This window comes from Parus major, chromosome 14 (genome assembly GCF_001522545.3).
Source record: "Parus major isolate Abel chromosome 14, Parus_major1.1, whole genome shotgun sequence".
In the NCBI taxonomy this organism is placed as follows: Eukaryota; Metazoa; Chordata; class Aves; order Passeriformes; family Paridae; genus Parus; species Parus major.
Window position 1 is genome coordinate 570759 of NC_031783.1, and position 65586 is coordinate 636344.

The 65586-nt window shown below is 54.2% G+C and overlaps 1 protein-coding gene across 1 annotated transcript; it reads right to left on the reverse strand.

The window, feature by feature from the left end:
* Positions 1 to 34659: 34659 nt before the first annotated feature.
* On the reverse strand, positions 34660 to 56590 carry NTN3 (netrin 3). The gene is made up of 6 exons (XM_033517979.1): positions 55478 to 56590; positions 49071 to 49259; positions 43291 to 43440; positions 42313 to 42366; positions 35463 to 35537; positions 34660 to 35209 (listed from the first exon to the last, which is right to left on the reverse strand). Exons 1-6 carry the CDS (start codon positions 56577 to 56579, stop codon positions 34881 to 34883), a joined length of 1899 nt encoding a protein of 632 aa, XP_033373870.1. The 5' UTR covers positions 56580 to 56590; the 3' UTR covers positions 34660 to 34880.
* Positions 56591 to 65586: the final 8996 nt, after the last annotated feature.

The window sequence follows — 65586 nt, forward strand, 5'->3', positions numbered from 1 at the left end:
CCCGGGGAAGGGCCGTACATCCCCCGGGGAAGGGCCGTGCATCCCCCGGGGCCGGGCTGTGCATTCCCCGGGGAAGGGCTGTGCATCCCCCGGGGAAGGGCCGTTCATCCCCCGGGGCCGGGCTGTCCTTCCAGGCAGTGCGGAGAGGTGGCAGCAAAGGCCCTGGGACGGGGGTCCCGGGGACCTGCCGCCGCAGGCTCGGGTGCCGGGTCCCGGCCCGGGAGGGATGCACGTCCCCCCCCGTCCCGACGTCTGCTCCCACCACTGTCTCTAGGTCGTAATATCAGAGAGCGGTTTTGCCCACTTCTTTAAAGAATATCTAGTCCATCCTCCTAGAAATCTTTCTCTGTCCGACCTGACCCCAAGCACTTCCAGGAATGGGGCATCTCCAGGGACACCCAACATGGGCTCAGGGATCAAAATCTACTTCCAGGTCTGGATGAGCTTTAGCATTTCTGCCCCCTGCTCCAGTCTGGAGCTGTCCCTCTGTGCCTGCTGGTGGCTGAGGGTGTTTGACTCCCACGAAATCTGCATGTGAGACTTCAGGACTCATCAAAGTTGAAGTTGAACCCTTATCCCAGGCTGGCTGGGTGCCCACAGCCCAGCCAGCCCTAATCTGAGGCTGTACATTGCCCATGTTTAATGAGGTATCGCATACGGATGTGTCCGACTGTGTGTATGCACATGTCGTGGGCTCTGGGTGTCTTGCTCAATGTTTGCATCTGTCTGTTAGCAGGTTTGGGCATCTGGAGCTGTTCCCCTTGCCTGATTAAATATCTCCCCAGGAGCAAGCTTGTGTAGCTGAGGATGTTATCATGTGTTGGTGTCTGCTTGGGGAGGTGTTCACAGCTCTCCATGTGTGTAGAATTTGCAAGGTATCTGTGGGTCATGTTGGGCTGCCGAAGATGCTTCTTCCACCATCAGCATTTGCTGAGTGATGGCAGATGGGTGAGTGGCCAAGGAATGGATGGATCAGTGCAGAACAGGGTGGGCTTCCCCGTCAGCGGTGGGCAACCAGTGCTGCTCATGGCTGTTCTCTCTCCCCAAGGGCACGTGGAGCCTAACCTGGACACTATCCTGCATCCCGTGGCCATGGAAGGAGGACAGGGCATCCTGAGGCTTGGATGCAGAATCAGAGATGACCCTGCCAGTGTCTCATTTGCAGTGAGGTGTCCTGTGAGGGGCTGCTAGCAGCTGCTGTGGCCCTGGGACAGGCTGTGCCCTAAGTCTGGCTGAGCCTTCTCTAACTCAAGTGGCTCTAAGGTTCAGGGGACCAAACAGCGCATGACAGACAAGGCAGTGCCTGTGTGACACTCTCTATTCCCATGTCTCTTCCCTCCTGCTGTCCCTGCCTCCACCCAGCTTCATCCCAAGGATCACTCCAAGTTGGGTTAATGCCAGCATCACCTGACCGCTGTCCCTGCAGGGACCTCCAGACCTTGCAGGGCAAAGGACCAGCAGGCTGGGTGGGCTGGCAGCCATGGGCAGTGGGAGGATCACAGCCTCCTGCCCATGTGCTGTCCAACCCATCAGCATCCCCATGAAGCAAAGCCCCTGCTCACTGGGGATGTGCCCTCTGGCTCTCTCCCTTTGTCATGAAGAGCCAAGCATGTGTGCCAGCAAGCTCACCCTGTGGCAGCAGCCATCCATCCCCTCTGGATCTCAGCATTCCTTCCTTACTCCTTGGCTGCAGGGGTGTTTGCCTGTGGATTTTTATCGAGCAATTTGCATCCAGCTACAGAAGCTGGGAAGACTAGAAGGATTTTCCTTCTGGTTTCTCGCAACCAAAGCCAACTTGTCCGAATTACAACCTAGGAAGCATCGCACTGGTGGGAAGTGAGGTCTCCAAAATACAGAGTGCTTGGAAAACACTCTGCCAGAGTCATAGGCAGGCAAGTTGGTGAGGAGCCTATTTGGTCACCATCTTCTCTCACCCATGGTAATTTTCCCCATCTTTTCTCCTGTGGCACCTGAGTGGAGAGGGGATGGGATTTTGGAGGCTTCCTGCGGATCACTTCGCTTCCCCATTTCCACTTTGGTTCAAGAGGTGTTTGATTTTTCTGGGATGATCTTCCCACCTATTTCTTTTCCCACCAGCTTCTCCTGCCCTTCGTCTCATACCATGTGCTGTCAGCCCAATCAGGAGGTTAAGGTCTAGGAGTAAAATCCTGGGGATGGTGGTTTAAAGTGTTTAGTAACATTAGTGGAAGTAGGATCCTGAGCAGCATTACTGACTGGTCTGTCTCTAGTGCTGTCCCAAGAGGCTGGTCACTGGGGGACATCCCTCACCCAGCCTCATGGAGATCTGCTCCTTGATGTGGCTGTCCCAGAGGGACTTATGCCTGTGGAGGCACTTGTGTGGAGCCTGCATAGTCCCAGAACTTGCTGGAGATTTTGTCTCAGATGGGGTACAAGCTGGCACAGGGGCTGGGATGTGGGGAGGAGGTGAGGCAAGACTCAAAGTGACCAGCAGCACCTTCAGGGGAGCTTTCTGCCACGGTTTGAGAATGGGAGAGATCAGGGAAGTGCAGCTGGCAGCTGTGCCTGCGCTTATATGGCTGTGAGGTGACTCTTATACCTGTAATTTAATGCCCTTCCAAAAATACTTCCCCAGATAGACCTTGCAAGCAAACTGCTGAGCCAGCTTGTATCAGTGATGGGGATGGAGGCAGGCATGGCTCTGGTGCCTTCCTCCCATCCGCAGCGTGTGGGGGGTGTGTGTTTGTCCACACACTGCTGGCTCCCATGCAGGATTGAGGACACCTGTGTTTTGAGCATCGTAGTGGGTGTGGGAGCCTGTTCCCTGTTGCCTCCTTGTCCCAAGAGAGGCTGTTGGTGCTGGTGGGGAGCCGTAACATCACCCTGGCTCCTGGCCCAAGTGAGGAGGGGTTAGTGCTCCCCTGCCAACGGCACCATCTGGTCCCTGAACTGCCAGCCAGGCTGATGGTCCTTGCTCAGCCATCTCCCAACCATCCTCAGGTGCCTGGTACCTGGGCAGGAGAATCCACGTGGGTTCTTGCTGTTGAGGTGAAGGTGGCTATTGAGCAGCCCTGGTCTGCTCCTGGTATCACGTCACCTCTGCCAGCATTTGGGTGATAGAGTGCACCATCTCTTGTGCCATCAAGAGCCCCTCCTTTCCTTGCTTCTCTTCTTGGAAGCTGACAGGCTGTAGCTTCTATTTCAAGGTTGAATTTGATGAGCTTCAGCTTCCTGATGGGTGATCTTGTAATGACTCTGCAAATGAGTGTCACTCCTGTGTCCCGTGTAGGTGAGGGTCAGGATGGACACAGGTCCCTCAACACGAGGGGAAAGGAAAGGCTGGGACAGATAAAGCCAAGCTGGCTGCACAATCTTAGCCACCCTACCCCCGCACCTCACCAACCCCACTGGCAGGAGAGCTGCTGGGTTCCTCTGGTATGATGTGCTTCGCAGAGAGCCAGGTTGGCAGCACGTGGGCCCCACATCCCCAGGACATCCCAGTGTCTTGGTTCTGGGCTTTGAAGCGCCTGAGCCCCTTGACATGACCAAAATGAGTTTGGATGATGACTACCTCCTTGCTCCCCATGAAGAACATGTCCCACCATGGGAGGATGAGGAGTTTCCACCAGAGGAAGGTGCTCCTTGCCAGCAGGAGAAATGGGAGAGGATGGCCTGGCCCTGCAGACGTGGGATTCAGTTCTCCTCAATGTCCCCGATGAGCTCCCTGCCCTCCTGTGTGGGTGAATCAGAACCTCCTTTTTGTGAGACATGCCTGCCTGTCCCTGGGGGCTGCCTGCCCTTCCACTGCCTGTCACTGTCCCCAGCCATGCAGTCCCCTGCAGCCCCCCTCCGGCACAAGCGCTCTCAGTGGCACACCATGCTCTGTGTCCTGTTCTGGCCTTGCTGCTGCCACTCTGGGGATGGCACCACACGGCTTTGCCCCTCCCGGCCTGTCACCCCTGGGCAGCCGTGGGTCTTTGGGCAGCTCTGCCTGCTGTCCCCGGGGGCTGGGGACAGTGCGGGGGGCAGGAGCACCCCCCAGGTGGCAGGGGGCTGAGAGGAGGAGTGGGAAGGGGGGTGGGAAACAGGGCAGCCACTGCCCGGCTCGGCTGCGCCCGTTCCCCTCCCCGGCCCCTCCAGCCTATTTATTACCCCTCTGCCATTCACCGGGCCAGACAGATGCCCCCAAATAAATACCCCAAGACAATAGGGTGGGAGGGGCCAGCGAGGCTCTTCATGAATAAACATGAGGGTCTTTGGACACAGCTTCCTCTCTTCGCAAAATGGGACCGATTGTGTGGCAGGCATTTAAAATTCAGCCGCGGTCGGGCTGTCTTCCAGTGTCCCCTGAACTGCTGAGGTGCTTCATTTATTTCATAATTTCCCCTCCTCCCCTCTCGGAGACAGACCTGGCTCTTTTCACGCCTTGTCCTCTCTCTTTCTTTCCTTCTTGCTTCCTTTCTCTAATTTTTTTTTTTTTTTTTTTTTTTTTTTAAATCTTCCTTCCTTTTCCTACTCCTTGTCTCTTTCTCTCCTTGGCTTTTGTGCCGGGGGCCGTGACGAATGGCTCAGAAAAGAGGGTGCTGTGAGAAACTGGGGCTGCTGCTGGCAGAGTGGGTGGTGAGGACTTGGTGCTCGGGGGTGGGGGTAGAAGGGGTCTGTCTGTGAGCGCCGGCTGGGGCTCCCACATGGACCTGGGGTGGGGAGGCACTGGGGTGATGGGGGATCCCAAGGGCTTTGCTGCCTTGGGTCTTGGAAAGCCAAGGATTGGGCCCCCTGACTGTCCCTTTGTCTGTGGGGAGACAGCCTCACAGTGCCCACCCTAGCACATCCAGAATGGCCTCCATGCAGAGGAGGGAAAGGTCAACCCTGCTGTATCACCCACTGGGGGTGAAAAGCAGCCCTAGTGATGCTGGAGCACCCGAAAGTTGGGAGATGCAGAAGGAAGAAGGAGATGTTTGTCCAGGCCAGGGTAGACCCGGTTTTGGTGGGTATGGGTTTGCTGGACCTCTGAACTGTTTCTATGCCTGAACAGCCCCAGCAATGCTGGTCTTTAGATTCAGAATGAGTGGGTTTTTTTGGGTCTTGGACAACAGCATCCCCACTAGGCTTCCAGTACCCCAAACTTACATGTGCTACTTGGTGCTGGGGTGAAGGCAGAACCCGAGCAGTAGCAGAGAATGGAGGGGTGAGAGCACCAGGACACGGTTGGTAATGTAGCTCAGCATTCCAGGAGACCTGCCAACACCCTGGTGTTTCATAAAACGAGTGTTGAGATTGTGATGCCATGTACCCCTGCAAAAGCCAGGAAATGTCCATGCCATGCACAGGACAGCTCCAGAGTCTGTAAGCTGCTTGCTGTGCTGCTTGGGCTTGGCAGGTGGATGTGTAGGTGGGCAGATTCTCCAATGCCCATCCTGCTACCAGGGCTCTGCAGGGTGGGATGAGCGTTACCTGTGACACTGGGGAGCTGCACAACCTCCCTGGACAGCTCTGGTGTGTCCCTGTATTGGGGGACTGTCTACCACTTCCCCACCTCTGGGATTCTCTGCCTGAAGGACAGGCAAGGAAAAAAGGAGTTTCTACCCAAGGGCTGGCAAGAAGGACACTTCAAGTGAGGTGTCACCTGCCAGACCATCTGCCCCTTGGGGACTGACTGGTTGGCAGGAGAGACCAGGGCCATGCTGGCAGCAGCAGGTGCTGGTAGGGACAGGGGGACATCACCAGTTGCAGGTTGGGGGTGGGCAGAGCCTCCATCCAAAGCCCTGGGAGCTCTCTGTGCCTGGGAACTCCAAGTGTGGCTTCCTTAGCTCACAAGAGAGCGGGGTTTCACCCGGGGCTTAGGGGTGTCACTGTGGCTGTGGGTGCTCTCTCTCAGATGCCACCACCCACCAGGGCTGCCTGTCCCTCTGTCCCTCTGCCCCTTTGTCCCTCTGTCCAGCTGCCCGCTGGAGGGCACAGCAACTGCAGCCCATGGGGACGGTGCTGGCAGGCTCTGGCAGCGGGAGGGCTCCTGCATTACAATCCAGTACAATCTGTCCCCCTTCCTGCTGCCCAGCAGTGTAGGAGACGGTTACTGTTTAATCCCATTTGACAGCTCTTTCATCATCTGCCTGCCTCCCTCCAGCTTCCTGTAGCTCCTCCAAGGCTCCTTTGTGGCCGTAATCAAAGCCTGGTGAGTGATGGCTGCTCAAGGGAGGGGACAGTGGAGCGAGGGTGGCTCACCCATGGCAGGGGGGGTGAGGGAGAGTGGCCTGGTCGCAGCTCTAGGGAGGGGCACGGAGGGATCACAAGGTGTGGGGGCCTTTGCTGTCAGGTCCTGCAGGTGCAGCTGTGGGTGGTGGCACTGGGAACTGGATTGGTTGGAGCATCCTCAGTGCTGTGAACTGGACTAGATGGAGCATTCCCAGTGCTGGGAACTGAGCTGGATGGAGCATCTCCCATGCTGGAAGCCAGAGTGGGCTGAGCATCCACAGTGATCAGAGCTGGGCTGAACCAAGCATCCCCAGTGCTGGGAGCTGGACTGGATGAAACATGCCCAGTGCTGGGAGCCAGATGGGACAGAACATCCCCAGTGCTGGGAGACATGCTGCTTGGTTCATTCCCAGTGACTCCTTCAGACTCAGGCTGGGATGCCCTGGTTAGGGCAGCAGGGCTGGTGTCTGAGCAGGGGCCAGGCAGTGGGTCAGTCTCCCTGAGGGGCAGAGAAGCAGCTCTCTTCCCACAGCCTTCTCCCACAAACCTTCCAAGGACCCTCTGGGACTGGGGACATGCTGGATCACAACACCCTTGTGCCTTTCATGCCTGGCTTGGAACTGTGGCCCTGGAGGAGCATGGCAGCTCTCTCCCTGTGACAGGGAAGACTGTGTAGGAGAGATTTTGGAGGAAGTTGCTTGGGCAGCACAGGCCTCCAGCATAGCATTGCTGGCACATGGCTCACACAGGGGTGAGCCTTGCTGTGCCATGGCAGCTTCTGCCTTCCCAATCAGTGGAGAGCTGAGGGTCTGGCTGCTCCCAGGCAGGCTGGTTGCAGTCAGGGCAGGCTGGGACAGGTGAAAGGGCCTCTAAGGGGTCCCTGGCCTTGACATTGGTGTGAAATTTTGGAAATCTGCGCCCAGACCTGGTCTGGAGGCTGTGTGGGTAGCAGGCCCTCTCTGGAGATTTTTGGCTAGAGGACTCCACAGTCTTCAGGGTCACCCACAGCTTCCTATTGCTCAGCTCTTTCTGGACTGAGCCTCAGCTCCTGTGCCTTGGCTTCCCTCAGTGCTGACCAGTGCCATGCCAGTGCCACAGAGATGGAGCCATGGGAGTATTCAGGGACTGGGGGGAGATACCATCCTGCTGCTATTCATGCTTCCAGCAGGGACCCAGCGCTCACCATTGTGTCAGGGAATCCTCCCCATCACCAACAGCCTGACCTCACTGTAATTCTTTTTGTGGTTTTCAATAACATAAAACTTTTGGCTGAATTGCAAATCATCTTAAGAGCTGGGTCTCTCTCTACAAGGACTTGATAGTGCTCTGCACTGCAGTTTCCCTGCTCAGCAATGATGAAGTAGGGAAGGAGGAGAGGAGCCCCTAAAACCACATCACTGTGGCCCAAGACAACTGCCCCTGAGCCCCCATGGCTGAGGAACACCCTGATTCCCTGAGGAGGGAGCCTGCCCGACCTTGGATTATCACCTGCATTACAGCTGGGCGACAGCTTTCCCAAGAACACATGTTCCCTCATAAACCCCAGCTCTGCTTATCTCAAAGGGCACATCCGACAATTAGCTTATCTGCTGTGAAAGTGAGGAACGGCTTTGGATATCTGCCTGGCTTCCGCAGGCTTGGGAAAAAAACAGGGGAAAGAGCCCCTGGAAGACCGAGGCACATCCTCAGTGTCCTATAAATAAAGTGACTGTGCTCTGAGTGTGCCACAGATGGACTCCATGTGCTCAGGGTGGGGAGCTGGAGGTGCCCCTGACTCAAGGATGTTCAGTGCTTCCTGCTGAAAAACTGCCTGCAGCTGCTGCCAGCTTTGCCAAACCATCCCAGGGTGGGTGGCAATTTTGTGCAGGGTGGATTGCAGCCTCCAGTTAAATTTTTTGGGAAAATTTCAGCTGGAGACCATGGCTCTTTCCAAGAATGGGGAAAAGGGAAAAAATAAATGATTTGTTCTCATTTTAAAATTCTGTCTTTGAAGCAATTTGGCAAATAGAGAGGGAAGAGAGGCTGAGCTACATCTTGTGTTCCTGGAATATGCTCAAATTTGACCAAGCTAGAACACTTTATTTGGGAAAAAATGTGGTTAGCATGAGCTTGGTGCAAACCTCTTCCATAGGAGTAGCTCCCATCACAGAGCATAGGTTTGCTACCACCCAGCTCCTGGGCAAGTGGGTGCCAAAGCCAGGGGCTCCCTGTGTCCCCACCAGTGTCATGGGGGTCAGAGGAATGGCAGAAGGAGCTGCAGCCCAGTGAGCTCCATCTTCTGCAGGCCATGCCAGGGTTGTGCTTTGCCTGACTGTTTTCAGTGATTTACATCATTTTTCTCATGTCCTGTAGCAATCCTGCGCGAAGCAGAGAAGAGCAGGCACGTTTAGCCAGCCCTGTGCAGTGCAATCACACTGTCCCCTGTGCAATGTTCTGCAGCCCCAAGGATGTTTCTCCTCCCTGCCTGGCCCAGGACATGTCATCCCTCACTTGGAGAGCAAATTAAGAATTGGTTCTTTTGCTGCAGATGATTGTTTGAGGAGCAAATAACCAAAAAAAAAGCCCAGTTTTCCTCCTAGAGACTTTCTGGAGTACTTTCTGGAGCTCCTTTCTCCTGGAGGCTTTCTGGCTGGTGGCTGGTGCCCCATGCTATGCCCTGAGGAAAGCCTGGTCTGCCTTTGTGGGGGAATTTCAGTTGGCTTCCTCCCCACCCTGCTCCTCCTTCTCTCCCCCAAATCTGCACAAAGAAACAAGTATATTGTTTGCAAACTAAAAACTAAAAATTATTTATATGTTTATAAGCCCAGTTCTGGCTCCATTTATTTTGGCAAAGGAATTGTTTGCATCTTTGCAGAATTCCTTCACCCAAACCACTCATTAGATATGAATTTCAAAACAGCCAGAGGGAGCGAGTGACTCAGGGGAATTAGCAAATGGCTTCTCAAAAGACTCATACGTCAAGGACAGCAACTTGATTCCAGATCTTGGTGCCCGTGGCCCAGAAGACATTGTCATCTCATGCTGGGTCAGTGACCGTGAGTCAACCAGTGAGTCTGAGGACCTTGGTCTTTGACTCTGAGCTGGCAGGTGTCTTCACCACAAGAAACTTCAGCCAAGGGAGAAGCCAGGAAAGACAGGAGGAGGAGGATTTCATCAATGAACTTTCACTGGACACAAAAACATCAGCTACAGGAGCTGACAGAGGAGTGATGTTCTACCATAGCTCTTTCACCTCAGTGTGAAGATCTGGGAGTTTCTGGAAAGGACATTTGAGGAGGGTCAGCCTTGAGGTTTGAAGATGGGGCAAGTGTGACCACTGTGCCTCTGTTGTGGGTTTAAAGACCAACTTGTTTTTCACCTAGAAGCTATTAAGAAAGTTGTGCATGGAGATGATTCCAGTTATCACTTTCCTCCTTCAGACAAAAACTCACAAAGCAAACAGTGGGTGTGATGATGCCCCATCAGCTTGTCCTGGCAGAGCTGCTTGACTTGGGCTGGCACTGGGAATGGGAGCAGCTTCTTAGGCTGGTTTAGCAGAGATGTGTGCAGGGAGGACATTTCTCTGTGATGGCATCATGGGGGCTCTGGACAATTTCAGTGCCCTCAGAAATATCTGTCTGGGGCAAGGGGAAAGGCATTTCTTTTGTGGAAGAAGGTCTGTGAGGAATGAGAGTGGCTGATGTCCCCCTGGTCAGAGGGAAATCTTCCACCATGGACCGGGCAGCCCAGACTACCAGAGGTGTCCTGTCCTCTGAACCTCCAGGGGTACCTGGCGCTGGTGTCCCCAGCCTCCATGTCACCTGTTTTTTCTGGAGCTCTGGCAGGCAGCATGCCCTGCAGCAGCTGGTCCTTATCCCTGTGTGTCAGGCAGCTCGTGGTGCCACCAGGATTCTGGTCTCCATCCCCACTCTACCCCAACCTGCCCTGCGCCCCCACCTCGCTGTGCTGGCTCGCTCCCGAGCCAACCTTGGCTCCTTGTCTCACAAGCAGAGATGAAAATAAACTCCAGTGAAGGGTCCTTTAACTTTCTCTACTCAAGTGAAAATAAATGTGCTTTCCCCACCACCCAGCCCTGTAAATTCCCTGCACTGTGAAATATCTTCCAGATATAGTAAAAAGACGGCTTTCGACTATTTTTTTTAAACATCTTTAACTGCTGTATATATTTCCAGGGAGACGTAATAAGCGCTACAGCTAATTTATCTGCATGTACTGTAAATATTTTCAGGAGATAGCAGAAAGGATTTCAAACACATGGCTGGGAGTATTGGCACACAGCATAGGCTGGGTGGGAAGCATGCCTTTAACCTTTTGTGTGCCATGTAATTTCACTTGCTCCTCTCTCTGTGTCTCCAGTGCAGCATCTCCTTGCCAGCCCAGGACTGTCCCTGCAACTGGTGTCCAGTCAGATATTTGGTTTAAACAGGGTGCTGAAGCTTGTTCTTCCATTTGACCTTGTAGTCCTTGCTCTGGGGGCACTGGGAGCTCAGCTGGGAGCCATGGGGGGTTTCCCTCCTCACCAAGTGCCTTTAGCCATGCCTCAATACATACACCCCTGTCCACATGCGACCTGCTGCTACAAAGACAAGACAAGATTTGGGAAGAAAAAAATCCTGCTTGGCCATCTAAGTGAGTGTCTTGCAGCCCCAGCAACCTTTGGGTTTCAGCAGAGGTTGCAGACCCATGGTGGGGGAAAGCCAGGCTGCCCAGTTACTGCCAAACCCTGGGACTGGGAAAGGAGGCTGAACGTAGCAGGGACAGAGGGGCTGGCCACATATTTTTGTCCCCTTGGTCCTTGGAAGATGTGAGTTCTGCAGAAGAAGGAGGCTTGGTCTACCAAGAGCTCTTAGGTGTGATGGGAGAGACCCCAGGTGATGGAGAGCTGGGGGATCAGATGGTGGCAGGGTGCAGGCATGTGTGGCTCTTGGGGGAGCAGCTGATAGCAGATGCAGAGGTCCCTGTCCATCCCCCACCCAGCCTGGATGCAGGGAATGCAAGAGCAGGCATCTGCTGGGACACAGCCCACCAAGCACCCTCAGCCCCACTCCTGGCATGGTGACTGGCTACACATCCCACTCGTGACCACAACATAGTGCTGGGATCCTCTGGGACCACGACCCTGGTTTGGGAGAGCTCCTGCAGGGATGGGTGAGATGGAGATCCAATGGCCATCTTTACTTTTCCTGTGTCCTGATACTCCCCAGGAACTTCTGTGGGAGACAGTAACTTTTCCAGGGGAGGGTCTGGAGAAGGAAGTCATGGGGTGCTGGCCTGGGGGAGCAGAGGTCTTTCATCACACAGCCAATGTCTGGTGTCAGCAGGGAACCCTGCTAAAAGCACATTCAATTCAAAGCCTGTTATTAAGCAAACCCAGCTCTGTAGCACGAACAGCCTGTCCTGAAACTGTGGGTCACCACAGCCAGGCCAGTCACCCTGCTGAGGGGACTGCTTGCCAGACTGGGGAGGCTGTGCACCCTCTCCATCACAGCCTTCCCTTTGCTGCGAGCTCGCTGCAAGCTTCTTTCTGCCTCTTGGCTGGATTGCAGAGGTGTTTTGGCCAAGGCAGTTTTCCCTGGGATTCTCCTGCAATAAGCCCACTCCTTCACTCTGGCAGCTTGCACCCTCCTGACCATTCCTTGTGGTTAGGAGTCCTGGGGGTATCTGGGGCTCCCAGCCCATCATCTGGGTGCCTCTGGCTCATTGCAGGTTCGGGGTGTCTGTTGGCAGTGGGAGCAGGAAGGATGCAAGGAAGGATTCTGTTAGGAAGAGAGATGGGATTTCCCCAACTGTTTTGCATGAGCCTTTGAGGTTTTGGGACTTCTCTCCATCATCTAAGCACTGCAATCCAGGCTTTTAGTGGGAGTGGGTCTGATCCAGACTAATTCCAGACAGGTTGCAGTCCCTTTGTCTGGTTCCAAAGCATCAGCTAAGTTGTGGATAGAGCAGTTCCACCAGCTGAGGCTGGACAACAAGCTGAGGTTGTCAGGGCAGGAGAGCTGCCACAGCCACTGGGAGGAGAGCCCAGGCAAGGTGATTCCTCCTGGCAGCAGGCATGGATGCATTGGCTGCATTATCCAGGCAATCTGCTCCCCAGGTTCCTGTCCCTGTGATGTAATTTAGTGCAGAATAAGGACAAGAGGTACCTATTGGCTTGGAGCCAAACTGAAAAGCCACAAGAAGGAGATAAGAGCCTTTAAATGCTAAGCCTGTCTGAAGAGACAATAAAAGACAAATGTCTTCCCAGCTTTATGTCCACGTATTTTTACTTGATTTATGGACTTTTTGCTACAATCCTTCATGCTTTGTGACTGTTCAAGTTGTCCAGCTCTTGTAAAAGGCCTGTGGAAGCAAACTGCATGAGCTAGGGGACTCTATATTCGTTCCTTAGCCTGGGCTGATCATGATGTGGGGTCCTGTTTTTAGGATCTGCAATGGCCTTTGCCTGATGTCCCACAGGGTAGAGAAGCCCAGGGTGAGCCCTGATGCCACAGCAGAAGGCACAGAGTGGGTTTTGTGGCCACAAAGAGGAAAAGGCAAACAAAGAGAAAGGACCCAAATGTTTCCATTCAGCCTCTGGGTGAGCAACAAAATGTTTGGGAGCTGGATCTGCAAAGAGGATCCAGATGGGAGGGAACCACAGCTGCTCCCTGCGAGTGGAGCCTGATGGTTTTGGGAATGTGGGGTGGAAGATTGGCATGGGGCAGCCCCGGGGCTGTGGGGCTGCAGGAGCAGAGAGTGGGAGGCAGCCATCCCCACACACCCAGCGTGTGTGGATCTGGAGCTAATCAGCCTGCCACAGGACGCTTGGGTGTCTGCTGGGGCCAGGCTATGAAAGCAATTGCTCTCAATAAAACATTTCCCTCCGTTTTGTTCGGAAGTGAAGCTGTGAGCCCAAATGTCCTCAGCTGACTCTCCTGGTCCTTCTGCCCCTTGTGAGGGGAGGAATTGACTGGGATGTGGGGACTGGTGCAGCTGGGCAGGAGCACATTTGCCTTCACATCACACACTGCAGGTGCCCCCAAGCCAAGTCCCAAGGCTCTGGGTGCCAGCTGTGGCTCTGGGCAGCTGAGAAGCTCTAAAACTGGGTCTTCTCAGTGCAGTGATCCCCCTGAGGTTGGGAAGTGGAGACATTCCTTCCCTTTATTCTTCCCAGAACATCTCCTATTGCAAGAGGAGCAACTGTAGGGCTGTGTGGTGGTGAAGGAAAAGGGATGGAGTGGCACTGGGAGAGCAGCTCTGGGCTAATGGCAGTGGTGGAGCACAGCTCTTCTCAGCACCTGCTCCACTGCTGGAGGTAGGAATTGTCCCAGCTGACTGGGAAAGTGCTGGGTACCAGGTAGAGAAGCAGCTGACTGTGGCTGTCCTGGAGCACCTTGGGTCATCCCTGCTCCCTCCCAGCAGCCGGTGGTCCTGCAGTCCCCTCCTGATGGACAACCCTGAGAGCCTCATGAGTTCCCTGTGTGGGCACAGCCTGGCTTTGACCTGCAGCACCCTGGGAAGGGACACGTGTCCTGCAATTTCCCCTGCCCACAGCCCGGTCCACCAACAGTGATGCCCAGGGTGGCATCCTCTCCCCACCAGACACATTTCATTTTCATTTCTGCACAGGCAGCACTTCTGTTTGTGTCCATTTCCAAAATCTTCAGGTACCAGGTGTGACTTCTGCGGATTCAAATGGTGACTTTGAGTCTCTCCCCTCCACACCTGCTCCAGGGCCAGGCTGCCCCGGGATCCCTGACTCATGCAGCCTTTCATCATCTCTCACACTTAGTGCCGATTTGCAACAAACCCAGTGAGGCAAAAAACCCAGCTGGGAGATGCTGGGGAGAAGGTGATGTGGGGAAGCAGAATTTGTCCTATTCTTAAAAATCTCAGAAAAAAAAAATAAATTCTTTATAGATCTATAGATCTATGGATATATATATTCTTGCCTGTAAAAAATTAGTAATTTTAAACCGCAGGCAAATGTTTCACATTCCTGAGCAATGCTGCCCTCTGTTTACTGCCCTTATTGTTCTCAATGAGCTGCAACCGTGGAAATGAATATTCGCTCTGACCCCATCCTTTGCCCTGAGAAAGAAAGGAAGAAAGAAAGAAAAGAGGAAAAAGAACCAAAACTGTCGAAGGAAAACAGAGTCATTCTCCCCATGACCGAGTGAAAGAATAACATGGGAGCGTGGAAATAGGGCTGCCAGGGCGCAGCAATTGATTTCCAGCGGGATCTGAATGCGCTGGCTGTCCCCGCCGGGGTGGCTGCACGGCTCCCCGGGCACCTCGCCGGATCAGAGCCGGGATTTTGGCCATGGGACAGGGGGTCGGACACTCGGAGGTGGCTGGCAAAGGACGGGAAGATTTAAAGCACAGCCTGGGGCTCCCTCCGCCTGGGTTATCTCCGGCTGGGGAGCGCTGCGGACCACACAGGCACACGGCGGAGTGAACTGGACTGGTTCGCAAGAGAACGGGCAGCGCACGGAGCCGTGCGGAGCTGCCAGGCACCGCCCGGGGCCGCTGGGGACACACAGGGGGACGTGTCCTGCCCCCGGGGACAGGCGCTGGGCTGCAGGAGGGCATCCAGGGCTGGCGGCGAGAACGTGCATTGGGAGTGCCTGCCCTGGGTGCAGGAGGATCTGCTCCATCTGCCTAAGGGCTCCAGGCTGCCTGAGCCCAGGGAGCAGAGATCCTGCCCAGAAGAGGACTCTAAGCCTCATTGCTTGGTTTTCTCTCACCAGGGTGGGAAGAGCAGAGATGCCAGCCCAGTTTCAGGCTCTGTGCCAAACATCCCTATGCCCACAGCACCCAGTTCTTGAGATGGGCACAGGGAGGGGACAATGACTTTGAGTGCCGGGTTCCCCCAGCACGCAGCATCAGCAGATGTCTCCAGAGGCAGCACTGGATGCTGGGCTGCCCAGAGTGGGGGACCCACCTGTCCCCTCCACAGGTGAAGGCAGTGGCAGGTGGCAGGGGGAAGCCCCCATCCCTCCTGTGCTCTCTCAGTTAATCATCACGTTGGGTAATTGCACGAGTGGCCGAGGGGGGGGCAGCCTGCGAGGATCTGACTGCAGGTGTGGGGCCGTGGATGGGCGCAGAAAGCTTTTAACTGGAATAGGGTTACAGCCAGGCAGCCCAGCAATGCCAGGGATGCGAGGAATCCCCTACCTGCTTCAAAAGGACGCTTTCTTTATCGTCTAATTAAAAAAAGGGCAGTGGTGGGGAGGACCAGAGTGCACCTGTGCCGGCAAACACCCAGCCAAGAAAGGGGGGAGCGAGGGCCTGAGCAGGGAGGGCATGGAGGGACTGAACTGGAGGGCAGTGGAAGAAGGGCAAGGACTGGGATGGGTCAGCACCTCCAGGGCTCCAGGCCCCTCTGCTGCCAGCTGGTCATGGTGGGTAGCCCCTGCCTGGTTCCACTGTGGCAGTGCAGGGAACACAGCCTTTCCAGCTATGGTCAGGTTGCCTTCATCCCCATGCAATGCCACCCTCTGTCTGACAGGTCTAGAAAGCACCCCCACAGATGATTTATTTGCAAGATTTAATATTAATCTGTAGGGATTAATCCTAGCTGGGTAAAATGGTGTGAGCTCTATGCCCTGACACAGCTCCTGGGCAGTACACTGGACAAGTTTCATGTTCTTCATTTCCTTTTCCTCAGTTGGTGTTATTGGAGCTGTATCAGGGAAGCTTAGGTGGATCTCAGGGAAAGGTTCTTCCCCCAGAGGTGCTGGCACTGCCCAGGCTCCCCAGGGAATGGGCACAGCCCCGAGGCTGCCAGAGCTCCAGGAGTGTTTGGACAGAGCTCTTAGGGATGCACAGGATGGGATTGTTTGGTTTGTCCTGTGCAGAACCAGGAGCTGGACTGGATGATCCTGATGGATCCCTTCCCACTCAGGAGATTCTTTGATTCTGTGATTATTAGATGGGAAGAGTGTTTTAAAATTGATGTTTCAGTCAAAATGACTTTTGCAGTGAATCAGCCTAAGCAGCATCAAGGCAAAATTTCCAGCAGGAAACAGCAAATTATTCTTAGGTTTAAGTGAGCCCTGGATTTGGGATTTGTATCTTGAAAACTCCTGCTCTGGGTCTTGCTGTGTCCAGTGAAAACAGGGCTGGGGATGCAGCATCTCCCACCCTTCTTAGAGAATGTGTGTGGATGGAATAGCCCTGAGCTCCATCTCTCCACTGTCTCCAGTTGAAATTGGCTGGTGGCTTCAACAGTTACAGAGCTGGACATACCCACACATACCATGAGTGCAGAAACTTTGAGTGCTTTGGAAACCAAGCCTAAAAAGAAAGGAAAAAATTAAAAAGAAAAGGATGAAGCAGAGTGGAATCAAGCCATTCATGTGCTGTGGGAGCAGTTTGGACTAAGAGCCCAACATGGATTTAATGAGATCATTTCACACCTCTAATTAAATAGGTGCAACCTTCTGCAAGGGGGAGGCTTTGGGCCCTGGCACACCCCAGGGGTTTTCAAGATGGAGAAGTCAGGGGTGGAGGAGAGAGGCTGTTTGCCCTGGATGCATTTGCTTGCTCTGGGGAATGGAGCCATCACTGAGTGCATGGAAGTAACCTCGGAGGGGTTGTTTGTGTGTAAAGAGCTGTCACATCCCACTTCCACACTGGCATGCCACAGGGATGGACACCCCCAGATCCCCAGATGCCCAGGGGGATGCTGGTGGCACCTTGCTGAGGCCAGGCTGGGACAGGTTTCCCCCTGCCAAACCTCAGTTTCCCCAGGTGTGATGTGCAAGTGGGACCCTCGAGATGCACTGTGGGGAGCTGAAATCCAGCTGTGTGGGGGATCTGACTCTTCTTGCTGCCTGTCCCTCCCTGGCCACCCAGCTGGGACATGGGTTTCCCAGGTGTCCCTAAGGGTTCTACTTCCCCACCTCACAAGTGGGAATTGGGTGCCATCCCACTGACACCTGCAGTAGTGACGGACGTGTCCTGTGGTCACAGAGCCCCGGACAGGCACTGGGATCTCACCCCTAGGGGTAATGTCCTAAACCAGGGCCCAGCACCAGCCTGTGCCCACCCCTTGCGGTGGATCTGGATGAGGACACAGCTGGATGTTGAGGCAGCAGCATGCTGAGTGGTGCCTGGGTTTGAGAAGGCTCCTGGAGCCTCCAGCAGCCCTCCCTTTGTCTCCAGAGCAAAGGGGCTTCGGTGCAGCTCCTGAGCCTGTGGCTGCTGCAGGTGGGTGCATCCACTGCTTCGCTCTGGCCCTGCTCACAGCACTGGGGGAAGGCAGAGTCCTCTGGGGACGGGGGTGGGAGAAGGATGGGATGGAGGACAGCTAAGCCTTGCACTTCACATGCCTGATTCTACAACTTTTGGCTTCACCTTGCCTCCCCTCCCCCCTGGCAGCTGCGATCTGCATGGAGCAATGCCAGAAGAGAACAAATGCCCTTCCAGCTGCTCATGGGGGGCAGTGAGGCATGAGAGTGGGGAGCTGGGCTTGGGGGCTGTGCAGGAGAGGAGCAGCTCTAAAGCTCCCAGCATGGTGCAGGAGAGGAATCTCCCATCCCTCCTGCAGCAGGTCTCTGGGTCATGAGGAAGCTAAAGCTCCCCTTTCCACTCTTTCCACCCTAACAATGTGCATACTGGGCCCCTCTTCCTCCACCCCCCTTTTGCAGGAGCAGGAGTGGCAGGAAGTGATGTTCTGCCTTGGCAGCAGCATTGTGGTGGCATTGCAAGGTGGCATTGCATGGTCCCATCCATGCTGTAGTCCCATGGGAGCTGTGGCACAGCTGGGGTGGAGCTGTGCAGCAAGGGGCATTCAGCACAGACCCTGCCACACAGCTGTGCCATGCCATCCACTTCCACCCCAGGAACAAGTGAGGGGACAAACAGCCTCATAATCCCCCATCCCACTCCCAGAGTGGGATGTCCAGGCTGTGTAAGGCAGCCTGGGTTGGTGCCACCTCCAGATACTCCCAGTGCTCTTCAGATGTCCAAGACAGAGCTTGCAAGGACTGTCCCCATGGCATGATGGATCTGTGTCAGTGAGAGCTGCAGGCAGCTGCACATTGGCCTTCATCGTCTCCTGCCAGGCAAGGTCTGGGATGTGCTTCCAGCCTGGAAGTTATATTAGTACCCAAGTCTCTTTCTGAGGCAGAGCAGCTCCTGGTTTTTCAGTAAATCTCCCCTGGCCAGGAGCCTGGCATGTTCCTGAGTCCTGCCCCTTGTCCCCACAGTGGGAAGAGAGACAGCTCCCTGTCCCCTGCCAGCTCTCCCCTGGGACAGCACACTGCTGCTGCCCTGTGCCAGGAGTGACACAGTCCCTCCACAGCCCCCACCTCGCATGGGCAAACACATGCAAATCTGTCCCCAAGGCTGATGTGCCAGCTCCATCCTGGAAACACCTGCTCAGATCCTATGAGCGTGGCACATGTGTGAGCCAGCCCCTCCGGACCCCTCGCAAACTGGCTGGCAGCTCCTGGCAGGCAGAGCCTGTGGCAAAGCTGACACTGCCATTCCTAAAGCTGTCACTTTCTGTCCCTCTGCCTCCAGATATAAAGAAAAGTTTCAGGGAGAGGCTGTGGAGCCTAGCAGCTGCTAGAGCAGTTTGAAGCTGAGTTCAAAATCTGGCTGATTTTCCACTGTGTGTGATGGTTTCTCAGCAGCTTATGTGTCCCTGCTCTGCAGCGAGGCCCTGTGGCTCAGCTCGATAGAGTCCGGGGTGAAAACAACAGATTTGGTTAAAACATCCCTCCCCTGAAACTTCAGCACTGGAAGCAGCTTGGCATAGCCCCTCAAGGTGCCACTGGCTGCTCTGCACAACTCCTGCCCAGCTCCCATGGCATGGGTTGTGCCCTTCCCTCAGGTTATTGCTTTGGGATGCTGCACCCACCCCTGCTCCAACCATCTCAGTGCTGGCCACCATGGGCTTCTTCCACACCATCCTGCTCCTGTTGCTGCCTGCACCCTGCCTGGACTCTGTCTGGACCCTGCCTCTGGCCTGGCACAATGTTCTTCTTCTCAGACCCCTCTGATGACACTGTGCTGGCACAGCCCCATTGTCTGGCACAGTATGGGAGGTGCTCCTGGCTGGACATGCAGCTCCATGATGTACTCTGCTTTTCCAGAAGGGCTGTGAGAAGCTTGAGCCCAGAGGAGAACCCAGGGGTGGGGGGGAGCAGGAGAAGGTGGGAGGAGAAATTTTCCCTCTTAATTTCAATAAACTAAATGAAAGGGGTGGAAAATTGGTATTTCATGCAAAACTTGGTGAGGGTTAAACCACTTCCAGATGCTGTCTCAGAAGGTTTTGCTCCAACCTGATCTGTTGCAGATAAAGCTGTAGATGCCTGTGCCAGATACTGTATTATGAACCAGTGGAGTTTCCCAGCAGCACCGTGATCCAGGTGGCATTTTGTGCCATGCTGTCCCTTAAAGAGAACAGAGACCACTCAGACATGTCCCTCCCAAGGACTGCACTGAGCAGCCCTTGGTGCAGACGAAGTGAAGCAGGTGGCCAGGGTGGTGGCAGCCGCATGGGGGACCAGGAAGATGAGGAACACGAGGGACCCCTTGTCCCTAGGCACCACTCTGGCTTTACCCTCTTGCACCATCCCTTTTCAGCAGAACCATCCCCGTCTTTCCCCTCTGCTCCTGCTCTGACATGCTCCGACCCTGTGTGTTCTGCTCACCTCTGTGGCACCCAGTGTGTAGGTGGAGAAAAGCTGGGAAGGTGATCAGTGGTGACAGAGGGCTTTCCTTCCCAAAACATGGGAGAGGAGGAGCTCCCTTGGTCATGACCCTGAGTGAGGTCCAGGGCTGGCACAGCAAAGCCCTGCAGATCTCAACCCCACAGACACCTTGTGCCCACCCCAGTAACCCCAGGATGGGTCTTGCCACTGCCTGTGACTGATTTTAAGGTTGGGGAAACTGAATCGTAGCCAGGCCAAAAGTAGAAGATGAGCTAACTGCACCTCTGGAGCTGCTGCTCTGCTCCATGCCTGCCCGTGCAGAAGGAATGAGGGTCCCATGGCTGAACTGCAGCTTTGGCACGGCTGGCAGTGGGTCTGGCAGCCGGTCCTGCAGTGGGTGCAGCAGGTCCCAGCACACCTGCCCAGAGCAGGAGCACAGCCGGCAATCCTGTCCCTGGAACCCCCTTCCTGCCCCCCCTCCGGCGCTGCGCCCCCGCTGCCTTTCGGCCTCCGCTTGTTTTCTTAGCAGGCGGGTCCTGCGCTCTCCGAGCCCAACAATTTCCTGCTCGGGCGAGCGCATTCCTCTATTCCCCCATCACAGGTCCCTCCTGCCACCTCCCCACCTTGCTGCTGGCTGCTGCCGCTCTCCACTGCTCGCACCACATTACCCCTCTCCCGTCCCACCCTCCTTGCCTCAGTTTCCTCAGCTGGGACCCCCACGCTCCTTTTGGGAAGCAGAGTAAAGCCTGGGGACACAGGATGCTGAAGCTGGCATCCTTCTGCAGTTTTGGAGTGCTAAAGGAGGTGATGTTTGCTCCCGTTTGCCATGTCGGAGGGCTGGCCAAGCACCAGTGGGGACGTGGTGATTTGGAGTGTGATCCGAGGGGACCCATTCCAGCCCCAGCCTTACCATCAGCTCCAAAACACTGCTGGCAGTGCTGGGGGTAGTGGGAATGTCCCCAGGCTCATCACTGAGAGCTGATCCTGGAGTCCTCCCTGCCCTACAGGAGCAGGAAGAGTAGAGCAAGGGGATGCCAGGCTCTCTCTCTGCTGTCCCTGGGGGAACATCACACAGGCGGGCTTCCCAACTCTGCAAGCCGGGAAAACCAAGCATGCAGCAGAGCAGTGGTGGGACAGTGATCTAGGATAGACAGTGACTGCCAGGGACATCCAGGGTGACACTGAGTGGATGGGGACATCACCTCGGAGTGCAGAGTCCAGGACTGATGGAGCTGCTGGGGGTAATAGGGAGGTGAAACACTGGGCAAAACCCATCAGGTCCACTTGGGAGACCAACTCCACATCACCTGGGGGACCACCGAGTGTAAGGTGGTACTCTGTGCCAGGGGGACCCTGTTGCTGGGGTTTGTGCTGCTTGCAGAGGGTCCGGGAGGTGGGTGGGCAGGGGCAGTGAGCCCAGCACCAGACGTGCCCTTCCCAGCTGCCCCCAGAGCACCGCCAGCGCTCCAACGCACCCGTGGCCCGAAAAGAAAGAAAAAGCCCCGTCCCACCCGTCAGGAAACCTCAAATCAGGGCCAATGTTTTTGAAAGGTTTTTTTCCCCTTGCTCCTTTAACACATCTGCCAATATAATCTGACCTTTTCCATATAAATAAAGCCCGCGCGCTCGGGCTTTGATCCTGCGCTCCAAATTTTCTATTTACTTAATTGGCCCATCCAAGGGCTGAGCGACTCGCGGGCCGGCAGCTGCCGCCGCATTCCTGGGGGCTTATCGCCACCAGCTCACCTGCTTGTCATTACCACGGCCCCGGCCCCACGGCCCCGCAGCGACCACCTGAGCCCGGCCCCCTCCCAGCCGGGCCCGCTGCCCTGGGGTGGGGGCACGGCAGTGGGGGCACCCCGGGGGGGTTTCACGGAGGATCTTGCTTGTCTGGTTCTCTGTCACCCCACTTCACACCGCCTTCACCTCTGGAGGGCAGCTTGCTCCAAGGGAGAGGAAATCCCATGTAAATGGGGCTGCCCCCCCTAATCCAATCCCTGTGGAGGGATAGAGGGTCAGATGCTTTCCCAGGCAGTCTGGGGAGGGTGATCCTCCAGAAAGGGGACCAGGGCTTGATTTACTCCTCAGAGTTGCTTCTGTTTCCATACAGATCATATCCTGGTCACCCTTCCATGGATTAAGGACCGTAAATGTCCCCACACACAGCAGGAGGGAGTACAAAGCTTTGCTGTCATGTGGGGCTGAAGGCTCTGGGCACCTGGAGAAGGTGACCCCTGAGCAGTGGCCATCTGTTCTCCCCCAGACTTTCCTTGCAGGTGCACCAGGCCATGGCAAGGACCAAGCCCTCGTGCTGCAGGCCTGTACTGATCAGCTGGGAGAGCTGACACCTCCTCAGCAGATCCCCACTGTCCTAGCCATGGGGAGCCCAGCCCAGGGCCTGCAGGGCTGGGACCAACAGAGATGGGAGGACTCTGTGTCTTTCTGCAATGCCACCTGTGCAGGGTAGTGGGGGCTGTGGGCCATGGGGAGATGAATGGGTCCCAGGAGTGGAATGTGACTGTGCTCTCAGCATTCCAGCTATCACTTTTTGGTCCAGGAAAAAGAAACGAGTGCAGGGAAGGCTGTAGATAGACCCCGACATGTGCCTTGGTGGTCTCTGTCCCTGCTCTGAAGAGGAGGAACATGCTCCCTCTACCTGTGGTTACTCAGTTTCTTCAAGCTTTAATAAGGGGCTTTGGGACCCTCTAGCTAGCAGGAAGTTGGGGAGAGCAGCACCTAAAGTGACCCCTCTCCAAGCAGCAGTGTTTGCCTGCCCATGGGCACTGCTGGTGTGACTTGGAACCTCTTGTGGGCAGATCCCAACCATCACCATGCAATACCTGCTGAGGTGACACATGCAGGCAGTTTGGTGAGAGGAGGGTTGGATCAGCTGTCCTTTACTCCTCCACCCTCTTTTTTCCACTCTTACTGGAAGGGGAGGCTGGTCTCTTTTTAACCCGGTTCAGCTCAGTAGGAAGGCATTGGTGGTCACCCTGCACCAAGCATAATCTCTGATGTGTGGGAGGTCCTCCATGAGCCCTGGAGGGCTTCTCCTGGCACCTGGAGAGTGCTGAGGCATGAGGACAGATTCCAGCTCCCAAAACCTCCATACAGTTGGCCTGGGTTCCTGATAGCCACCATAATGAAATGTGGGAGCAGAAAGCCAACTACAAGATCCGAGACAGCACAAGGGTTGGACTGACAGCAGAATCATAGAATGGTTTAGGCTGAAGGGACCTTAAAGATCATGTAGTTCCACCCCCTGGCATGGGCAGGGACAGCTTTCAGTAGATCAGATTGCTCGGAGTCCCATCCAGCCTGGGCTGAACACTTCCAGGGATGGGGCAGCCACAGCTTCTTTCCTTAAAAATTCTTATGACAGTATGAATGAGGGAAGAGGATGGTCCTGTGGTTCTGGCCATGGTGACTGCCCTGGACCAGCAGAGCCCTGGGCTGTAGGATGCTGAAGAGCAGCACATTAGAGGAGGCCATGGGTTGACCCTGAAGTTACAGCATTGGGAGCGGAGGCCAGAGGCTGGGTCAGGCACAGGTGGATGGACCTCAGCCTCTGCAGGACACCCAGGATGGAAAAGGAACTGGCCTGGCATGACAGGTGCCACCCAGCACTGCTCTTGTCCTGGGTGCCAGTCCTCCTTCTGAGCAGCCAATGAGGATTTTCCCCTGGTCAACTCCCTGTTCTGCTTTTTTACATTGTGGCTCATAATTAATATACCAGTGGTGGACAGAAGGAATATTTAACTCCCACATACCTCTGTGTGGTGCTGCTGGATGTGCTGGCTCAAGTGATGGATGGCCACCATAGGGTGGGAGCAATGGACCACATCCAGGGTGCTGCAGGAGCTGAGTGCTCGGGCAGCTGTGCTGGGTCCAGCCAGGAGGGGTGACAGCTCCAGCTGTGTTGTGGTACATGAAGCGTGTCCAGCTCAGGGTGGATGTCACCCCTTTGGCTACACCAGCTCTTGGTGATCTGCTCTGCCCACTCTCCTAGCCAGCCCTGAAGTTGGTATAAATCCCCATAATCATTTGTACTGATGCTGATGAGTCAGAATGACTAGGGTGAACAGCATCTCCTTTCCCCAAGGAAGCGGCTCCACGGGCTCCAGCGTGTTGGTGCCCTCCCCACCTTGCTGGCAGCTGTCTGCTCAGCTATGCAAGATTGAAAGTCTTCCTTTGCTTCTCTGGGAAAGGTTTGCTGCCAGAGATCCCAGATGTCTTTGCCTGATGAAGCCCTGTTCCCAGTTCTTTGGAACCTCTTGGAGATGCCTTCTCCATTGCCTGGCACTGCCTCCAAGCAGCACAAGCAGCATCACTGTAAGCTCATCCAGCCTCTCCAGAGCCCTCTGCTTGGTGAACCAGTGGTTTTCAAGTGACAAGCTTGGCCCATTGGTGACACAGTGACACCCATCAGGGTCCCAGAGAAACTACCCCTTCCTCTTGGTGCTATCCCAGCAGGATGATGTGGGCAGCACAAGCAGAGCAAGACAAGGAAGAGGGGAAGGAAGGTAAGGAAGACGGTGTTAGGTGGGATTTCAACATCTGACATGTTGACGTTTTCCGAGAAGAAGCCAGTCATTCAACATCTGGCCAAGAATATTGCATCTTGCTTAAGAGCAACTCCAGATGTTCCCAAGACTTTTTTTTTCATTATTTTATTTCTTTCATTCTTTTCTTCGCTCCCTCCTAGGCGCTCTTGACTCAGTAAATCAAGGGAGACAGGCTTTTAACTCTCTGGAAAGAAATAAATGGCTCAATGGTGATATGAAACAAATTTTGTGGAACTATGAGAACAGATGTGTGTTGGGGAAAGGAAAGGGGGGAGCAAGGTGAGATAGATCAAGAGAAAGAGAGGGGCATGTCTACATGGGCATCTCTTCATCATAAGATGCCCCAGCTGGATGCACAGCATGATGGCCAGAGGGATGTGCAGTCTTTACTACACATGTTGGACTGGAGAGGACAGAATTTGTGACTGGAAGAAAAAAGGGCAATGGACCAGTTCCTACTTCAATGTGTTGACCAGTTATCTCCTCTCCTGTTCAGTTCTTACCTCCTGGAAGTGACTCAGAGCTGAGGTCAAATGAAGGATGAGTCTGGTGTGTTGATGACGCTCCTCTGCAGGGGCGATTTATCATCCCTGACAGGAGTGGGAGAATGAGCAGCCAAACAGCAAGAAACCTGGGAGAAGAGAAAGTTTGGTGGGAGGAGGGGAGAGGTCAAAGGCAAGAGAGATGAATGCAAGAGAGATGGAGGAGAGCAGTGGGAACATGAAAGGATGCCCCATTATATGGAAAAGTGGTTTCTCTATCAATTTCCTTGACTCCTGCTAATGTGCTGGTTAGGGCCATAGCCTCAGTACCCACTATGTGCCACACAGGCAAGGGCTTCATGGGCCTCTGATGGCCTAGAGCTTCCACCTCAGCAATCTCTTTAGACAGAGTTGCTAGCACTGTGCTTATCTCCCATTATCCACACTATCCCTTCCTGAGCCATCACCTCCGGCTGCATCCTTTTGTCAGAGCTTTGTCTGGGTTTGAATGCTCCCAGCCTCTTGCATTCCCACCCTTCCTGTGGTGGAAAAGTGGTTTGTAGATTCCTCAGGTAAAGCCACAGGACTGATACCATTTGCTTTCTCATCTTCCTGCATCTCTAATGGCACCTGGAGAAATAACTCCACAGGGGTGTCCAAGAAAAGCTCATTTTGTTGCCTTCTTGTTCCCCTTTGAGTTAAAGAGCCAAAACACTGGATGACCACTGCAGTCAGCCTAGAGAAGAACCTGATCACAACCTGTGAATGGCCACAACAGGCCTGAAAGAGCTCATCTCAGAGAAATGTGCTATTAAGAGGCAGTGAGGATGGTAGAAAGCAGCTCTACATCATTTAACGCACTCAAGAGGCCTGCCACTGGCTCCAGAGCATCCAAGGAGCCAAACACCTCTGCCAGCACTCAGCACAAGGTCCTTTGCAGGACACATCCCATTATTAGCAGAAAGCCAAAAATTCAGCAGTTGAGGTTGATGCTTTTGGCCTGATGAGGTCCAAGCTCCCCAGCCTGGACCTGGTTTCAGGTGTCTCCCTTGTGGCAGTGATGGAAAGGCTGCCAGCTTTCAGAGACATGATACTCAACATCCTCTAATATCTGGGTCTCTGAGAGGTCTAGGGGTGCACACACACAACCTTGCTGAGCAGTTTCTGCTGTGCTGTACACTTGAAGCTCACAAGAAAACCTCAGAGACCTGTCTGGCAGTAAGAGCCCTTCAGAACATGATAGAGGAGATCTCGAGAAACAACACGTACTGTCCAGCTAATGGCTGCTCAGATACTTCTCCAGAGCAGTTCAGCTCATTCATGAGCAGTTCAGTCTGGAGGTTTGGAGCAGGAAAAGATCCCATGGCATGACAGCTCAGGGGCTGCTGAGGAGCCCTAGCCTGGTTTCCACACCAGCAGGTAGCATACACTAGTCCTGTGTCTCATCCATGTCCAGCACCATGCTTGGTTGACAAGAGCTGGTTAGGAAATCCCCAATCCAACTGGTTTTATCTCTGAAAAAGCCAATTTGCCTGAGCTGAGCCAGCTGACTGTCCCTCTCTGCAGCATCTGGCCTAGTCCCCTGAAGCTGAATGGCTGCATTTGGAAAGCCCTGGGGAGGCTCCAGGTGGGCTTGCGTGGTCCCATTCCTGGCTGGGCTGCAGGTGGCCTGCAGTTCCTTTGGGCTCCAGCCTGAGCTGTGACTATGAGAGCATCCAGGCTTTCTGCCCTGGAGCAGGGTCTTGGCTCTTGGTTCCTGGCTCTGCAGAGCAAGGCCGAGAGGCCGTTCTGGCTCTCAGGAGGACCTGCACTTCAAAATTTTCCAAACAAATCACTTGGATTATTTCTAACTGACATTTTTTGGATGGGTTTTCCTCCCGCCGGAAGGGAAGGACTTGATTTATTAATTTTTCAGAAATTTTTCATCCAAACTTTCTGAATGCTCAAATGGGGGTGGAGAGAGGGACAATGAGTTGGGGCAGACCAGATGCACCAGCCCTGCCTGAAGTTGGCAGGCACAGGGGACTCTGTGGTTAGGCTCCTGGCTCCTTCTCACTGTCCTCAACTTGCAGATGGAGTTGCCTAGGATCCCCCTGAATGCCCACAGCCACCCCAGTGCCCTGCAGCACCCTGGGATGCTTGGGCTGGTTATGAGGCCATCATCAGCCCTGTGCCCAGAGCCTACCAGTGGCACTGGCTAGTGAACTGGAGCCACCAATTCATATATGAGTAAAATTCAATTTTTTATGTATTGGTGTCTTTTATCTTCCCCTTTTTTACCTTTCCCTTTGACTGGGGTAACTCAGGGGGATCTTCCCTGTCTGTCAGACAGGGCCTATAACTATCTCCCTTCCCCAACCACGGGGCACCATATTCCTTTGCCAAGCAGGTCAGCATCGAGGAGCAGCAGCCAAAGAGTGCCATGTCTGTAGTCCCTTGGCAACCCCCAGCTCCCCAAAATTCCCAACGCTGGCAAACACCATGGGGGTTTGTGCAGTGTGCAGAGAAGGGAGAGATCAGGATCTTGCTGGGGGGAATTGGACTGCTGGAGCCAAAAACTTCTCAGTCTTGCTGTGCCTATCTGCCCCCCTGTCCTGGGATGAGTGGCAGAGGTGCATTTGCACTGGTCATGGGGACAGCTTGGATGGTCCCTAAACATCCCCTACTCTCCCATCATCCTCCCATCATCTGGCTGCGGAATGGTTCCCACCACTTTCCCTGATATTGGCATCATTGCAGGGAGATGGAGGCACCTGAAAGGCTTCCCCACAGGTTTTTTTGGGGGGGACCTGATGGTGACACCTATGTAACTATGGGTAGCAGGTCTTCATTCCCACATCATGGAGACTCTGAGGTCCTCATCCCCACCATTGAGGCCATGCAGTGGGAGAGGTGGTGGCATTGTGCTTCCCAGGGACAGGAGCCATGTGGGCTGGGGGACAAGGGAAACAAAGAGACACATCATCCCTAGGAATAATGCTCTTTACAGGGAACAGGGCAGATCTCTTCTCTCCAGAGAGGCTCCAAAATTCAGGTGGAAAAAATATGTATTTTCCAACCCTTATATTTCGTGAAAGGAGCTGTTGATCCACTTAAAATATAGGTGGCAAGTACAAAAGGTATTTGTCATTCTAGAACAGGCCAAATCTTCAGGAGATCCAAGATATATGGTACGCACCCATGGCCCAGCTTCAATCTGCTCTTACACTGTAAATTCCAATTACATCATGCTGCCTTGTTTAAATACCGTGAAACCTGGCTCATGCCCTAAGTATGTTTTATATATTGCCACATCCATTTGAAATAGATGGGCAATGTGTTTTACGGCACATGTGCAAATATCTCCATATTTTTCCATCTGGGGGTTTATGGGATCTTTCAGAAAATTAATAATGGGGCTCGGAGGAAATGTTCGACTTGGAGGCAGTAGCAGAGATTTATGGCTGTCCCACTGGATGCCAGGGAAGTCTGAAAGCACCCGGAGCAGACGAAGGCCCCATGGTTGCACCAGGCGTTCCCTGAGAGCTAATTTTGAATAACAGTCAGGACCAGGAATTTCCCCCTATGGTCAGCAGGTTGACAGAAAAGGATTGCTCAAGAAGTACAGAGCAAAGGATGGGGATGGAGGTGGAGGTGCTGCCAGTGGCTCAGATTTGGGCAGGGTACAGGAATGACTGAGCCTTGCTGGTGTGGGGGCAGCACTGCCTGGCCACTCCAAGGGCCCCCTTTGGTCACCCTGCCTCACTCCCAGCTCCAGATACCGTCTGGTTTTGCTGGTAAAGGGACAGTCTGTATGTGTGTGCTAGCCAAAGTCGCCTTATTTCTGTCTCAAGATGTCAGGTAGAGCCTGCTGGGGTGTGCTTGGTTTCCTGATGGATGAGCAAACCCCAGCTACCCCAGCATGGGGTGCACCCAGGACTCCCAGGATACTGATCTGAGCAGCACCAACCCGGGCTACAGGGATCACAGCATGGGTGGCCAGCAGGGCTGGGAAGGGAAACTCAAGAGTCACCACATACCAAAACCTCAAATGGCCCTGAGGTCGGGTTAGTGACCCGTAGCACAGTCCCAGAGCTTTAAGCGTTGGAGAATATTTGCTCCCACTGCCATGTGTCTGGCAGAACACGGGCAGGGGACAGGAGAGGACAGGCAGGATGCAGCACCTGGCTTTAACCACTGCTGCTGCAGAAGTCTCTGTGGGGATGTCAGTGCCAGGGAGAGACCCAACCCAGGCACCTCCAGACTCCTCGAATGTGCTGAGCTGGGTTTGCTCTGCCCATCCTCATGTCTTCACTCCCTGTGCTGTGAGCAGGACTGTTGTCCCCACTGTGTTCAACCCAGGAGTCAACTGGTGACTATGTGTGCCTGGGCTGGCTGCTTCCTGATCTCAGACAGGGAATCCTCCAGGACCAGCCATATTCTGGGAGTGCCACCTCTCCCTGCTCCTGAACAGCTGACGGTTTCCCATTGTGTGGGTGTGGTGGGGGGAAGCAGCGTGTGGAGTTTATTTTGACAGTGGAGAGGCCAATTCTCCGAGATTTTGGGGTAGAGCACCTTGACCAAGATTAAAACATTGTCCATTTATTGATTCTCACAGTGGTTGTTTAAATAGAAGACCAACCTCAATGGCTCATTCTGTGCTGAGAGTCTGATCCTGCCCCATGCAGGGAAATCATTGATTTCTGCACAAAGATGCTGAGCCCAAGACATGGGGGTACCAACATGGCTCTCATGGGGTAGCAGCACCCCAGGATTCTTCTCTTTATGCCACATCTCCTGTGCCACTGGAAACCTCCTGGCACGACACAATGGCGATGCCTCAGGGCCAGCTGGGGACATGTGCAGGTCCGTGTTTGCAGCAGGATCCCCCCATCCCCAGGGTGCTGGTGGGGACCGCTCTTCCCTCCTGCCTCATCCTCTCCATTGCCACTGAGGTGGGAAAAGCCCAGCAGGAGGGAGCTGACGGGTTTCTCCAGATGGTGCCCTGCTGACCCCAGCTGTTCCCCGTCTTCGGCTCTTCCTTAGGAAAACACAGCGCGGGCCAGCCCATCAATTAATGGTTTCCTCATGTTTCCCCCACACAGCTGACGTGGGAAGCTGTGTCTCCCCGCCCCCCAGGCCCTGCTGAACTGAGCCCCCCACCTCCTTATGCCCCCAGACCCCACAGGTGCTGCATATCCGATGCACATGGGGAGCACGTGTTTAACCAGTGAATTGTGCCCTTGTAAAGACGAACAAGGAGATAGGTTGGATGAAGGACTATATGAACAAATGAACGAATGACAGGTGATTAACACTGATGTAATAAGTACCCCCAAGGCTGGTAAAAATACACTAGGCATATTGAAGAACAGCACATTTCTCACAGCTTTGCAAGGACAAGAGGGGCTTGGAGCAACTAAAGTCCCCTAACACTTGTTTGACATGATCATGAGTGGGAAAAGTGTGCCCTGTCCTGGTCCTACAGCCCCTCTAGAAGGAGCCTGAGTGGGTGAAAGAGCCCTGGTTGGGACTGAGAAGACAGGAGGAGGGTTGGGAATTGCAGAGGCTGTGCTTTGCTTAGGAAGCAAAATTTAGGATGTTAATGAAACTTGTGAGGGTTGTAAAGTACAGAATAAAACACCATGCTTGGGTGAAGGGTGATGGACAGAGGGCTGCAGTACCAAGGCACGGGACAGATGATATGGAACAGGTTGGATGGACAAGATATGGTTGGTTGGGCAGGTCACCACACCTGAGGAGTGGCAGCAGGCCACAATTGCCTAGTATCATGTCCACAGGTGGCAGAAGTTATTAACCATGGAAGCCTGGAGAGCATGGGCTGGCAGAGCCGCTATCACTGCTCTCTGACAGCTGAAGCCACTACTAAGATCCACTTGGATCTGCATGGCAGCATGGACAGAAGTTGCTCTGTGTACCAGAGAGCATCAGGAGAACAAGGAAACAAGGACCAGGTCAAACTATGACTTATGACTATGAGGGGTCACTCCAAGTAGATCTTACCCCTTCTTAGAGGCTCAGATCCTCACCAGGAAGAATATTCCCACACCCAAGCACTGAGCTGTGCCCTGTTGGCCAAGCAAAATGCTCTTTGCTTGATCCTGTTTCACCTAAGGAGCATGTTTTCTTGTGTGCAGTCAGATTTTATTTATATAGACTTCGGTTACCAAGAACAAAATGATGGAAAATACTCTACACATACATCCATTTGTCTGTCCAGTCAGGCTGGGGTTCAGCTGTCCAAACTCCTGTGATCTCTCATGAGTGGAGCTGGCTGGGTAACACAGAAAAAGAGCACTGATTTTTCTGTAGCATTCTCACATTTTGTGTCTTTCCTTGGCCATATTCTGGGTTTTCATGAAAAATGTCCACTGGCGTTTTGAAATGAGAAAAATTTCAACCAGCTGCAAAATTCAGTCCCAAAGCAGGGGGGAAATTGCAAACTTGGCCTGCCTTTCTGCCTTTGTGTCTCAAATACTTTGACCCAGCTGAATACTGGGAAAAGACCTGTTAAATAAAAAAACATGGATGGAAATGTGCGTGGTGGTTTTGGCCCTTCCCACGTGCACAGGCATCCGCCGCCTGCAGCAGCCGGTCCCAGCACGGTGCTTCTCAGCACACTGAGCTCCGCCAGCTGCTGCACGGGGCGGGGGATCTGTGCTCAAGGAACTGGGAATGCACCAGAGCACACCAAAGGCTTTTCAGATGCTTTCCTGAATTAATACTTTTTTCCTTGAAGACCCATTTTGGAAAACATATGGCTTTGTCGTGCCAAGCAGAGTTTGTGTTGCAGTCTCTCTCTTTTGCCCTTGCAAAGCCTATAGCTGCTGGCTGCAGCCACCAGGACTGTGAGTGCACATACCCTGCTGTCACCTGAGCCCTCTGCCCTGTGTCACCCATTGACTCTGAAAGCTCCTAGTGGTCTAAAGCACTCCCCACCACCAAAGGGGTGGACAGGGCTGGGTGGGTGCTGGTGGATGTGGAACTGCCCCTGGATTTTCAGCTCTCCATCAAATGATGCCTGTGCTGGTGTGCACTCCAATCCCTGCCCAAACTATAGGGCAGGATGAGCAGCACCTCTGAGCAAATCCATGGTGCCTTCTCCTCTGCCTTTGGTGTACTGGCACCAGTTCAGGGTGACCCAGCTACAGCGTTCCAGGTACAGCCACATCCATGTGCAGTCTGCAGCTCTCAGCTGACCATGCCAGGCAGAGGAAGAGGAATAAGAAAGGTGAATTCTTGCTTTGGACATGGAGATGACATAAGCAAGGGATGTCAAGAGAAGTCCTTCAGGGATCAGACTCAGTGAAGGTGCAGTGTGGCTTCCTCCAGTCCTTCAGCCAGGATTTTAAGACATTCATGAGCCAAAGGGAGAGATGGAGAGCTCCTCTCCTCAGCACAGACCATGGCATGGTGGCTCTGCTCTGGCATTTCTGATCTGCCCCAGCAGACACTGAGATGCCAGCTGGGAGACATCCTTCCTCAACAGTCCCAGATAGCAGAGGTGAAAGAAGAGGGAAGAGCTGCCTTGGAGGGTAAATGGAGAACTCTAATCACCAAATTCTTCAAAGAGTTTTAGGTACCCCACTTCAGTAGAGGAGAAATCAGGTGCCAAAGAAAATCCTGGAGCTCCCTGCCTGAGAAGGAAGTGCCCAGTATTTTCAAGGAACACAGATACATTGTGCCTTTCCTTGCTTGGAGAAACCATGTGTTGCTGAAGCCCTTCCTTGAGAGGTATCCCATGGAACAGTGGTGCTGCCCTGCTCTTTCTGAGCTGTGGCTGCAGAGGACTCAGAGAATCCCCACACCCCATGGGGTGATGCTGAGCAGTGTCTGGGACAGAAGGGATGATCCTGATGAAAGTCCTGTCTTTGCACACCCAAAGGGTGCACCACCACTGACTTCTGTGTGAGGACTCCTGCATTCGTCCAGAGAAGCTGTGGCTGCCCCATCCCTGGAATTGTCCAAGGCCAGGTTGGACAGGGCTTGGAACAACCTGGTCTAATGGAAGGTGCCCCTGCCCATGGCAGGGCTTGGAAGAAGGTGATCTTTGAGGTCCTTTCCAACACAAACCATTCTTTGATTCTGTGTCTGTTGGGTGCATGGGGCTGAAGTGAGCCTGAGCCAAGGGCAAGTCTGGTGAAAGCAGCTGTGGGAGGAAGAGGAGAACTGGGTGTCCCAAACTACATCAAGAACCATCTCATGGCAGAGGCCAATAGCATGTGACAATCCAAACAAGAGGAACCAGGGATGGGAGAGTCCCCTCAGCTCAGAGAGAGGAGGGAAGAGGGTCTGTGTCGGGAGGGTGGATAAAATCAGCTCATCCAAGTGGTCCCACATACCCATTACCCTTCAGCTTCTGGCCTCCCCACACCTCTGGCCATGCCCTCTGTAGGCATCCAAGTACCCATGGGACCTGAACAATGGCACTTCAAGTCTTCCACAGCTCTGAAACGTCACTTCCAGCATGTCCAGCAGCTTCACCAATGCACCTGCATGTCCACACAGATCCCCAGGGCCTAGATACTCACTCTCCAAATTCCCTTATCCTGAAACCCAACAGTGCTCCACTAGTTTCTTCAGCTGGAAGCTCCAGCACCACCTTGGGATGCTGAAGCCTGGAAGCACCACCATGACATGGGGAGTCCACACAAGCTGCCATGGGCTAGAAAGGGTAAAGTTTCATCCTAATGGACTGGAAGACTGTGATGTAGGCTACAACCCCTCACTGAGCCATTCAGTAAGCAAGGCAAGGTTTGTGTGGAAAGGAATATCTATTGTCAGAGCACCTACTATTTCTATTTGTATTTATTAAGCCAAGACTGCTACAATCTCAACATGGGAAGATACTGGTGTCTGTGTAACCAGAAACTAATACATGGTGAAGAAGATATAAAAGACTAGAGGTGGATCAATGGAAGCTCCTCTCTCTTCCTGTCACCTCTGCCTTGTGCATCTCCTTGAACAACCTTAGCCACAGCAATTCTTCCCAGGAGAGCAGTCTGGCCAGCTCTGGAAGATGCACACCAAGGCAGATGGTGACTTGGTGTCATCTCAACAGAAATAGGTGCAATTTCAGTTGGTACCAGGTGAAAATACAGGCACATAGACCTGGGTGGATGGATGATGATACATGGTGGCTCTGGTCAGCCTGTCCAGTCCAGCTAAGGTTCAGATGGAGCAGGTGGACATGGGAGGGGAAGATGATGTGTCCAGGTCTTTCTCACTGGGTTGTCTGGACTAGGCACCTAGGCAACTCCCCAGTGGACACAGTCCTGCCTGGTAGTGGCCACCAGCACGGTGCCAGGGCCTGGCTCCCCCCTATGGCACTGCAGCACTACACAGGTCCTGCCCCAGCCAGCAGCACTGGTCCATGTGAGCCCTGGATCACCATGGAATCAGGTCTTGTAAAAGTTCATTTGTCCTTCCTGGTGGAGCTCCTGGGGCTGGACACTCTGCAGCACTGGACAATTTCCACTCAGCCTGCCTGTACATTGGAATGAGGGAAAGAAGACTCTGACCTCCTGTTCCTCCTGGGCAAGGAGAAAGGCAGAGAGAGGTCTGGAAGCAGCACATTTTCAGAGTGAGGAAGAATCTGATAGATTGATGGTAGATGCTGGAGAAGGGAGAGCTGTCAACTGAGATATCAGCGCTGGGCAGGAGACAACTGTGTTAAAGGGAATATAAAAGTCTTGAAAATGAGCTCCAGAATGCCCTGAGCAGGACACCAATCCCCTTCAAACTCCTTCAGATGACAGGCAACCACAAGACCTTGCTCCACTTTGCTCCTCATTAAAGGTTTGTCATTACTGCATTATGTTTAATGCACACTCAAAGGGCTGACACACACACCCACCCGTGCACACGCACACAACAGGAAACCATTGCCAAAATATACACTATAGACAAAGAGTCCGTTCACACTATATATATGTACAGAGTCTGTGGGTGCAGTCTGGCAGCACCCAGCTGGGCTGAGGCTGGGCATGGGGGACAGGGTGGGTGCAAACCCCTCAGGGCTTCACACACTTGCCCTTCTTCTCCCGCCGCTGCAGTTTCCGAAGACGGCGTGTCCAGGCATCCCGCCACTGGATGACCAGGCTGTTCTTGTCAGCCATCAGTCCGGGCCGGTCAGTGGAATTTTCGCTGATCCCCATGACCAAGTACTTCTTGCTGATCTGGATTTTGGGGCACTTGCAGGACAGGTCTTTCAGGTGGATCCACAAGAAGTTGTCACCGCGCTTGACCCGCTCGTCACGGCACTTGTAGACAGAGAGGATGTTGATGGTGAACTTGGCCCAGTTGGCCACCGTCTCCATCTCAAGGATGTTCACCTGGACCACTGAGGGAAAAAAGGGGAAGCATAGTGATGCTTTGCTTTGCTCCCCAAAGGAAGGTTGGGGACAGGAACTGCCCTTCCCCAGCAGCCCCACCTGCCTCATCCATTGCAACTTTGGGAGGGCTGATTTGGGGACCCCTCTCCGTATGGAGCGTCCCCCACCCCCTGGATGCCTTCATCTGCTCCACCCACAGCCAGCCCACATCTGCCTCTGGGGAAAAGCCCAGGGTGGCTCAGAGAGGTTGAAGGTCCTTACCATAGTCCTTCTTGCAGTACTTCTTCATGTTAATCTTGTAGTTTCCCTTGGCTGGTTTGCAGTAGGAGTCACAGTCTGCAGCAGAAGAACAGTGGGTTGAGCACTAAGTGGCTTGAGGCACGTGGGGACTCATCCCACCACAGGGGAGGAGGGAGTGGGGTGGAGGGGACAGCAGCAAGACCCAGCCTGGCAGAAGTACTTGACTCCTCCTGAGTCAGGGCCTGAGCACTGCTGGGGATGAGGGTCTGCTGAGTTCAGCTGCTCCCCTGGCACCTCACAAGGGCTGGGAGCTCAAAGATCAGCACAAATGTCTGATACCACATCAAGGAAGAGGAACCAAGTGGCCTTGGGTGCACTGAGCAGACTGTCACTTGTGGTGACAATGTCCTGCAGGATAAGTCAGCACAGGGGTGCTGGAGGAAGCCTGAGGACTCCTTCCAGACACAGAACAGGATGGATGGGAGGAATGCAGGTGAGGTGATAGTGGCCTCCATGGAGGGCTCGCAGGGGCCATGGCCAAGGAGAGTCAATACAACATCTGTGACCCTGCAGTGCTGGGTAATGTGGGAAAAGGGGATTTGGCATCAATCCCACAATCAGCCCCACAGGGGGCAGATCCAAAGGCAGGTCTGACACCACACCAAGGGGGTCGTGATCCTCAGAGTGATTCAGCTCTCAGGGCCAGTGGTGGGAAGCACTCTCAGGGGACAGCCCCTCCAGGGACCTGTGCCTCATAGGTTCCCAGAAGTGGGAAAGGGGACTCAGGCTGTGAGAAGGCGGCAGGTGAGGGAAGTGGCTCTGCTCTACTACATCATTCCTGCTGCCCAGGCATCCCCTGCTCAGGCTGCTCCAAATGAGCTGGGGAGGCCACCAGGCTGTCCTCCACCACCCTGCTGTTCCCCAAGGCTCCTGTCCTCCAGGAAGCTTTTTTCTGTGCATTTCTAAAGCCCCCAGATTTGCATCTCAAGCAGAGGGAGGGGAGGGAATGCCTCTTTCCTTCTCCCCAAAGCCTTTGATCCCAACAATTGCCCGAAGCAGCCCCGTTCTCCTCCTTTCTTTCCCCTGCCGTCTTCCTTTGAACATCTCAATTTGTCTCTTTCCAAATGGCATGTTTTTTTCTGAGCCCATCTTTCTTCTTTTCTCTGCCTTTTGCAGGTTCTCCCTCTGGCTTGGCCCCGCAGCCCAGGACAGAGCCAGCAGCCTCTAAAGTTGTCTTTGTTTGTGGGTTGCCACAGTGATCACTGGGGATAGAGGCGAAGCTCTGGGGGAAGACGGGGAATAACAGAACCCTGTGCCAAGGGGAGGAATGAGGAAAGAAAGAAGCCCAGAAGCACAAACTCACCCTGAGCCCTGTTGTTTTCCTCTCTGCCCAGCTCCTTTATATCTGGGACTTCATGCCACCTGTTCCAAATTTGTCAGTGACAGAAGCAGTGCAGCGTGAAGCTAATTCTTGGCAGAGGGGGATGAGCTCTGATTCCCAGTTCAGCCCCCCATGCTGCCACACTGCCCCTCTGCCTGGGCTGGCAGAGATGCCTTGGCCCTGCTGCCTTCCCTGAAGCAGCTGTGATGGCTACAGAGGGGGCTCAGGGCCTCTCTATAAGGGGGCTGGCTGCTGAGCGTGCTGGAGTGCTTGCTGGTGGCACTGAAGGTGCCCTCACCCACTGTATCCCTGGGATATGCTACAGCTTCAGCCTGAACCTTGTTGCATCCCCTGGGATTTGCTACAGCCCCAGCTTCAGCCTGCTGTGTTCTCTGGGATACAGCACAGCCCATCCCAGACCCTGCTGGTCCCCTGAGACAGGCCACAGGCCCACCTCGACACAGCGCTCTGTCCCTTCCTGCTCCATCAAAGGGACGCTAAAGAGAGCCTCCCATCTTATTTTGGGGAACGCCTGTCAGGACAGGAGACCTTTTACTCCCCAGGCAAAGGGGCACAGAAACCCTCCTGCACCTGGCATTGCCACAGGCCTTCCCATGGACAGCGGGTGCTGTGGGGGAGGAGGGTGGCATGGCCTGGGTGCTCAGCTGGAGCACGGGCTGGGCTGATGGCTGCTGGGGTGGTGGAGTGTAGGGTGCTGTGTGGTGGGAGCAGGCTGTGGGGCAGCCTCAGCTAACCTGCCACCCCCTTCCCTTGGCAATGGGGATGAAAGAAAAGCAGAAAGAAATCCTGTAACTGCCCTGGGTTGCTGCTCATGATTAGCAACATAACACTGTGATTCAAAGGAGCCAGAAAATGGTGTTGGTAATTAACAATTTAGGATTAGTTTGGGGATTTTTTTAACCACATCTTTGTGCTGAGGAACAATCCTCAAATGTAAAATCAATTCCTGCTCCAGTTATCTAAGAAACTTGGGAAGAAAAAGAAAGTCCAAATAACTGGAGGCATTTGTGTTCCTTGGCCCCAGGCACGTGGCCTCCTCCATCACTGGGTGTGGTGGAAAGTGGCAAGGGATGTCAGGGCAGATAGATCCTGCCTGCACTCCCCAGACTGCCTCTCCCTGAGCAGCCTGTCCTGTTCCTGCAGGGTTTTGCCATGGGACAGCTCTGCTTGGGATCTCATCCCCCAAGTCCTGATCACAACACAGCTGTGGACCATGGTTCCATCCTTCCAAGTGAACTGGGATGCTTTGTGCCAGATGGGGGCTGCTCCACATACAGGGACATGGCTTTACACATTCTGTGGGGCAGTGGGGAGAAGAGCAGCTTTAGCTGCTGTGTCTGTGCAGCTGGATGGGGCAACCAAGACCCACAGAAGGGCTGGGGGTCAGCAGAGACCTCACACAGCCCATGTCATAAAAGTGCACCCACAAATCCCGAAATGCTTCTGCACCTCCAGGATATGCTACAGCCCCATCCCTGACACTGCTGCATGCCTGGGACAAGTTACAGAGCAATCTCTGAGACTGAGACTTCACTGGGATGAGTTACAACCCCCCATCCCTGACACTGCTGCATCCCTGGGATTCACTACAGCCCCATCCCAGGCACAAATGTATCCTTGGGACATGCTACAGCCCCAGCTCTAACACTGCCATATCTCAGGAGATGCTACAGGTGCAGACTGGTAGGAGGCAGCTGATAACCAGAGCCACTGGCCTGGTGTGGGCAGGCTCCTCCTGTGGGGGAGAGTGTGTTTGAGAGGTGGCAGGTTTGCACATCTGGTTTACTTCTCCTCTCCTTGAAAAAAAAGCAATATTTTGTTTTAAGAGATGTAACTTAATTAGGTGCTATGGCTGCAAATCTTTTACTGCTTACTTTGAATTCCCTTAAAGCCCTGTTTTGCGCTCCATGAGTTTTGTTAATTCTGCTAAGAGGGAACATGGATTTTATTTTTTTCCACTACGTGGAAAATATTTCAAGATAATAGTAATAAAAATTATGAGAAGTGGACCCAGGACGTTTCATCACCAAGCCAGTCAGTTGCTCAGGCACAGACTTCAAAGCTAGACCTCAAAGGCTTTGGAAGATTGGAAAGGCATGACAAAGCTGGGGAAAGTGATGCAGATGATGGCAGTGTCAGTGAAAAGCCTGGACACACCCCAGGACTGAACCCCAGCACAGAGAAGGATGGGGAGAGGGCAGGAAGCCCAGCACCTGAGCATGGCAGCCCTGAACAATGTCCCCCTGTTCCTGCAGCCAGCACCTGCTGCCAGAGGCAGAGTGGGAGGTTTTGGGGAAATGGGGGGAGAAGGGGCTTGGGAGGCAGCCTGAGGTGCTGAGGGCCCCTTGGGGAGTGCCCTGCTCAGGGATAGCTGGGGCTCCTGGAGCAGAAGGATGTAAGCAGAGGGGCATCAGGGAGCAGACAGGGTGAGAGCAGAAACAATCACTGTTGGCAGCCCTGCTTGCAGGACACACACACCAGGTAACCCTGGCAGCGTCAGCCAGGGCAGCATCACCCCCCTCACTCTGATCACCCCCAGCAAAGGGAGCATCAGAACCCCCACTAGGTCCCCTGATCCTCTAGTGGCACACACTCTGGGCACAGGCAGCTACTTTGCATTAAGGATATTTGAGCTAGAAGCCAGAAATCTTAAACCAACAAATCCACAGATAAACTGGAGGCAGTTTGAGGCAGATCTGCTCTGCTAAAACTGAGCAAACAACACAGGTCTCCGCCAGTGCTATTTATTTTTGCACAGCTGAATGGCTCAGACATCATTGTGAAACTGTTCCTATTTATAAAGCACTGGAGGGGAGTCACCTTGATTAACTGCTCCATGCAGCACTCTCTGTTGGCAACAAAACCGGCCAGATCTCTCATTCCCATTTTTTTCCTTTTCCCAAAGCCTGATATTCCCAGCTCCCTCCTCACAGCTGGCAGGGTGGGCAGGGCAGGCAGGAGCAGAGGGGAGGGTGATTTGCCCTATCCCACGCAGCTCCCTGCATCACTTTGGTACCACATCTTCCCATCGGGCAGGATGTGCACCCCAAGTCTCAGGTCTCCTCCTCTGCCACAGTGAGGAGTGAAACCTGCCAGATCCAGGCAAGGCTGCTCCTCACTGTCCTGAAAACACCCCCTCTTTTCCAGAGCCTCTAGGGACAGGGCTGTGAGGGCTCAGCAGTGCCCATAGGTGCTGGGTGGGGTGTCAGGCTGTGCAGAGGTCCCAGGGTCTGCACTACTCCTTGGGGTGCACGTGTGCTAAGCCAGCAGCACTCTGCAAGGAGCTACAGGTTCCTCCTGTGCATCTCCCAACTCCATCCCCATCCACACACTTTACTTCTGCCAAAGGAACACAGAATCATTAGGGTTGGAAAAGGCCTCCAAGATCATCGAGTCCAACCTTGAACCAAATACCACCATGACCACTAAACCACATTGCAAAGTGCCACATCTTGCTTTTTGAACACTTTCAGTGATGGCGACTCCACCACTGCCCTGGGCAGCCTGGTTCACTGCCTGACAACCCTTGCAGGGAATAAATTTTCCCTGATGTCAACCCAAACCTCCCCTGACACAACTTGAGGTTTCCTCTTGTTTTATGCCTTGTTCCTTGGGAGCAGAGCCCTACCTTCCCCTGGCTGCACCCTCATGTCAGGAGTTGTGGAAAGAGTAGCTTTCCTCCAAGCTGAGCCCCTCCAGCTCCTTCAGCAATTCCTCATCAGACTTGTGCTCCAGACCCTTCCCCAAATTCTTTCCCATCTCTAGACATGCTCCAGCCTCTCAGTGTCTGCCTTGTTGTGAGGGGCCAAAAATTCCATCTCTTTGACACACCTCATCTCTGGCTCTCCTGTTGCCAGCGAGCTCATGCACAGGGTTGCAGCAGCCATCCTGGAAAACGTTTCCAGAGGGCTGGAGAGCACATCCCAGGCACACACCAGGCTGGGAAGAGGCTGTTGGAATTTTCCACAGCCAAGTCAAGGTAGCCATGGTAAGGGGAGCTGAGGAGATGGATACAAACAGGGCACTGGCTCTCCAAGAAGGGTGTAGGCTTCTTTGGGATAGATGCACCCCAAACAGGGCACAGGAAAGCTGCTCATTAAATATGGGTTTGGGGAGCTGGAGGGGCCCCTGCTGTCTTCACAGGAGCATATGCCAAGGGATGGAGTGGAGGATTGTTCAGGATGCCTATTCCACCACAGTGGAATGCAGGGGACGACCAGGCTGTTGGGGACAGCAGCAAGAGGGGTGAAGGGAGGGAAGGGGCTGCTTCTTTCTTAGCTTCTCCTATCCTACCTGGCTTGGAACCCCTACAGGGGGATAGACTTGGGATGGCTGGGAACAGCCACACTGCAGTGTTGAGGGGACTGTGGAAAGAAGAGGGGAGGGAGGAAAGCCCTGCCACAGCCCTCTTTACCCTGCTGGGTACATCCTGCAGCACTGGAGGCTGAGCATGGTGGCACTGGATCCAGGGGCTGGCACAGCACTGCTTGGTGCTACTGGGATGGACCATGACACAGTGGGAGCACAGAGTACTTGAGTGGGACCTTGGTCCCTGGCCAAGCTGGAAGAAGGACCCTAATCCATCAGTGCAGGGAGCATCCACACACCCTCCCAGCAGTGCCCAGCCCCAGCCAAGCCTCTGCAGAAACACAAGTGAACCTGCAGCTTGCACTGAGATGCCAACCTTACCACTCCAGTCTGGGGAACGAGGGCAGCTCTTGAGGAGCTCTGAGGACCATGGCAGCCATGCCTCCCTCACCTGTCCAAGGCCTGCAGTCTGTCAATGTAGCTGTCACCTCTCTCTGGGTGACCACAGCAGTTGCACTGGGCCCTCCATGGTCCCATCACCCATGGTCCCATCACACTGCACAGCCAGGACAAGCAGCTCATACCCAGACCTTTCACTCCTCCAGACCTGGATGAGGTGACCACCGTGTCACCCATGTCCCAGGGGAGACCCAGCAGTCTGTGTCCCAACACAGGAGCCCCGGAGCCTGCCTGAGACCTGCCAGACCCCCACTGTCCCAGCATCTCCCAGGGAGATGGGGTCCTGCAGAGGCCAAGGACACTGAAGAGGAACCTCTTGCACTGGTGCTGATAAAAGGAGGTTAAACAAAGCCAGCTCCCAAGCACCCACTGGTGCCAGATACCACAACCCCTGCCTTAACCTGCCAAAGGATGGCAAGGCCCCAGTGGGCTGCATCACTGTTCTCCTCCTTGGAGGAGATGGAGAACGCCTTTCCCAAAAAAGTCCATCCATCTTAGTCAGTTCCTTTCCAGAAATACAGGAGATTTTAAATCTTAGTCACATCTTTTACAAAATTTTTTTACCATTAATTTTTTGCCAAATGATTTGGTAGAGCTCAGCCCTCCCCCATGCTGTGCTAGGAAGAGGGAAGGTGGGATCTGCCCCCAGATCTCTGGGCAGGGCTGGGGCCATGGACTTGGCCAGGGACATGGAGCACTTACCTGCGGGTGCCTCTGTGCTGGTGACCAGGGAGGTGGGGTTGATGGCAGGAATCTCTGGAAAAGAAAGGGAGAGGTATCTTAAGGATGAGATCCTCAGCTCTGGAGGTGACAACTGGGAGAAAGCCTTCTGAAAATGGGCCACAAGGAGATTTTGTTGGTCACAAATGAGAGATGATGGGATGAATCTGACCTGACCATTGCAGTCCATTGAACAGACCCAGAGATGCACAGACTGAATTCAGTAAACTGGGCCAGGCTGCAATTCTTCAGTCCCCAAGAACCCTAAGTAGTTGTGTGAGGTTGTGTGCTCCAGGGATGGATGCTCCCCAAGTGCCCAGCTCATCTGAACTCAGTTTGGACATCAGTTGAGTGCTTGGCTATCTCAGCATGCTTCAGGCTGCCCAGCACAGGGGTAAATGTGTGAAAAGATAACACTTTCTCAGGACTATTGGCAGCAAAATCTGGAGCAATTTCTTTCCTAAATTCAAATTTGGGGAAGAACAGAGAGAGAGGAGCCAGCTCCACCCGTCACCCACACTGCCACTGCTCCAGCAGCCCAGCAAATGCTGCAGGGTGGGAAGTTGTTCCTCTACCACTTGGGTCAAATTCAAACCCACTGTGACAATAAACACAGTTTTATGCTGATTCTGGCCTTGCCTGAGTGACTGCACTCAGGGCTCAGCTGGGTGAGGAGGGCAGGTGCTGTACCAAGGATGGGACCCAGCAGAGCTGTTTCAGCAAGCTGACCCAAGGGGCCATCCAGAGCCTCCAGTGCTGTGGCAGGTGAAACCCAGGTCACCCCAGGAAGTGATCAGAGAGTCCTACTTGACCACTTCCTGAAGAACATCCATAAGGACAGACAGCCTCTTGTCTGAGCCTCCCACCCACCATAAACCATCAAAGGTGAGTGGGGGACAAGGGACATCCCCTAGTGCCTGTGGGGGTCCCCGAGTGCAGGGCAAGGTGTGGGGCACTCACTGATGCAGGGGGCCACTGGCGAGCGGCTCTGCTGGTAGCCCTTGGCGCAGCGGTTGCAGGTGAGGCCGGTGACGCCGTCCTTGCAGGGACACTGCCCCGTGGTCTGGTTGCAGGTCTTGCCGGCCGCACCGACGGGGTGGCAGTCGCAAGCTGAGCGGGAGAGAGAGAAATGATTATGTGAGAGGGGAGGTACAACACAAACCCCAATGTGCAGCCCCAAAGAGGTGAAGAGAAGCACCACTTCCATAGCACCACTGGAAATCAGCTGGTGGGACTGGCACAGCACAGACCCAGCTAGACCCACAGGTCTGGACCAAGCATGGCCCCACATGTGCTGTGAGCTCTAGGCAGGAGGGCAAGTGGACAAAGAGGTTGGCCAGGGTACAGCCTTGCTGACAGGGATGCTCAGGATGAGCACCTGGAGCCTCTGCAATTCCCACGGGGGCCTGCAGCCACCAGCTGTCATTTGAGATCTTCCCCCACCTCAACTCCGGGGAGATGTTCCTGTCACCGCAGTAAAAAACATTTTCTCCACTTGCTCCCCTACTTCCAAGCTTTCCACTCCATGGAGATGAACCAACAGTGAGATTTTACACAAAACTTGACTGTGTCTTGGTTTTAGAATGAAGCAGGTTTTCTCAATGTTTCCCAAGCTCATAAGCCTCAATACCCCTCCTGACTCCTGGAGACCCTGGGCAAAGGTTGATCCCACATCTTTCTACCACAGTCTCTCTAAGGACAAGCCCCACCTGAGGTGGGTGAAGTTGTCTTTGCTCTCAGAAGAATGTTCCATCACATCACACTGGATGATGGACCCACTGAGGATTGTCTACATGGAGGGATGTGGGAAAGAGATGCTTGTTCAGGAGAGGACCTTCCCATCCGCTTTCTTGGAGCGGGGCTGGCTATGAGCTGGGGGTTATCTTGGCCTCCATCAGTGTAAGAGTTGAACGTGATTTCAAAGCAAAACAAAAACATCTCCCCCACCCGCCCCCACAGCCCCCTGATGTTAACGTTTCCCTAATTTTCACCAGATGGGATTGGTGGGAGCACCATGGCACTTGAGCCCCCCTCCTGCACAGCCAGAAACCAGAGTGAGCAGCCTCTAATGGGGACCAGATGCTCCATCCTTATCAGATCTTGGCTAGACTGGAAGCGGACATCTTTCTGACAGGGATATTTTGGGGGCTCAGCTGTGATAACAAATGGCAGCGAGCAAGGGAGTCTTGGCATGACACAGGGCTGTTGGAAACATGGGGCCTTTCTTGGGCCCCAGCAGTCTGTTCCTGGTGTAAAGTTTATGGACAGACACAAATCTCAGCTCAATCAGGATCCAGTTCATCTAAGCTGATCTCTCTCCATGCAGTGGAAGGCAGATTTCAGTGACTCTGGATGTTTTACCCAGATCAGTAATTAAGGCACCTTTTCTCATCTTAAGTGCACAACCAATCAGTGTCATTAGGGTACAAGCTTGGTCTCTGCCAGACCAATCTCTGTCACTAGCCCTGCCATAGTGGGATTTCCCACAGTCCCACAAAAATACATTGTTCCTTCCTGCTCCCAGGGGAAGAGCATCCCAGGCAAGAGTGCTTACCCTGATGGATCCTGCATTGCAGCATGGTCCATCCCACCACTGCGGCTGTGGCATCTCTGTCCTTCCTTATCCTGAAATAACCTGTGGAGGGATCTGGCTCAGGGAGCCTATCCCAGCCCCAGGGAAGACAGGGCTGGGGGCACAGTGCAGCTCTGCACTGCTGCCCACACACTGAGCCCTGCTTCTCCCAGCCTCTGGCTGCCAGGATCTGGCCCATGGAGTTTGAATGGTGGATTAAGTCACTAGCTTGGAGCTTAACTCATCAAGCTGTGCTTGCCAGAAAGCATGTCTTGCACCTCATATTGAGGGTATTTTTGCATCTTGAGGCTTAGCTGCTACTGCTTCACCAGTTTTCACTGTAGAAAGCTCACAGCTTACGTCTTTGTTTAAATTACTGGGATTAATGCACAGCCATCCTTTATTTGACTTTTCAATTACCGCCATTGAATTAATCCTGTAGCTTGCTCTGCCTTTTCCATCCTCCCAGCTTTTCTGTCCCGCAGGGTCCAGCAGTGATGCTGGCAGTGGGAGGGAAGCACTGCCTGCTCATTGGCAGGTGAGGGCTCTGCTCACATAGACACAACCTGCAGCCAGTATTTTTGTGCCTATTTCAAGGATGCTGCATCCCAGCAGAGACAAACCATGGTTGAAGAGTTATTTAGTAGCATGTGCTGGTGTTTGTTTAAATAAGATGTAGTAGTTCCTGGCCGCTGGGTTAGTGATTTGCCTCCTGAATATTAACTGAGCCATCTGCAGCCTGGTCTAGTGGAAGGTGTCCCTACCCATGGCAGAGACTTGGAACCAGATGATCTTCAACGTCCCTTCCAACCCAAACCAGTCTGTGATTCTATGAGCATCTGCCTTCATTGTAATGCTCAGTCTCTGCCCTGGGCCAGCACTGTGGTAGGAGCAAAAACCTTTGTTCAAATTCACAGCAGACTGTTCCATGCCTGCTCTAAACATCCACTGTCAGGATCCTTACCTTGCCTTTTTCTTGCAGGAGTGTAGATACCCGAGATGCAGGTATGGAACACATCTTTGAAAAAAACAAGTCCAAATTACCTTGTCACATCTCTGTATACTTATATGCCTCTCTGAGAGCACCAGCTCTCCACTGCCAACACCTGGGACCTTGCTCCTCCTCTAAGCAGCTCCCAATCCCAGCAGATCCACCCCTAGATAAGGGAGGGGTAGAAATGCTTTTTCTTTTACTGAAGGAGCAGCAGCCAAAGAAGCAGAAACATCTTATCAACTCTGTTCCCTGAGGGAGAGTCAGGAACTGGCTCCCCAGACCCAGGGTACCACCTTTGCTGCCAGATCCTCCTCAACATATGCACCGTGGCAGGGGTCGGCCCTGTGCACATGTTCATCTGGCTCAGCTGAGCTTTGCAGCGCTTCCAAAGCACAGGCAAACCCTGCCAGCCCTCCGGGAGCAGCATCCCCTGCCCAGACTGGCAGAGTGGCTGTGGCTTGGCACAGGGACAGAGGCTTATCTGCAAGTGGAGACCTGTCCCACTCCTCTGCTCCTCCCACAGCCCAGGCATCACTGGCTGCCATTTGTCCTGAGCTGCAGCATCTGTGCTCACCCCATCCCATCAACTCCTGGGCATCCTGGGATGCTTTGCCCTCCCTGACCCCTCCAGAGGATCCACCTTGGACCAGATATACTTTCCATCACTGTAATGCTGCACAGTTCCTCCCCTATGGAGGTGGTGGAGCAAGACTTGCACTGACAAATGGTGAGCACAGGCAGGTGGGAGCAGCCAGGCCCCCTCTGCCTCCCATCAACTCTGCAAGGAGAGGGACTTGAGCCACAGCCAGGTAGGAAACACTGCAACCTGCAGAAGCTCTGCTCCCACAAACCCATGCTATACTCAGTAATCCTCCCTGGTCCCAGCAAAATCCAGCTTGCTTTATTAGCTTTTTTGGCTTTTTTTTTGGCATTTTTTCTATTATTGCTCTTTGGTAAGTGTTCTCTTTCCCATCTGGAGTAGAAACTGATCCCCCCAATGCCCAGGGAAGTGGTGCTGGGGCCCCATGGGAGGTGAATGCCTGCAGGATGTCCACTTTGCTTGGGATTGTATCAGTTTTGGAGCAAAAGTAGAAAGAGCTGGTCATAGAATTACAGAATATCCCAAGCTAGAAGGGGCCAAATATGATCACTGAATCCAACTCCTGGCCCTGCACAGACACCCCAACAATCCCACCCTGGGCATCCCTGGCAGCGCTGTCCAAACACTCCTGGAGCTCTGGCAGCCTCGGGGCTGTGCCCATTCCCTGGGGAGCCTGGGCAGTGCCAGCACCTCTGGGGGAAGAACCTTTCCCTGAGATCCAACCTGACCCTCCCTAATCCAAAGAAAAGCAGAAACTGTTCCTTGGGGAGGGCTGGGAGATGAGGTGCTGCCTGCAGGAGATGAAGGGTGAGGTGGAGGCAGCGGAGCCACCCTGGTGCCTCTCAAGTGTTGGGGGAGAGCTGGGGCTGCCTGCCAGTCCTCAGCACTCGACAGAATCCTCGTGGAAAAGAGAATTCTGTTGCAGCTGCCCCAGTTTGGTGCTGCTGCTGCAGGAATTGGGGGCTGCTGCCATCCATCCCCTCCCGGGAATGGGACACAATCTGATATGCTCTGCCATAGACCATCAGGATGCATGCCTTGTCCTGCCTCCTCCTCTTCCTCTCTCCCAGTGTCTCCCTGTGTAACCCCAAGGATGCTGGCACCTGACACACCCCGTGCCAGAGGCTGCCGTGCCCACAGCCACAGCCGTGGCATGGCTTGGCCAAGGCCATGGGGTGGAAAGAGCTTGTGGTCCCTGAGAACATGGGCTGTGAGGGACACATGACAAGTCAGCTGCTTGGGTTGTTGAAAATGATTAGCTCAGTTTGCTAATGAACTGGCTGCAGGTAGGGCTCCTCCTGCTCAGCCCTGCTCCTGCTGTGCCACTGCCAAATGTGGGAAGTTTCTCCCTTCATCCATCCTCTGAAGCATTCCTGGAAGTAGCAAGGATGAGGACAGGCCACTGGCACAGCACAGGCAATGGAGGCATTTCCTTTATTATATCCCAACCTGAATGAGCCAGACCTCCAACAGTACTAATGTGCCTGACAAAGGAACCTCAAAAGTCAAATCCTTCAATTCAGGTCCATGGCCACAAAGTTAATGGTCCAAAACCAGCTCCAGTAATTCCTGCAGGAACAGGAATTACTCATAAACACATGAGCATCATGTTCTTGCAGCTCTGAAGGGGCCCAGGGCCCATGCGGCTGCAAAATGCATTGGAGAGAGATCTGAGAGGGACAGTGTGCTCCTTCCAGGAGGGACTCACAATCAAAGACAGAAAAACAGGGATCAGGGATCAATTCTCAGCCTCTAAACAGCCATGGCCAACTTCCTGCCCATCTGATGTTCCAGTCTGGATCTCAACAGTCCTTAGAGACAGGCAGGGTGTTTTTTTATCTCAAATTCTTTGGTGAAACTATTGTTTTGAAAAAGATCTAGAGACAGGCTGAGCAGGGAGATGGAAGAGGAACCAGACAAGCTTGGCCAGGAGTTAAGAGGAGTGGTACAGATTCCATGATGTTTGGCACAGGCTAGGGACCTTGAGAGGTCAAGCTGCAGTTTGAGGGCTTGGAGCCAGTGTGGCTCAAGGACAGTTACCAGGAGCCACAGTGCTCAGCATCTCCCCAAAAACAGGTCCCAAAAGCCATCCCATAGCTGAAAAACACAATGTGGGGCCTGGCCCCACAGTCCACCTGGGAGATGCGACTTCCACCAGCATCCCCAGCTCTCCTGAGCAGGGAGCCCATGCTCCAAGCATGTCTATATCCCAGACAACATCCCTATCAGAGATTGGTTTCCAGAACATTTAGTCACATCTCCTTCAGCACCTCCTCAGCATCTCTCCAAACACCGACCAATGGAGATGGTAACACACCAGAACCCTCCTAGGCTCCTGGCAACCTCCTCTCTCCCTTCCTGTAATCCTCCTCCACCTCGGGTTGATGCTGGGCTCAAAGTGCTACCCCTGCCTGGTGCCCTTGGGGTGGTAGAAATGATCAGGGTGGTGGTGGCTGGAGCTGACCTGCGGCTGCCAAAGTGAGCAGAAGGACATCCCAAGGATGGGCAGGGAGACAAAGGAGATGGAGAGAGATTCTGTCACTCATCTGCTCCCATGGAGACCCCCAGCTTACCTTTGCAGGCTTTGCGGTCGGTGATGGCCTTGCTGAGGTCGCGGTAGAAGCCCTCCTTGCAGTAGTGGCAGTGCCTGCCCGCTGTGTTGTGCCGGCAGTTGAGGCACACCCCGCCGCTCTTGCGCCCCGACAGCTTGAACAGCTCCATGTTGAAGCGGCAGCGCCGCGCGTGCAGGTTGCAGTTGCAGGCTGCGAGGGAAGGGGAGATGATGAGGGCTGAAGGTGAAACTCAGGACCCTCCTGGTGGGCCGGAGCTGCCCTTGCATCCCCCACTGCAATGGGAGGTTGTGCTGGGATTGGGATGGACACAGCACAGCACGGGTCATCCCAACGTGCCATCCAGATGTGCAGCATGCACCACCCTGTGGGGCTGGTGCCATGAGGTCAGGGCAGAAGAGAAAGGACATGTGTAGGAACTGGCACCACTCGGCTGAAGGCAAGCAAGTGTGGGATGGAGGGCTGCAGCTGGAGGGTTTGGCAGTGCCATCTGGGAACTTGCAGCCCCACTGTCCCCGCTGTCCCTTCCCTGGTAGCTGTTTCTGGTGACAGAGCCCACCCAGCCTTCCAGCAGGACCACCCACCTCATACCAGGCTGTGTGACAGCCCTCCCCTGGAACTCTTCATATTTATGGCTCTATCTTGTGTGCACGAGTCACACATGCAGAGAAACCCACACAGCAGCCCCTGTGTTCTCACATCCCTGTGTGTGCATGCAGGAACATGCGCAAGCACACGTGCATGCAAACACAGGCATGCACATGTGTGCACACAGACAGGCACCAAAATACCCCCAGAGCCATGCATGTACCCCCAGACAGGCACGCACAGAAACATCTGCACACCCTTACGTGTGCACACACAAATTAGTCCCGGGAAGCACACATCCCTCCTGGCCAATTCCATGCGTGCGAGATAAAAAGGCAAAGCGCTGCCCATTCCAGCTTAACACTCTTGCAAAAAGATAATGGGAACAAGATTTCCTTCGGCAAAAGGTGGTGCCCCCAGCCCTGGCCCCCTCCCCGTGCTGGTAAATTGAGGTTGGGTGAGAGCTTTTCCAGGCGTACTGTGAAATTCATTAACGTGTCAGCCCAGATTTAACTGCCTGGGCCTGGCCTGGTGGCCGTGTGAAGCTGCCTCCCCACAGCCAGCAGCGCCAGTGGGAGCTTCACCCCACACAGATCAAAAGCTGCTTTGCCTGCCCTGGTGCTCCAGCCATGGGCATGCTGCAGGGAGAAAGAAACCGTAAAAAAGAGTTTTTTGGAGGCTCGAGTTGAGCAGGTTAGTGCCAGCACACTCAAACCTCAGCTACCCCCAGAGCTCCCCCGAGTTATGAGATTAGTGAGAAATCACATGGCAGGCATCAAAATAACACCCATTGTAGCTGTAGGTACCTTCAGGGGCTTGTTCCTTTTGAGCTATTTTCTTTTTTCCTGGTGACAGTGGAAAATAGGGACTTTTAAGGCAAATTCTGGGTTGTGCTGTGTGGAGGGAAAGCATCAAATACTGCCCAAGGCCCCAGGTAGCTCAGGATGCTGTTGGACTAGGGATGTTGACATTCAAACAGGCTTTGCCAGAGCTGAGAGACACAGTGAAGTATCTCGACAGTCAGGGTGCTCTTGCAGTCTCCAGGTAATGGGACAGGGACAAGATATGGTGGTTTTTGCTACAGAACTGTGGCAAAGGAGCAATTTTGGGAGGAGAGAAGCCTTGTTTTCCCCTTGCAGCATGGAAAGGCAAGTGGGGTCATCCCTAAAGGCAGTTCTGTGTCCCTCTTGGAATGCCTCTGTTATCCTCTGGGGAAGGAGAGGGGCTGGCAGCCCATAGGAGAGGGGATGGGCAGTGGAGGAGAGCTGTTGGGTAAATGATTCGCTGCCCTCGACACAGGTCTCTCTCTGCCTCCAGTTTAATTGGTGAGAGAGTAACTTGGCAGAACCTTTTCCTGGCATCATTGACCCTGGCACGTCCTCATCTACCCCAGGGCCACCTATCCCTTGGAACATGCTGCAGACCCTCTGGTCCTCCCAGGAGCTGGGTCTGGGGAAGAAACCTCCCCTGGCAGCCCAGCATCATCCTCTCTCCCTGAGGCAGTGGTGCTGCCTGCTCTGGGCCAGTGTCCCTGACAACCAAGCTGGGATTCCAGAGCCAAGAGGGGGATCTGGCTGGGCTTGGCCACCCTGCATTGGGTGGCTGTCTCCACTCAGGGACAGGGTCACACCAGCACGTATGGCAATCCCCTCACCCCCTGGCGCAGCCATCCGGAGCTAATTGGGGCAGACAAGTCCCCCTCTTACCCAGCTAAATACTCTCACTGTTCCTCAGTACTGAGGCAGTTGTAAGCTCTGTCTGTCTCCTGTTAATCACTAATTAAAGGCTTGAATGTTCCCTGCTGTTTGGGGTATTAATAAGAATTTAATTGCACAGTTTGGGGCTAATTACCTGGTAGCTCACTTCCGCCCTTGTACAGTATGCCCAATTAAACAATCATATGATCAATTAAACAATCACAAGATCTAATAATTTGCAATAATAGACTAATTAAGCGTTGACACCTTGCAATGGAGCAATCTTTTGTCTCCCCTTTGATGGTGTTTTGAACCCCTTCCCAGGCCCTGGCCACCCCAAAACCTCTCCTCCTCCAGGCAGCTGCAGATGTAGGAGCCTGGAATGACAGCACGAGGGGCTTTGGGACAGAGTCCTGGCAGTGCCATGCACCGAGGCACACGTGGGACAGGCAGTGGAGCCCGCAGGGCAGGAGCGAGCCTCACCGCCCCTACAAGCTCCCTGGGAATAGTGAGGGAAGGCAGCCGGATCAGCGAAACCCTAGAGCAGCTGCTGCTGCCAGCCCGCAGCGGATTTGAGCTACGCCCCTGCTTTGGCTGGAGGAGAGTCTGTCTGGGACACGGGGCAGGATGAGGCTGCACTCTCGGTTCCATGGTAGCCGAGACCAGAATAGCCCCTTTCCTCTCAAGCACGCTGTCCCTCCATCCTGGGGAAGGTGTTGGGAGAGAAGGGCTCACTCTGCTGCTGCCAAGAAGCAGGAGGAGAAGCAAGAGGGGCTGCGAGGGACAAGGCTGAGGCACTGCAGCCCCATCCCGGGAGGCGCAGCACTCGGGATGCTCAGCCAGGTGTAAATCTCTGCCGGGGCGGCTGCCTTCCCCTGCACTCCAGATCCGCTGCGATACTGCACTGTGCCCAGGAAGGGGTGGCCGCTTGCCCATCTCCCAAAGCCATCGCCTTCCCCCTGCTCTTCCCAGGAAAGGACCATGGCTGGTGCTGCTAGGAACTCATTGGTTTCCACTACTCCTACCGGGGAGCAGGTGCAGAGAACCCTGTCAGGGGAACTCCCAAGGGAAGGGGAAAGTGTACAGGAAGGGGCACAGGGCACAAGGGAATTATATGTGATCCTCCAAATCCCACCACCGCTCCGGGGACTGGTGTTTTCAGACACCGACATCCCGATTGGATCACCACATCCCCCCCGAGCAGCCTGCGAGGTTTTCCCAGGAGAGCGCCGCCCCTTCCCCTCCGAGGCCCCGGATCAAAGCAAGCCCCGTGCATTATCCTGGTGCTCCGGAGAGTGCTCCTGCGGCAGCGGCTACAAAGGGAACAAGGGCTCCCGCATCACCAGCGAGTGCATCAATTACTTCCAGTGGCTGCGTCGTGCTAATCCGCTTCCCCTCCTTCCCCGGGCCGGGTGTTTGGGGGCCGGGCTGCTCCCAGCAGCTCGTGGGTGCGGGCTGAAACCGACAGCAGTGGTGGGGAGGAGATGTAAATCGGCAGAGGTAAAGATGGGGGGTTCCCAGGATTCTGGCAATCCTGCTGGGATTATCCTTCACACAGCCTGTCCCAGGGGGATACATGGGTGGGGACACGTCCCTCTTCCCTGCCCTGGACACAGCAGAGGACACACAGAACATCCCAGTTCTGGCAGGACAAGCTCCCTGCGGGACATCCAGCCCCTATGGTGTGTCAGGAGAGCCTCCCGTGCCTGTGGACCGATGGTCTCCAACTAGCAGGCACGGGGCCATGCACTGTGCGGCACAAAGCTGGCATCGTGCTCTCTTGCCAAGCCAGCAGCTTGCCAAATCCACTGTCACTGTCCTGGCTGCGACAGCCCCAAACCTCCCTGCTCTTCAAACTCACGCTGACTCCCTCAACATTGCATCACAGTGATGTCCCCATGAACGCCACAGTCACCTTGTGGCAGCCGTGGTCGGGTCGTGCCCTGTGCCAATGCTCAGACCTCAGGTTGTACTTGGCTGTTTCACCTGTGCATTTCCCAGAGGCAAAAATTCTGGTGGAACAACAAATGTTTGTTCTCACCTCATGATGCATGGATGAATGTCCCAGCATCGTGCCACGCATCAATTTATCCCCGTGGTGGGGCAGGCAGAGACTCCCACTCACTGGACTGAGACAAGCCCCCATGCAGAGTGGGGGGAGCACATGGCCAAGAGCTGACAGAGACAAATTCTCCATGCTGGGGAACACAGAGCCAAGAGCTGACTTATTCCCACATGACCTGAAGCTGTACCAGCCCCAGGGATCCATTCTCACCCCCTTTCAGGGCGCTGCGATCCCCCACCCTGCCCCTGGGCTGTCACTGAATTGCCAAACTCTTGCATCCACCCACTCTGCTCCTCTTCCTTCCCACTCCCCAGCCACGCCTGACATCCACACCACGAGCCAGCATCACTCCTGTCTGACCACAGGACAGTGTCCGAAACCCCGCAGCCCCCAGGCTGGGCAAAGGCAACTTCCCGGGCAGCCTCTCCTTTTAATTGGTGCTAATTGCTGCGTCTGTTCCTGCTGGCTGGGGAGATGTCATTGTTGAAAGGCACAGAGGGGAAGGCTCGGGGAGCTAATCCAGCTTTCAGCCGCTAAGCCCTTCGAAGGGATGGAGAAGCTCTTTCAGGTCCCTTCAGAGAGGGTACAAAGCCCGAGAGGGAAAAGGGAGAAAGAAGGGGAGCGAATCAACAGGAAAAAACTACTTTCACACGCAGCTCGGGGAAGGGTCTTTGTGTGCGGGGCTGTCGGGGGGGTTGAAGGGATGGCGCTGCGGCCCCGCCTCCTCTTCCATCCCTCGTTTATCTTTTCAGCTCCATCTGCCAAAAGGGTGACGCAGCTGGGGGCAGGATGCTCAGAGCAAGGGACCCTCACCCCGCCCTGGACGAGATGGACAGAAAACCTGCAGATGCTACTCAAAAATGAGCCTCCTCTGGTTTAACCCCTTTTGTGCCGGCAGAGCTCCCTCCACTGCTGTTGTGCTGCTTTACTGGAGGACACGGCAGTGAGGTAGGTGCAGAGGGGGCAGCCAGTGGGGTGAGGTCCTCCTTGTGTCCTGGGGGTTTCCATGGCCTCACACACCTGCTGGAGGCCTCCCCTGCCTTACCTGCAGCAGCCCTGTGAGGGTGCAAAGTGGAAGGTTTTTTTTCTGAGCCCCAAAACTCATCTTTCTGAAACAAGTGGAAAAGCACAAGGGCTGACACATTCCCACAGGGCATGAGGTGGCTTAAAGAATCAGCTCCAGCACTTGTTTTGAATCCACTGCCTTTTTAGCCATTCTTAGAAGAAATCTGCTGTAACATGTATATATTGAAGTGGACAGCTGGGTTCTCAACAAGACATCGATCACAAATACTAACAAGTCCCTCTGACTTCTGGCACATCCACTGAGCCTTTCAGAGGCTGATTAATGGTACAGCCTTCCCTTGTCGCCATCCTCCCACCACCCCCTGAGACCTGGGCTCCTGTCCAGGAGGAACGAAAGGCTGTTCCTCCCTCTCCCAGACCTTCACAAGACTCTGGCATCCCCCAACCCCATTCCAAACCAGAACAAAAAGCAAAAGTCTCCACCAAAATCCCATAAGTATTCACAAGTAGGACAGCCAACTAATATCAATTTGGTATTTTGGTGACAATATTTTTCACTTGGGGAAACCTTTGCAAGGACAGACAAGCTAAAATCACCACACAGAATGAACACAAAGGATAAAATTTTGAATTGGGAACCTCAGCCTCTGCCAAGTTTTTCGGCCTGCTCCCTGTCCCCAAGCACATCTCACAGGGAACTGCTATGATTTCCCCTCTGGCCCATAGACAGCTGGTATGCTACCCCAGGGAAACAATCCCAGACAGGCATCCCGTGCTGAGGTCTGCTGACTGGCTGGAAGACATTAGTGATTTTTGGGAAGGTTTTGGTGCTTTGGCTCATGGTGGAACTACTGCATCTCTTAGAGGACACCTGCAGCAGAGACAGGGTAGATGGTTGAGCCTTTCCCAATCCTCCAGCACAGGGGATGCTCCCCAGCATCTCTGGACAAGCACACTTCATCGCTTTGGCTCAGCACCCATCACTGTTTTAGCGTTTCAGCCCCGGAAAACAAAAATGTTTAAAAATGCCTTACCCAGACACTCGTTGGCCTCACGGGCACTGGCCCGCTGCCAGGGCCGGTCGTAGTGGAAGGGCTTGCAGCGGTCGCACTCGGGTCCCTCTGTGTTGTGCTTGCAGTCGCACACCAGCTTCTGCTCCTTGTCCTTAACGCAGCGTGCTGCGTGCCCGTTGCACTTGCAGCGCCCGCCGACCTGCAGCTCCCCCACGGCGTAGTAGTAGGGAGTGGAGCCCGTGCCCCCCTCCTCCTCGCCCGTGTCCCGGCTGCCCAGATCACGGAAGAGATGTGGGCGGCTGAAGACCACGCGGATGTCGGTGGCCGTCACCCAGTCCTGCAGCACGGGCGAGTTGTCGAAGTCGTGGGCGGTGGGGCGGCCGTCCAGGGTGCTGAAGGCGATGAGGCCGCCGGAGAGGGGCCGCACGTCGGTGTGCGAGTCGGTGCACACCGCCTCCTGCTCGTTCTGCTTCGTGATGGCGGCGCGGCTCGGCTTGTTGTACATCTTGCGGCACTGCGTGGAGTAGAACTGGAAAGGCACCCAGGTCTTGCCGTAGTCCATAGACTTGAGGATGGCAGTGGACTCGGGCCGGGGCGAGCAGAACTGGAGGCTGACATAGACTACCTCAAACTTCTTGCCAAGGGAGAGGGTGAGGGTGACATTCTGGGGTGAATGGTGGAGGGTTTCCGAGCGCCAACAGGTCATGTTGGAGGCAGTGTTGAGGTCAGTCAGGTAGGCGGGTGGGTGGGCTCGGCGGGGGTCTGAGGCGTTGCAGTGCCGTGTCGGGGGCTTCCCACATGTGCTGGAGGCTTGAACCTCTTTCCCAAAGGCAGCATTGACAAATTCAGGGATGCAGCGTCGAGGAGCACCATTCTCATCATAGCAAGGGTCTGGGGGAGTCTGCTGGGCCACAAAGGGGTTCACTGTCTGGGACAGACCCAGCATGGCAGTGGTGAGGAGCAGACGCAGGAGCTGCAGGACCTCCATCCTTCTGGGGAGAGGGAAGTGGCTCCTCCCTGGAGGAAGAACAAGAGTGAGTCGCACCAGCAGTGTCATGGCCAAGGCACCACCCATGTTGGGAGGGCTGGTAAGGGATGGGAAACTCTGCCATGTCTGGTGCATCACCTGTACCCATCTTCCCACCCTATATCCACTGATGCAGTATCCTGGGAGCAGGGCAGGGAGGCAAATTACCTCATATTGCCTCATCCACACCAATCCCTCTCTGCTCATCAGCAGGACTGAAATACCACAGAAATGGGAAAATGGCCTGAGCTTTGGAAGGAAGAGGTTGAAATCAGGGTACAGCCCTTCAAGAGCCCTGGCCTCTTACAAACTGTCCTGTGGTGATAGGAATGTTCCTGCCTGCCAGCAGGCACAAGCTGTCACACACAGTTCAGAGACCTTTGTCACTGCATGGCTGACAAGAGCTGGTGGTGAAAAGTTAGAGGAGATCTTTCATATGCAACAGGAGATGCAAACCACAAGTCTTCCACCTGTAGCACAAAATAGCTCCTGACAGAGCAGGAGAAACAGAAAGCGGCAAAAACACCTTGAATGCACATTGTGCAAGAGGCAGGAGCTTGTTGGAATGAAGACCTGGAGCTCCTGAACACACCACTGATTTCTTTGCTGGTTATGGGCACAGTGGCTTCTCAAAGCCAGGGGCTGGATCCCCTCCAAATTCCTCTGCCACACTACTCAGCAGCAAAGGAAGTTATTTCAGCCTCATCCCCAAGAAATCCTGGTCTGGGTCTGGTGTGTTTGTTTACTGGGGGAAAGGCCAGAACCAAGTGCAGGACCTGGCTGGGCTCCTCTCTCAGCAGCTGCAGCACAGGGCCAGGGAGCTTAGTGGCTCCCAGGAGATGTGGCCCATCTCCTGAGTTACTGGCTTGAAGAGTGGAAGAGGTCTGGAGGTCACATTCCCTTCTGCTGGCTCTGAATGAATGACCTCCCTCACAATGCAGATTTGCCATGCCCCATTCTTGCCATAGCAGACCCCTGAGCCTCTTGGAGGGGTGGGTGGCATCAGTCCTGCCATCCCATGGGTTGTGCTGAGCCAAAGCAAAGTTGTCCATCCTCTAACAGCCCAATGCCATGACCAGGCAGGAGAGGATGCCCTAATCTCCCCTTCTCTCACTAGTAAATCTTTACAGGACAACTTGTGTTTCTCTTTGAGGAACAATGCTCTGCATGACCCAGCCCAGCACCCCTGCCTCCAACCCCCACCTACAGCCCCAGTGTCACTCCTGCCTTTCCATCTGCCCACTCTGGCCAAAGGAGGCTCCAAGGGACAGCCCATTTCAATAACCCAGGATCACTTTTTTTTGTTGTTTGTTTGTTACTCCATTTTGCAAAGAAAAAGGAGCCATGACTGTGGAAGAAAACTGCATCTCCAGGCTGCCAAACCACTAACAGGGAAAAGTTCCTCCCTGCCCAGCTACAGTCAGCCCAGAGCCACAGCCTGTGCCTACCAAGGGAGCTACAGGGACAGGGGTCTCAGCCCATTCTGGGACATCTCCCCCAAGGCAAAACCTGCCCCTGAGCTTCCATGCTGTTTCCTCACTGCTTAATCCTCTTCTGATGGAAAAAGATGTGAAAAATTGGAAGCTCCTTTGGTGGTCCCTGCACTGCCCCAGCAGCACAGTTCTAGCTTTACCACAATGCTGCAGAGCCTTTTGGGGACATGTCAGCCCATGGCTCGGTGACGTGGCTGCCAGCAAGACAAAGAATGTTGTGGCCCATGTTTGTTTTAATAGTTTTATTGTTAATGGTTTATTCTTATATTCCCCCATGTTTCCCCCAGAGTTGGTTTTCCCCTAAGTTGTAACCTCCCCTATGTTACCCATGATTGTGACCCAACCCCTTATTCCAGTACCTTCTCTTTTATTGTAAACCCTGCCCCTTGTTCTGGACCCTTCCCTGTTCATCCCCAGTTAGCCCAGCCCCCTGTGATCCCTCCCCTTTGGAAATCCTCGATTCCTCGAGGCCCCATAGGCCCATGAGACCTGTCCTCTCCTCCCCCTTACCCTCATAGGTTCCTATATTCTAAACCCCACCTCATGCTCCTCCCCTGTATGTTACGGATTGGTTAAGATTTTATACCACACACCCCCCCCCCCCCCCCCCCCCCCCCAAACCTCCCTATATTTAATCCTGTGCACAGCAGTGCTCAGGACTCTTCTGCCCCTGACCCCTTCAGCCCCAATAAATCCTTCTTTGCTGGAACCTCATACAGAGAGCCACTTCCTTACTCCTTTGCCCAATCCCTGACGTCCGTTAGCAATTCTACACTGTAGAGCAAGTGGCTTTAAAGGTTCTGCCTTAAGTAATTCCCATACTGAAGCAGTTCCCCACACCTGGTGTGGCACCGGTGTCATTTGAGCTAGCCTGAGCTCCAGTGGACCACGTCAAAGGGATACTCTCCCTGGAGTGCCCAGAGCATTGAGAACCCACTACTAGAGGAGTGTGGCTGCAAGATTAGAGACTGCAGAGATAGCAGTCTCTAACAGAGTCGCTGTCACCACAGCAGAGGAGGTGTCATGCTACCAGCACCAGGTAGTGAAGAGCATCCCCCACTGCAGGCAGCCTACAGGGCCCTGTTGGGAGTCCTGGCCCCACTGCAGGCAGCTGCCTCCTGAGCAGGAGATGAAGCTATGGCTGCTGCCACATCCCTGCATCTGCTTGTGGAGCAAAGGTTGTGGCTGGTTAATCCCCCAACACGATCCTGACAGGATGATGCCCAGCCCCTGCCTGGTGCTGAGCAGCGCACAGTGGGCACGAGCCCTTGCCAGCCCACTGGGAGAGCTCTGCTCCTGTATTCTCACCCAGCAAAGGGGCTGCAAAGTGCTGATGGACCCCCCCCCCACTCAATGCCCAGAAGGACCTGGCCACGCAGATACTTGCAGAAGCCATCACAGCACCTTTGGCCCTGTGGTGCTGCCAGCCCTCTCCCCCCAACTGCCCCCCTCCAACTGCACATCCCACAGAGGGCATGCAGTTCAGGTGCTGCAGCCATCACTTCCCATCCCACCAACCACAGGGCAGCACTAGCACGGAGATAATCTGTGTGGAAAACCTCTGCACCAGGAGGAGAGAAGAGAAACCCCCAGGACTCCTCAGCAGCTGTGTCCATCCACTCCAGTGAGAATCAGGATGTATGGAACAAGGCATCTACTAAACTCTGCCAACAAAGAGTCTCCTCCATGCCCTCTCAGCTATGTGGCAGCAAGGTGACAGGAGTAGGGACATGCTCAAGCAAAAGCCTTTTAATTTCCTGTCTGTAAGACACAAAGGTGTGGGGAAACCCATGCCCAGGGGAAAGCAACAGCAGCAGCATCTCTGGTAGCCAGGAGAGAGGCCACAGGCAAAGCTGTTATGAGCATGGAGCAGCAGGCCTGGAACCTCAGACCAGGTTACTGCTGGTTTAGGCATGCATGGGGGCATGAGCATCTCTTACTCATCCTCCCTGCCACAGTGGGAAACTTCATCCCTCCTGCCAGTCTTACCAAGGCACAAGTCCCTGAGTTTCAAAGTCTTGGTGGCACTGCTGACAGGAAGTGGCCATCAGGGAGCCAACACTCGCTCAGCAGCACATCAGCACTGTGGAGGCAGGGCATGAGTGGAAATCATTATCATCCACAAGACCACACACAGGCACGCACGCTCCTTGCTCAGCTCACCCCATTATCCCACTGAAAGAGAGCTGGGGCCAGTGGTCTCCGTGGGCCTCACCTCCGTATTGGAGAGGAGGGCAAGCTGCAATCTGCTCCCTTTTATGCATATTCAGCATGACCCTGGGACTGCCGGCAAGCTGCCAGAGAGGCCTGGGAGTGGGTATTTCCCTCCCTGGTCCCCATCTGCCCCCCCGCTTTCCACTTCCCAACTTTGCTGCTCCTGGTTCAGATCAAATGGAGACACTGCTTATGAAGCAGAGAGAATTGGGATTCTCCTGGGTGCTGAATCCAGCCCAGCATGTTCCTGGATCTGGCATGAGGAGGGACATGAGCAATGGAGCCCCTTTCCCAGGGACAGCATCCCAAAAGTGTCCCCAGCGAGGCTCTCAGGAGGCTGCCAGCTCCCTGCCACGAGCAGCAGCCGTGGCCCGGGGGAATGTGGTGGCAGGGCTCACCCTTCCCAAGGAAGCAGCTGCCCTCCCAGTTCCTCCCCAGAAGCGGCTGCATTTTTGAGGTGGGCTATTTCCTCACTCCTCCACTCCGGGCATGCTAACAGCCGTGTGGCTTGGAAGGAAGTCATGCTGCTGGAGCACTTCAGAAGTGCTTTAAAAAAAAAAATTAGCTTCCACATCCAACACCTCCACACCCCTTCCCTCTACAACCACATGCTTCTCAGAGCAACCAGCAGTGTTTCCCTGCCTTGTGGGAGACTTGTCAGGACAATGCTCCAGCCCACCATGGGCTCCTTTTCGATCATCTTTCCAGGAGGCAGTGCTACCAAGGGTGATGCTGGGTGCAGATGCATGCCTGGAGCTGAGCCATCTTGGTCCCCAGAACAGAATGGATGAGGCAAGTGCAGCAGGTGAGGCAGGGCAAGGAGAACAGACTTCCCACAATGTGGATGCTGGTGCCTCCAGCAGGCCCAGGGTCATCACCTGGCAGACTGGGGCCACAGAAACTTGGCTGAAGTAATTACAGGATTAGGTGGAACAACACAGGGCAGGGAGGGAAGCAGGTTATGAAGCAAATTTGATCCCAGGACCTTTGCAGCACAGGAGCAGCCTTCTCTAATTAAAGTGGAGGGGAAGGCACAAGTGGTGCTCTGCTGTTGGAAAAATGTGGGCTTAGAGGGCAGGTGATGGCTAAAGCTGAGCAGCCAGCACTGCCCTGGAAGGGGATGGGAGAACCCCAAGGTATGACAGGGGAATTGTGCTGCTCCCCCAGGTTGATGCCCCTGCACTAATGCTGCTGCCATGCTGCAGCCGACTGTGTTTCTCCTCCAGGTCAGGACAGCATGGTGTGGGGGGGATTTGCATCACTTGAGGGAAAGATGTGGCCTTACTTGGAACTGGTTGAGATGGGAAGGACTGGTCTGTGTGGGGCAGGGATGGAGCCACCCACCCACATGGGACACAAATATGCACAGCAAAAAGCATGGATCAGGAAGCAGAGATTCCTGGGCAAGGACCAAAGGACCTGAATACTTGAGGGGGTCCAAAAACTAAGACTCTTGGGTAAGACTGATCCAGGAGGATTACTTGTTCCTGAACTGTCATCCCCAGTAAAGCCCACCAGCACCTCAGATGCCCTCTGAGAAGGAAGCCACTGGGAGGATAGGATAGGACCCAAAGCAGAAGAGGAATGATGTGCTCAGGGAAGCTGAAACCAGGCACAAATGACCAGAGCATCTCCCTTAACCAAGCCGTATCTGCTACTACAACCTGCACATTTCCACCTTGTTCCAGGCCCTTTGTAATGAGGGCATCTGCACTCCCTCGCCACATGCTGTGGGAGCAACCCCCTGCAACTCTGCCCCAGCCCATGAATAAGATCCATCCTGGGGGGCTGCCAGCATCCTTGGATACCCAGGTCCCTCTCCCACCATGCCAATGCCAGCTCGGGGAAGCGTAATTCCTCCACCTAACAAACAGAATCAGGCCCAAACTCTGCTCTGGCTGTGGATAAATCATTCCATGTGTTTCTGGGATATAAAAACACAACTGAGAAGTATTTTAAGTGAAAGGAAAAACTCCATGGAGCCAAGGTACTGGTCCGGCTCAGCTTTCCAGAGGGAGGGAGTGTGCGCTGGGAGAGGATGGAGGGATGCAGTGTGGCCGAGAGTGCTAATCGCCTTCCCAGCTGCTAATGGAGCAACTGGTGCCCACTTGGGACATGGCTAATGGCACGAAGGAGATGCCTCACTTTCCTTCACAAGCTCCCTCATCTCTCCCGATATTTAAGTATCAGAAGCTTCTGAGTGCTTACGGCCCCACATCCACAGGGCTGCCCACTCCACGCAGCCCCTTGGGCTCTCAGCCCCGTGCATGCACAGCTCAGGGGGGCAATTACACAGCAGCATCATCCTGCAGCAGGCACTGCAGGTGATGGATATTGCAATGCACTCTTGGCAGGTCAGAGCCAGAATTACACAAGCCATACGATACCCCGGTGGTGCCAGGAGACACGTACAAATTACCCTGCACACAGGAAAGGATGGGCCAGATTCTGACCTCAGTGCTTTGGCATCAGCCCGAAGTAACTCCATTCACATCAGGCCAAACCAAGACGTAAGCAACTCCATTCAAATTTACACTGGCATACCTGTGGTCAGGATCTGGCCTGGCTTGAATTAGTTGCAGCCCAATGTTACAAAAGGCAGCAATGGAGCCCAGATTTCCAAGGTTATTGAAAACAACCAAAAAATAAAGGAAAAAAGAAATCCACCATAAAACAAACAGTCCCCAGGCTATTCAGCTATGTGCATGGAGCTGTCAAATGCAGGATGCTCGGACACATCCCTGCTCACCAGTTGTAGTAACTCATAAGCCATACTGACCACAGGAAGGAGGGACCAACACCCAGCATGGGTGAGCCCATTCTGCTCACCACTGGCCCTGGGTAGAGGTGGTCCCACTCTGGGAAGAGGAGACTTCAGCATAGTATCACCCATGTTATGTGGACCTGAGTCCATTTTTCTGCAACACTCTTGCATTCCCCAGCTAGTACAAGCTGGAGATTTCCTCCTAAAGTTCCCAATGCAACAGTAGCTCAAGGAGACATTTAGAGCTCTTGACTTTGCAGGACAAGCTAGCACTCCCTGGATGGATTTGGATTCCTTGTGGGTCCCTGCCAACTCAGGGTGTTCTATGACTTTTTTCTACCCCATTTATTAACCTCTACTACATCTTGACCAGACAGTTGTTTTACCCAACCCTAACTCCACCGCAGTCTTCCGAACCCCTCTGCACATTCCTACCACAGTGCTTGGCTCTACTGAGTGGTCTCAGCAGTATCCCTCAAGGTGCAGAGGGTTTTCCTCCCACTGTTCCCAGTGGATGCAAGGGATTCAGAGTTCCAGTCCACAAGTCCTCATTGCTTCCACCCCTTTCCACTCCATATGAGAATAAAGTGATCTGGTTTCCATAACATCCCTCATTGCATTTTCACAACATGACGGGCACAGATGTTGAAAATAGTCTGGATGAATATTTAAAATGGTATTCAGAAATGACAACATTTGGCCAGCTTTGAAAGATCTCTCACATTGGGCAGAGGATGGCTCACAATAACGGGCTGGAAACATTCTGCACTTTGACATCTCATTTTTTTTTACCCCCTCTCTGGCTATTGGTGCGATATTTCATGCCCCTGGTGTCCCACAGTCTGTTATTGCTTGAGTGCCAGCCAAGCCTGCAGCATTAGGAAGAAGCTGTCACGTACGTTTTTAAACATCACGGGGCAAAGTGGAATATGGAAAATCTGTCGCGTTTCCATACCAAGCACAAGTGTCCTGCGCAGGCTCAGGGAGGGGCTCCAAGGGGCACAAAATAATTGCTTCCTTATGGAGCAGGGCCTGACTAACCAGGGTGGGGGAACAGGAGGCAGAGGTGCTCTCTCAACATTCTTGACATGGTGGGCTGCTTCCCTGCTGAAGATGTGTCAGCACACCCCCCAAGGTGTGCACTGATGCTCACCTCCTTCTTCAGGGCTGGGGAAACTCCCTCTCGGAGTCACACTTAACACTTCCAGCAGCCAGCCAAGGTGGGACCTCCATTCTGTCCAACCCAGAAGAAGACACTATTGTTCTGGTGCTCAGAGAGCAGTGGAAATGCCCCTCAGCTTCAACGCCTAACAGCTTTCATTTCTGGTGAGCATCTTGTGCTCAGCTGCATCCCTAGGCCAGGCTTCTCTCTTCCACAGCCTGCAGACACACATCAGCTCCTTCCCAGCCTGGCATTACACCTTCCCTCTTCTCTGCAGAGACCTACCTTCCTTCCACATACATGTGGAAGAGGAGGGGATGTTGGGATACTTGCAGCCCACCCTGATCTTGGACTGCTAGATGTCCTGTCCCCTCATCAGCCTGCTCCAAACAGGTGTCAGAGCAGCACAGCAGCTCCCTCTGTTTTGTAAATGGGATATTGCAGAAAAAGAGAAAAAAAGTTGACCTCTATCCATCCAAACACCTTGGGGTGTGTTTCCAGCACAAAGCTGAAGCTACATCCCTCTCCACTGGCTACGGAGAGATCTAGCCTCTCCTATCTCTGAGAGACAGGCAACGGCAGACTTGGCTGGGAAAGAAGGATCTGTGGCATTTCCAGCCATGCAGGGTGTGCACATCCAGGTCTGCACTCAGTACTGTCTCAGTCTGGCCACTAGTCCAACACAAATGGCATGGACAGAGATGGCGATGCTCAGCCTGGCTTACATCCCATACATTCATGGGATGAGCTGCCTGAGAGAGCAGTTTCCATGCCCAAGTGCTGCATAGGTGAGCATCAAGCCAGCAGGGCCACTGTGCTGCCAGAAAAGCTTGTGCTCCTGCCCACGGGGCCTTCCTCACCCACCCTGCCTGGCGATGCAGCAGACTGCCAAGCACCATGTCCCCATGGACATGTTAGTCCTCTTCCCAAGAAAGCTGACTTTCCACCCACTCTCCAGTGGGCCAGGGAAGCTGTGGGTAGGATAGTGTTTTGAGGAAATGAGGTTTCAGCAGCTCCAAGAGAGGAAAGCAAAAGCAAACCCACCAAACGCAGCCCAGCTTCCCTTCTTCCCATGAAGCTGCCCACTTGCACGTTCACTGCCCAGAGCTCTCATCCCAGCTGTGGCTCAAGGGCCGGGTGCCCGGGGTGCCAAGGGTCTTGCCCAGCCTGGCTCCAGAACTGCAATGGAGCAGAGCACATCCAACAGAAGCTGTTTCCAAAGGGAGCCAATCCTTTGAGCCACCCCGAAGGGGAGTCTCTCGGAACAGCCATGCTGGGAAGGGATCAGCGATGGTCCCCAGCCTGGGATAGCGACAAGGGCGATGCCGCCCGCCCAGGTAGGTGGCTTTGTGCCGGCAGAGCCCTCACGGGCGGAGCAGAGCCTGCAGTGGGACCAGCGGGCAGGGGACCACGTGCATGCCTCGTGCCCGGTCAGCCGGGGCTGGCACCGCAGGCTCGGCCTGGCAGGGC

Bases quoted from the DNA above. Each gene is read 5' to 3' on its own strand.
- NTN3 (XM_033517979.1), bottom strand. From the start codon at position 56,579: ATGCACCAGACATGGCAGAGTTTCCCATCCCTTACCAGCCCTCCCAAC. The intron at 49,260-55,477 runs GTAAGGCATTTT...CTTCCCTCGCAG, and splicing joins TGAGGCCAACGAGTGTCTGG to CCTGCAACTGCAACCTGCAC. The intron at 35,538-42,312 runs GTAAGTGCTCCA...CTTCTGCTGCAG, and splicing joins CAGCACAGAGGCACCCGCAG to ACTGTGACTCCTACTGCAAA.